Below are 72,089 nucleotides of genomic sequence, written 5' to 3' on the forward strand. Positions count from 1 at the left end.
ATGTACATCAGACTTTTAACTTGTTTCCACATGCCCTCGTTCAACTCTCCACAATCAGCCATTGCTTTCTCTCTGTCTCTAGACCTTACCCTTGGAATGATCTCCTTCTGTCTCTTCATCAGATCTCTGCTCTCACGTCTCTTGACCTTATGGACCCTACCCTAGGAATGAACCCCTTCTATCTCTTCATCAGATCTCTGCTCTCACGTCTCTTGACCTTATGGACCCTACCCTAGGAATGAACCCCCTCTGTCTCTTCATCAGATCTCTGCTCTCACGTCTCTTGACCTTATGGACCCTACCCTAGGAATGAACCCCCTCTGTCTCTTCATCAGATCTCTGCTCTCACGTCTCTTGACCTTATGGACCCTACCCTAGGAATGAACCCCCTCTGTCTCTTCATCAGATCTCTGCTCTCACGTCTCTTGACCTTATGGACCCTACCCTAGGAATGAACCCCCTCTGTCTCTTCATCAGATCTCTGCTCTCACGTCTCTTGACCTTATGGACCCTACCCTAGGAATGAACCCCCTCTGTCTCTTCATCAGATCTCTGCTCTCACGTCTCTTGACCTTATGGACCCTACCCTAGGAATGAACCCCTTCTATCTCTTCATCAGATCTCTGCTCTCACGTCTCTTGACCTTATGGACCCTACCCTAGGAATGAACCCCCTCTGTCTCTTCATCAGATCTCTCTACTCAGCTCTTTCAAATTTGGTCTTAAAATCTGACAGGCGAATGGTTAAAGCATTGGACTTTCAATGTGAGGGTCCCGGGTTCGAATCTCGGTGACGGCACCTGGAGGGTAAAGGGTGGAGATTTTTCCAATCTCCCAACATATGTGCAGACCTGCTTGTGCCTGAACCCCATTCGTGTGTATATGCAGGCAAAAGATCAAACACGCACGTTAAAGATTCTGTAATCCATGTCAGCATTCGGTGGGTTGTGGAAACAAGTACAGACTTAGCATGCACACCCCCGAAACAGAGTATGGCTGCCTACATGGCGGGGTAAAAACGGTCATACACATAAAAGCCCACTTGTGTATATACGAGTGAACATGGGAGTTGCAGCCCACGAACGCAGAAGAAGAAGAAGAGGTCTTAAAATTTACCTCTTTCCAAATTAACTACTCCCCTCCCCTCCCTCTGTCGAGTCTGCAGTTTCTGTGGCTTTGTTATTTTTTAAGTTTCATTTTTCACACAAACACAAAACACTCATGCACACAACACACCCACACATCCACACCAACACACACACACACACACACACACACAAAACAACAACAAAAAACAAAGAAACCCAACACACACACATACACACTCACCCTCCTTCCCCCATTCATACAAACAACAACAACCCACCCATCTACACTAACACACATCCAAACACACACACATACATCCACATACAAACACACACAGACACACACACACACAAAGACACACACACACACACACACACACACAAACACACACATATCCTTAGGTAAAACCCACATATCCATCCATCCACACTCACAAACACACCCATACATACCCTCCTATACTACCCATCCCCCCTGCCCCCTAACACCCTCCCCCCCACCCCCTACACACACACAACTGACTGGACAGATCAGGAAGCTTTGGCTTCAGCTGCGAGGCGGCGTCAACCAGTCTCTTCACCACAGGATGCGAACCCAGACTCCTCAGTGCCAAGTCGGCAAACTGTCGCTGCTCCACCCAACTGGCCTCACAGTCTCGGTACGGTTTGCCTGCAGCAGAACAAATGTCGACAAAGATATTCACTCATTTATCTATTAACTCACTCGGGACGACAAGTTTTCTCCCTTGCTTTTCCCCACAGACGGCCCATTTGTAATGGTTTGGAAAAAAAATTACCAAAAATACAAAATACTGTGTAAGAAAATGAAACTTTCAGAACTGGTTTATTATGTGTTGAGCTATTACATATAAAAAAAATCAAATGTCTCATCTTATTTTTACAGTTTTGCCATATGTAGAAAATACTGCCAATTTTTCATCCCGAATCACCATACCCATGCTCGCTTTCTGCATTAAATTCGCTTTCTTCTTCATCATCATCCACCTCTTCAATGTCCGACCCTTCAGTTTGTAGCATTTCAAGTACTTCAGCAACCCTAAAACGTTGCCGTCACTGCCTTGTTCTCTTCACAACATTCTGAGAGGAGCCTGCTTTGCTAACAGGCTGGCACGCGAGCAGACGACCGGTCAGTGACTTTGTCAGCATGTGTGCGAGACAGGCCAAACATCCCAGGCTGACCAATCATACTGTTCGATTGTGGAGTGACCCAGAATAGGGCACTCTGCTTGGCTAATCACAAAATCACGTGTACAGCGCATGATGGAATTTTACTTTCGGAGAATGCTATTCCATTCCTTCGTCCGAATTCGAATACATTTTGTGTAGGAATGCGTGAGCATTCCTTCGTCCGGAGAGAGTTAACCATATGATTCATAGAACCCCCGAAAATCACATTGTTCCAAACATAAATGAATTCAAAAAAGGATAAGACTGAGGAGGAGAAAAGTAGATAGTTTCAGTTTCAGTTTCTCAAGGAGGTGTCACTGCGTTCAGACAATTCCATATATGCTACACCATCAGACAGATGCTTGACAGCAGAATAACCCAACACGCTTATCAGGCCTTGAGTGCATGCTTTGTGTACCTATCAGAATGGATTTCGTTTTGTATAATTTTGCCAGAGGACAACACTCTCATTGCCATGGGTTCTTTTTCAGTGCACCAAGTGAGTGCTGCACACGGGACCCCAGTTTATCGTCTCATTCGAAAGACTAGACGCTCAGTTTGATTTTCCAGTCTGGAGAAAGGGAAAGGGTGGGATTAGAACCCACACCCTTGCAGACTCTCTGTATTGGCAGCTAAGTGTCTTAACCATTCTGCCACCTTCCTCCACAAGTAGACATGAATGAAAACTATTCTTTGAATACGGTTCCAGGGAACACGTAATAAGTAAAAACAGAACGCCAAAATAAAGTGCAAACTGAGAATCGACACCTGAAGGCAGGCACAAGAGGGGAAGGCCAAGAACACCAGGTGCAGAACAGTCAAGAACTGAAGACCCTGAAGCACACCATGAGATACCATTCAGGGACTGGCCCCCAAACAGACAAGAGTGGCAGTTTTTTGTTGCTGCCCAACATGCCGCAGGGCACCATGGGCAGCAAACTAACCAGCTACGAAACAAAACAAACAAACAACAAAAACATTAAGTACCCAGCAAACTAACCAGCTACTAAACAAAACAAAACAAACAAACAACAAAAACATTAAGTACTAAAAAAAAAAAAACGACACCAAAAGATAAATAATCATCTTGTTAGTATTTCACAGGACTGAAACCACATAATCAAAAATGACAAATGATAATAAAAAGACAAAACAATGGCAAAAACAATTAAAAAACAAACAAAACAACAACAATTAAGCAACAATAATTAAAACCACCTTGACTGCCATAAACGTATGACATACTTGCATAGTGACGTCATTGATGATGTCATCAGAAAAAAGGGAAATAGCTCTGGAAGGCTGAAAATTCACACAGTTTATCTGGAGTGGTATATCTCCAGACTATTTTCTCAATTTTAGGCTTATCGTTTTGGATGATGTCTTATTACCTGAAACACCACTTTCTACTGCTTTCCCCCTGGCACTGAAGGGGTTTTAAATTAAGCAACAATAAAAAAGACACAAAAAATCATAATCAAAATCACTGATTGTCTGATTTCATTTATCACTCTTAAAAAACAACATTTTTTCAAATAATGAAATCAAGCCAATTACATAATATATCATTTGAACAATTTATACTTATTCAATCATCAGTTCAATAATCAATAAATTAATCAAATCAAGCGGACTGGAACTATTATTTGTACAATTATCGCACACACTTATTCTATCATTGTTTAATTATTAAGTACTCAATTTTTTTTTAACTAAATAATCCAGTCAACAGCTTTATTCACTAATTCTACATTTCCTCACCAGGCCGAGCTTTCTGGAAGGCGGCGTTGCTCCAGTTCTTCAGATCGTTCAGCATCATCAGCCCCCAGGTGTGCTCTGGAACTTTGGTCAGGTAGTGCATGGCTTGTCGCACCTGTGGGTCACCCATGCTGCACTCACCTGCACACGTCACACCACACATCACCTGGTGGTGGTGAGGGAAGCGACAGATTCTGATGGCACAGGACTGAATCCAACACTTGCCTTCACTTTCTCCTCGTTTGTTGGAGTATCAGTATCAGTATCAGTATCAGTAGCTCAAGGAGGCGTCACTGCGTTCGGTCAAATCCATATACGCTACAACACATCTGCCAAGCAGATGCCTGACCAGCAGCATAACCCAACGCGCTTAGTCAGGCCTTGAGGAAAAAAATAATAATAAAATAAAATAAAATAAAATAAAACAAAATAAAATAAGTAAAAAAAAAAAAACCCACCCAAAATTTGGAACACCAGGCAACCATTCGTGGCTTGCTGGCAGCTCTGCATGCCGCTACTGCTGCGACAGCTTTAATAATAATAATAATAGTATTCATATAGTGCTGAATCTTGTGCAGAGACAAATTCAAGCGCTTTCACACCAGTCATTCACACATATGCATAACTCTAAAACTGAAGAAACTGAAGACAAGGAAGGGGCAGGGAAGGGAGGCTATCTTGTGAAGAGGTGGGTTTTAAGGCCTGACCTGAAAGAGCTGAGCTGCGGAGACCTAACGAAGTGAAAGAGGAAGTTCATTCCAAATACAAGGTCCAGAGACAGAGAAAGAACGGCGGCCAACAGTGGAGTGTTTGAATCTGGGTATGCGTAAACATAGTGGATCCGAAGCCGATCGTAGAGAGCGAGATGGAGTGTAGAGGTGAAGGCAGCCACAAAGATAGGAAGGGGCAGATCTGTGAATACATTTATAACATAGAGTGCTGATCTTATACTTTATTCTGTGTGAGACAGGGAGCTAATGGAGATGTTGCAAAATAGAAGTGATGTGCTCAGATATTTTCTTTCTGAGGATGAGCTGGGCAGCAGAGTTTTGTATGTGCTGAAGGGACTGAATGGATGAAGCAGGCAAACCTGACAATAGGGAGTTACAGTAGGTGAGAGAGAATGAGAGAAGCAACAAGTCTAGGTTTGGGGAAATGAACTAGGTTGGGTTAAATTTTTTATTTTTTTTCATACACCACCACTATGGGAATATACAGCATCCCTCAGAGCAGAAGTAAAAAATAAATCTGCACAATGATTATGGTGATTCAAGTGAAAGAAGAGGAAGAAGAAGAAGGAACAGGAGCAGAAGATGGAGAAAAAATAAGGAGAAGAAAAACAACAAAAACAACAAGAATGACAGTGAAGAAGGAGAAAAATAAGAAAAACAACAAAAACAATAACAAGATGATGATGAAGAAGAAGCACAAGAAGAAGGGAGAAGAAGAAGAAGAAGAATGACAATGAAGAAGAAAAAGAAGGAAGAAAGAAGAAGAGTAAGCAGGAGAAGAAGAAAAAGAAGAAGAAGAAGATAACGAAGAAGATAAGAAAGAACTAGATGATGAAGAAGAAGATAACAAAGAAGAAGATAACGAAGAAGATAACAAAGAAGGAGGAGAAGAAGAAGAAGAAGAAGAAGTAGATGAACAAGAAGACCAAGAACAAGAAGAAGAACAAGAAGAAGAACGCCATTTCTCCCCACACCAACCAGACTGAAAACACTCCGCCAGGACGCCGGAGTAACCCCTGTACAGTGCCACCTTCTTGGGGTCGGACTGCACGCCCATGATCCAGGTGTCACCGACCTCCTGGGTCACTACGGGCAGCGAGACGCGAGACGCTTTGAGGGCCGCCACATAACGGTCCAGAGTGCTGCCCACCACCACGGCCTTGGGGAACTGACCTCTGGCCACTTCAAAGTTGTTCAGCACTTCCTGCAAGGGAGTGTGCTGATTGGCTGGTATATTTAGTTCGGGTAGGGACTGACTGGCTGGTGTATCTAGTTGAGGTACTGATTGGCTGGTGTATCTAGTTCAGGTACTGACTGGGTGGTTTATTTGTTTCAGTTATTGATTGGCTAGTATACCTACATACATACATACATACATAAATCCTAAAACAAAAATTAGGAAAATAAATAGATAAATAAATACAAAGACAAATAAATAAATCGATGAATAAATGAATAAATAAATAGATGAATAAATGAATAAGCAATAAGACAAATAAAAAATTCTTTTTCATCAAACATATTTATTCATTTTTATAATACAAAGAAATAGGAACACACACAAACACACACACACACACACACGCACACACACACACACACTGATAAAAAAAAAATCAGACCAGCAAATTTACAAAATAAATTACAAGAATATTCCCCACACCCTTCACTACACAAACAAAGTTATACTTGTGTATGTTGACCATTCAGTTTGTTGAATGTCATGTTTTCACATGTATACATAAATCATTTAAACAAAATATAACACATCATTTTGGTTGACAGTGTTTTTTGCATCTGTATATGTAACTCACTGGAACAGGATAAAGTGTTCCTACAAAGAAGTCAGTTATCAGTATTATTTTCCATAATCAGCATACTTCTGTAATAATCCCCCCCCCCCCACCTTTTTTTTTTAATACCAGGTCTTCTAAATTAATCTTAGCAGTTTACTTATCCATTGTTATTCTGTACTGCACTTCTTGTATAAAATTTGAAACTAGTGGTATGGTTTTATTTGTTTTGAATTTGCAGATGTACATTTTTGCAAGAAGAAAAATATATCTTGACTGGAATGTATTTACTTCAATTATTAATTGAATGGTATATTAATTTCAGTTATTAATTGGTTGGTATAATCATTTCAGATGTATATTCATTTCAGTTATTAATTGGCTGGTATATTCATTTCAGTTATCAATTGGCGTGTATATTCATTTTAGTTATTAATTCATTTCAGTTATTAATTGGTTGGTATATTCATTTCAGTTATTAATTCATTTCAGTTATTAATTGGCTGGTATATTTTTTAGGGCTGCAACTATGTCTGCTCATACCAGTGGGTGGGCTTTCATGTGAATGGCCATTTTTACCCCACCATTTAGCTGGCTGTACTCCGTTTTCTGGGGTGTGCATCCTGAGTATGTTTGTGTTTCCTTTACCCACCCAACTCTGACATGGATCAAGGGATCCTGCATGTGCACATTTGATGTCCTGCATGTGCACATTTGATGTTCTGCATGTGCACATTTGCTATTCTGCATGTGCACATGCGCTAGTAGGTCAGTAAGCTGTTGACCAGGCAGAGTGAAAAAATGTCCACCCTGAACCCACCAGTGGCATCAGATTCAAAATAATCTTTATTCTTTTTTTTTGATAAGAGATATATAAATACATACATACATCTATAAATCTATCTATCTATCTATCTGTGTGTATGTGTGTGTGTTCGTGTGTGTGTTCTTCAGTTTAACGTCTATCCACATTCTATGATTTTGGACACACACACACACACACACACACACACATATATATAGTATTGTATTGTATTATATTATATTACTCTTTTGTTACAACAGATTTCTCTATGAAATTCAGGCTGCTCTCCTCAGGGAGTGAGCGTCGCTACACTGACAGCACCACCTTTTTTTTCTTTTGTATGTTTACTGCCTGTATTTTATTTGTTTTCCTGTCCAAGTGGATTTTTCTACTGAATTTTGCCAGGGACACCCCTTTGGTTGCCATGGGTTGTTTTACGAACGCTTAGTGCATGCTGTACACGGGACCTCACTTTATCGTCTCATCTGAATGACCAGCATCCAGACCACCACTTAAGGTTAAGTGGATGGGGAGAAAATAGTGGTGACTGTGGGATTCGAACTAGTGTGCTCAGATTCTGTCTTCCTTGGTGGACGTGTTACCATTAGGCCAACACTCCACATAAATATCTATCTACCTACCTATGTATATATATCATATATATATATATATATATATATATATGTAATTCCACAATACATGATAATCCATAGCAGAACAACAACTACAACAACAACAAAGCATACTCAGCTCACTCACACTGATACTTTCAGGCGGCCCAGAGTTGTCAGTGCGGAAAGCAAAGCAGAGGACTTCTGGGAAGGTGGCTACGTCCGGCGCAAAAAGACAGTCAGACCAAGACAGTCCTCCTGGCTTGGCGGGATAGGTTCCAGGATTATCTGGATAGCCCCCTGCACAGTGAAAAGTATAGGCTCCACAAAATGTTTTGGACCATGTCATTAAAACAGGCATGTTTTCATAAAATGTTAAGAAATTGAGAGATGACTGCACGTCCGCCTAGGAAGCGAGAGAATCTGAGCACACTGGTTCCAATCATGGCTCAGCCGCTGATATTTTCTCCCCCTCCACTAGACCTTAAGTGGTGGTCTGGACGCTAGTCATTCGGATGAGATGATAAACCGAGGTCCCGTGTGCAGCATGCACTTTGCGCACGTAAAAGAACCCATGGCAACAAAAGGGTTGTTCCTGGCAAAATTCTGTAGAAAAATCCACTTTGATAGGAAAAACAAATAAAACTGCATGCAGGAAAAAAATTTTTAAATGGGTGGCGCTGTAGTGTAGCGACGTGCTCTCCCTGGGGAAAGCAGCCCGAATTTCACAAAGAGAAATCTGTTGTGATAAAAAGAGAAATACAAATATACAAATACAAATATATTCTACCACTGGCCTCTCACTGAAGACAGTAACTGAGAGATGACTGTCTATGTTCTACCACTGACCTCTCACTGAACACAGTAACTGAGAGATGACTGTCTATGTTCTACCACTGGCCTCTCACTGAACACAGTAACTGAGAGATGACTGTCTATGTTCTACCACTGGCCTCTCACTGAACACAGTAACTGAGAGATGACTGTCTATGTTCTACCACTGGCCTCTCACTGAACACAGTAACTGAGAGATGGCTGCCTATGTTCTACCATTGGCCTCTCACTGAACACAGTAACTGAGAGATGACTGTCTATGTTCTACCACTGACCTCTCACTGAAGACAGTAACTGAGAGATGACTGCCTATGTTCTACCACTGACCTCTCACTGAACACACAAGTGCATTCAAGTGTTTCAAGTGCATGTGCATCATGGCGGGTGCAATAAGTGAGTGGTAAAAGTGTTGGACTCTCAATCTGAGGGTCCCGGGTTCGAATCTCTGTAGCCATGCCAGGTGGGTAAAGGGTGAAGATTTTTCCGATCTCCCAGGTCAACATATGTGTAGACCTGCTAGTGCCTGAATCCACTTTGTGTGTATACGTATGCAGAAGATCAAATAACCACGTTGAAGATCCTGTAATCCATGTCGGTATTCGGTGGGTTATGGAAACAAGAACATACCCAGCATGCACATCCCTGAAAACAAAGTCTGGCTTCCTACAAGGCAGGATAAATAAACAAAATGGTCATATAGTGATATACATAAAACGTTACATGTCTGTACGAGTGTGTTTGTGCGCACGACTGAAACCTAATTGAATGACACAGGAAACGACTGATGAGCGCCCAGTGGCAGCTGTCAACTGACTCTACCCTGGTAGGCAGCCTGTTGTGCAAATGACACTGTGTTTGTAAAGAACTTAGAGCTTGTTCTCTGACAGAGGATAGGTGGTATATAAAAATCCATATCATCATCATCATCATGAACAGGTTGAAAAATGCATTTGAAAAATCTATGTTTAAGCAAAGACTTTACAGTTAATCAGCGGTGTATAAATGACAGCTGTGGTTTGATGATGTACAACATGGAAGTGCATGTGTAAGAAAGTGCCTCTGGTTATGAGAGGTGCTCACTACTCTGGCTGCAAACACCGCTGTCTGCCGGAAATTCAGCATCATTTCACCATGCCTTTCAAGAAGAATACTGTGCTAGCTCCCAGGTGGTCCTTAACTTTTAGTGAAACCTGTATAAAAAAAAAAGGATCATGTTTCCAAATCCTGGATATCCACATGGAAAGCTAATCAAGTTCTACATCCAGTGGAAAACCATGGCATGTTAAAAATATTATCTATATAAAAGCACCACACTAACACATAACAATGTCATAAGATGAAGGTGTGGCCAGGGTGTTGGGTTTATTGTCAAGGTCAGGCATCTCGTCGATCCTGTTTTTCTTTTTGAAACCAGACATGGTATATGGACAATGGATCAGTGCGCATGCTTTGACACCTCCTTGAAACTGAAACTGAAACACAAATATCAGCAATGACCACCAAAGTGACTCAACAGCAGTGCAAGGTCTCCTCTGGTGTGTGGCTTCCTGGCGACTTAAGATCAATATCATTCCCTGTGGACTGCTGATGCTGGGACTGCGACACACGAACCCGGGCATGGCAATGCCTAACGGAATGAGCAGCGTGGGAGTAATGCCACTGAAACGGTGCAGACGATGGGGCAATAAATAAAGGAATAAATAAAGGGAAAAAAAAGAGCTATAAACCAACACTGACCAGGGTGCCAGAAGGCGATGACTCCATCCTGGTCGCTGTCGTGCGGACTGGCTTTCCAGATGAAGGGTGTGCGGGGGAGGGCGGGGGGGCTCGTCATGTCGTTGACGCCCACACTGATGGCCTGGATCTTGTGCTTCTTCAGGACGGGAATAACGGCCTTCGTCATGCCTTGTCACACACACACGTCTTTGTAAAATAGCCTAATTGGATTGTTGCTATAACCATTGAATGTTTTTATTTTCTATTGGTTGTCTATTCATTTATTTTATTTTATTTATTATTATTCTTTTTTTAAATCTTTTTTTTACGCCTATATGTCTTAGCGTTGGAAAGTTATTCTCTTAGTCAGATTGTTGTTAAGTTAATGTTGTGAATAGAATTGTTTTCATCCCTTTCCCTCCCCCCCCCCCTTTTTTTTAATTTCTTCACACCCCCACCCCCCCCCTTTTTTTTTCATGTCTAATATCACTAAATGTGGATAGACATTAAATGATATTGAACACACATGATTCAAGATTCATTATTTGATTAACCTTAGACCCCTACTGGGTCATGAAGGATTTTAGAAAACCATATAATCAGGAACACAGCTGGGATTATCATAACGTTTGCATCAATTGAGTACATACAGTGACACACACATGAACACACACATGAACACACACACATGTATACACACATGCATACACAAACACACACATGAACACACATACACACACACACACACACACATGAACACACACACACACACACACACACACACACACCTGGCACATCTCGCTGGCTGATGACTGGCGTGGTCCTCTTGATGTTAAACTCCTCGTCCAGCAAAGAACTGAAGTTCAAGGACAGGTCAAAGAGCACAGGGTGCATGAACTCATATTGCATATTCATGGGCCCTGCGTGCCACACCACATCTCCATGACCGATGGAAACTCGCATGGCGTCTGAGTCAATCTTCGCCGGACACTGACACAATACATCAACATTCAGTTAAAGAAACATTGACCACCAAACTGACGAACAAAGACAATAATAACAATAATGATAATGATGCTAATGACAATAATAATAATAAATTTTATTTAAATAATAATAATGGGCTTAAAGTGCTTTTAACATTAGGCATGTGTATACATAATCACATATGACATTACTTACAAAAGGAATAACAATAAATAATGATTTAACACACACAGCATAAATTATATTCAAAGACTATGCATTACATTATCTATTCACACACACACACACACACACACACACACACAGAGAGAGAGAGAGAGAGAGAGAGAGAGAGAGAGAGCGAGAGAGAGCAAACAAATATACAAACACACAAGTAAAAAAAATATAGACATATATGTATTTTTTATGCCCAATCCTACAAAACATGAATTCTTCACTATTCTTTATCACACACTTGTCATTGCATGTTCAGTAGAATTCTTTACTTTAACTAATGTAAAACACTTTAAAGATTTGGAAACAACTCTCTCCATTCCTCTCCCCAACCTTCCCCAAAACAAACAAACAAGTGCAACAACAACAAATAAAAGAAAAGCAGAATCAAAATACCTAGACATATGCCTGTTGCCATGGTTATTTGTTCAACACATATTCACATCATTTCCCTTGACCGCTGTTTCACATCGAATCTTGATCTTGGATTTCAGAGAGATAGAGAGAGAGAGTACGACAGAGGGAGACACAGATAGACAGAGACAGAAAGAGAATAATAATAATAACAATGCTAATATTAATAATATCATTATTGATAATAAGACTGCATGAGAAACATAACAGCAACTGCTAATAAAGCCCAGAGATAACAGGAGAGGCAAGGCCTTCCAGACTCACTTGTGATACACTAAAAAAAAAAAAAATCTTAGTAAATATAATTGTTAAAATGTGTTCTGTATTTGTGATCATAAAGCAGTGGGGTAAAAACAACAACAACAACAACCAAAAAACAGGTCTGAGCACAGATTAGAACCTGGCATGTTCGGGTGGGAAGAAATTATCTTTGTCACTGCACTATTGCAGATCCATGAATGACGTTCAAATAAATCGTTTGCAGTATTCGAAGTGATAACGCTGTTTAAATCATAATTATTTTGGTGTATCTTGGGCATTTAAAAATTCTTTAAAAGTCCACAGTAAAGGAGATCACACTGCAACATTTAGCCATTTTCTCTGGATCTCGATATACAAGTTTAGTAACACTCGCCAGGATAATACAACACAGTCAATTCAATTTCTCTTTTATGTTCATTCTAGTTAATTGAGTATCCACTTTAAAAGATTCATATGCAGTAAACACGTCAATGATGTAGTCTGTGTCACTGTATGTGTTCTGTCCAGAATTTGTATTTCTTTTCATTTAATTGCAAACAAGAAAAATGAGGTCATGCCGTCTTCTTACTAAACATCGCCAATGCTACAACAACTGGGATGCGGTAATGTGGAGTTTTCCGAATCCCGGAAATGGCCTCAACAAAATAAGCCATTAATGATATGGGAAACACGGCTTAATTGAGGAGACTTACAAACTATTATTGGTATGACTGTGAAGATTTTTTTTCCTACTATTCTCAAGCCAAATTTGGTAATGACGGACAAAGTATTTCCAGAGAAAATGGCAATGATTAAGTTTACTACGGACACACACACACACACACACACACACACACAACCGAACACCGGGTTATAACATAGACTCACTTTGTTAACACAAGTGAGTCAAAAATGACATCTTAAAGAGCAAATTTACAACAACAAAGCAAAAAGAAAAACAAGATGTAGAAGCAGAAGCTTCTTCTTCTTTGAAGGCTGTGACTCCCATGTTCATTTGCAAACACAAGTGGGCTTTTATGTGTGTGATCGTTTTTAACCCGCCTGCTAGGCAGTCATACTACGTTATGGGAGGTGAGAAGCAGTTCTGAGCAAAAACAGAAGAATGTAAAGAACAAAATGAAGAAGAACAAGACCTCGCTATTTTCTTACCTTCAAGGTGATGTTAGTGGCAAGAGTGAAAGGTGAGCAGTGCAGATACAGGTAGAGGAGCCAAGGGTGGGTGGTGTACACCAGTCGCTCTGCATACCCCATCTCCCGCAGCAGCTCCGCTACCCCCACAGCCCGCGGGTAATACGTGGTGAAATACCGGTTGATCACGTTGAGGGCAAAGCCCGTTGTTGGAAGGATTCCATCATAGCCGACATCTGTATCATGACAATCGACCCCTTGCATGAAAAGCCTTGGTGAAAAGAGATCAGCATGCCCTGAATTCCAAGTGCAATTACTACTTATTGTATGGTCTTACAGCATACAGAATATTGGGTGCAATTACTACTGATTGTGTCGTCTTACAGAATACAGAATGTTGTGCAATTACTCCTTTTTGTACTGTGTTACAGAGTTTTGAGTACAGTTACTACTTTACAGCAAACACTTCACACACATTAAAGAAATCACAGCAACAAAAGAGTTGTCACTGGCAAAAATCTCTTTGAAAAAAATCCTTTTTGACGCTAAAGGAATTTCATACATTTGCACAGAGAAAAAGGAAAAAAAAGGTGTCCCTGCACAGTGCTGATGCACTCTCCCAGGGGAAGTCTGAAAATGTAACAACAACAAACAAAAGTAATAATAAGTGAATGAATACAACATAAAATGCTGACAGGGGAATTCTTGCAATGACATGCTGCTCAAACCAGATATAAATGAATCACATATAAAATTTTTATACATAAAAATAGAAGAAGAAATAAACAGCTGCTGCCTAGAATTTGAATGGTAGCTGTTTCGATGGCTGAATAATGTACATCTAGCTGCTACCAGTACTTGTGATAGGGGAGGAAGAGGATAGTGGGGGAGGAGGGGAGGGATGAGGAAGAGGAGAGAAGGAAAAGGTGGAACTTGAAAAATGATATTACACACAGTCACACACACAGACTCACTGTCACACACACAGACACAGACACATACACACACACTGCAAGCCCCTCCCTCTCCTATCCCTCCACCTCCTGAGCAGCCCGTTTACACTCCCCCTCCCCTGCATGCACACATGCAAGCGCACGCACACGCACACACATACACACACACACACACAAACTCACATGCATGCGCAAGCACATACACACACACACATGCACGCATGCACACACACACACAGAAGAAGAAGAACTCAACAAGGAGAAGAAGAAGAAGATGATATAAAAAGATGTCAAGGCTGTGACAGAGGTCTACAACAGAACAACAATGCCAGGGGAAAAAAAGGTACCTAAATGGTTCATAAACACCAGATGGACTTTTTTGACCTGGTGTGGATCATCATTTGGTTGTTTCATGGCTTGTGTCTGAAAACAGGAAACAGACACACTGTGGTCAGAGTAGTGGATGCTGAACTTGAAGAACGCCATAAACAGTTCATGTACTTTTGTTGTAATACTAATTATAATAGCCACATAAACAATACATGTTCATTTGTAGTATTACTAATAGTTACATATAAATTACAGATGTGCTCATGTTATCATACAAAGTTGCACAAACAATACATGTAGTTATAATATAGTAATACTAAGTTCTACAAACAATGCATACAAATATGAAAGAATTATATATCAGCAGTGGCAAACACATGCAACATACTCAGCATACACAGATGCTCACGTATACAATGCAATACAATTTACAAACACAGACAGACTGACAGACTCTCTCTCTCTCTCTCTCTCTCTCTCTCTCTCACTCATGTACACATAGAGAAACAGGGGGACCAACCTTCACACACAGTAATCAAAACGTAATTAAAGAGGCCTATGAAAACAAGATAAAAAAGAGAGGCAAGGCCTTCAAGACTCACTTGTGATACACTTTAAAAAAAAATCCAAGCTTTTTATGTATTGGGTATAATTTCAAAATGTAATGTTTAAGATGAGAAAGATCAGTTTAGAGCAAATTAACTCCCCTAGCATTAATTCAGAGTAATTTCCCTTCTTTACTATCTGCACCAAAACGTTTGCAAAATAAATACAACTTCCATGCTTAGCAAAAGAAGTTCCTGTTTGAACAGAAAATGATAATAATGATTGCTCTTGTTGTTGGGTCAGAATATCAGATCAAAGTGCCAAGTTTAGAGAATACAAAAAATATAAATATAACAGTAAATGCAGTTTGTTTATAATTAGGCTTCATTTTTTTTGTGTGCCCCATCCCAGAGGTGCAAAATTGTTTTAAACAAGATGACTGGAAAGAACTGAATTTTCCCTATTTTTATGCCAAATTTGGTGTCAACTGACAAAGTATTTGCAGAGAAAATGTCAATGTTAAAGTTTACCACGGACACACAGACGACCGAACACCGGGTTAAAACATAGACTCACTTTGTTTACACAAGTGAGTCCAAAAAAAACAACAAAGAAAGAAACGATCCGATCATCATTGATATCGATGAACAACATTGCCTATGACAACCACCTCCAACAGCTGAAAAGTTTAAATGCTGCATTCTCCAACAATTTACGACAAGATGCGACAGTGCATGTATATGGTGCCTTCATAATGAGGATACTCACCAGCTGTTGAAACACAAAGCTGAAAAGAATCACTGTCGCCCAGGACCGCGCCATTTTGTTTTGCTGTAGCTGGTCACATGACCACTCGTGACTTGTTTCTGTCACATGGCCTTCACGTAACAACGTCACTGGCGGGGCTGACAGTGAATTATATTAATTATTCTTTTAAATAGACAGTGTGGGGGATGTGACAATGTTTCATTAAGTATTTGATTTTTTCTTCCAATGGTATGATCAACTTGCTTTACTTATCCCACTCTCCCATGCCTTTTTGTTATGTTATTTTGTTTCTTGCTCTCATACATATATAATTATAGACTGATGTATATGTATCTCAGTGCTCTGACATCACCTTTACTTCAAGGTCAGATAGAATGAATCATAATAATGCAATAAAATTAATCAAGTTAGATACACACATCATGTGCACTCCTGATTATGTGCGTATTATGTATGGAGTCTCCTCAGTGTCCGTCGGACCGACGGATGAGTAGGCAGGCAGGCTTATCTGTCGCCGGGTGTGTGTCCACATAATAATAATAATGGATACTTATATAGCACACTATCCAGAAATCTGCTCTAGGTGCTTTACAAAAACGCTTTTGATAACATAAAACATTATATCTATGTTACATACACACACCAAAATGTGACCACACACACACACGCGCGCGCGCGCACGCACGCACGCACACACACACACACACACTGCATACATACATTTTAACATACATGTGTATCTAACAGCTACCCTAACACATACGCACACATAGGCAGGCACAAACTTACATAAACACACGCACACACAATACACATTCATATACATGCATGTAGTTGTGGACCTGCCACAATTGAACTTATTGCTGAGGGAAAAGGTGAGTTTTGAGACGAGATTTAAAAGATGCGAGGGAATCAGAATGACGGAGATTATCAGGGAGCTTGTTCCACGTCTTTGGCGATTGAAAAGAAAACGATCTGTGTCCATAGGTCTTACTTCTGACGTGAGGTATCCTGAGAAGTCGAGTATCAGAGGAAGAACGGAGCTGGCGAGACGGGGTATAGATATGGATGAGTTCAGAAAGATACTTTGGGCCAGATCCGTTGACTGCAGAAAATGTCAGAGTGGATAGCTTATAGTCTATTCGATCAGAAACAGGCAACCAGTGGAGAGACTGAAGGAGAGGAGAAACATGGTCAAATTTAGAAGCTCTGCAAATGAGTCTGGCAGCGTTATTCTGAATTCGTTGGAGTCTGTCTAACAGGTATTTGGGAAGGCCGGCCAAAAGAGAGTAGCAGTAATCCAATCTTGAGAGAACCAGAGAGCATACAAGTGTCTTGGTTGCATCGGTTGAGAGATAGTGGCGGATAGAGCTGATTCTACGCAGTTCCAAATAGGCAACTTTACAGATATTCGAAATGTGCTGTTGGAAGGAAAGAGACTGGTCCAGGATTACACCAAGACTGCGAACAGAGGGAGAAAGTGAAACAGGTGTGCTATTGATCAGAACAGAGTCAGGAAAGGAAGGATGTTGACGAAACTTCTTTGGACAGGTTATCATAAATTCAGTCTTATCATCATTTAATTGCAGCTTGTTGAGAGTCATCCAGTCCTTTAGGCCAGCAGTGCACTCCTGTGTTTGAGTCACCAGTGCATCAAATTCAGCTATGGAAGCCGACTGATAAAGTTGTGTGTCATCAGCAAAGCTCTCATGCGACATCGCATGATGACTGATGACATCCGACACAGCAGCCGCATACAGCACGAAAAGAACAGGACCTAGGACGGACCCTTGTGGGACACCATATTTCAAGGCAGATACTCTAGAGTATGTACCATTTACACACATTTTCTGTGTACGATCTGACAGGTAAGACGTGATCCATGCTAGTGCAGTGTCACGAATACCAAAGGAAGTTTTAAGTCTGTTCAAGAGGATAGAGTGGTCGATAGTGTCAAAAGCTGCTGAAAAATCTAAGAGAGCGAGAACAGATATCTTATCCTCATCAAATCCCGAAAGCAAATCATTCACTATTCTAAGAAGGGCTGTTTCGCAACTATGACCACGTCTATAAGCTGACTGGTGGGAATTAAGTAAACCATTCTGCTCCAGATGAGCTAAGAGCTGAGACAATATGATCTTTTCTAGCAGTTTTGATAAAAATGACAGATTAGAGACAGGTCGATAATTTTTCAAACAATTATGATCCAAAGATGGTTTTTTGATGAGTGGATGTACAACAGCAGATTTGAAGCTTTCAGGGAAACAACCAGACAGTAAGGAAGAATTGATGACATGAGTAGTATGTGGCAGTAGAACATCAATACATTCAACCAACAAAGAAGACGGGACAGGGTCAAGCTCACAGGATTTCGGACAAGCGCTCAGACACACTTTCTTCACAAAATCTTCAGTAACCGGTTGGAAACAATGTAAAACAGGACCACTGTACACGCGTTCTTGAACGGGTGAAGAAGGAGACACAACAGAGTCAAGCTTCTCACGAATGCATGATATTTTGCCGGTGAAGAAGTCAGAAAACTTTTGAGGGAGTTCCTGCACCGAAAATGTTGTAGGGAGAGGAGTGTTTTTCATTTTACCGAGTAGATTGTTCGTAGCATTGAAAAGCTGTTTCGCTGTGGTGCATGCAAGGATTTTAGAAGAGTAGAACTTTGACTTTGCCCTGTCAACAATGTTTGTTACATTATTCCTGGCTGTCTGAAAAATGTCCCTACTGATGGTCAAACTAGTGGCACGCCAGTGCCTCTCAGCTCTCCTTCTCTCCCGCTTGGACTCCAACAGCTCTGGTCCCACGGTGTTGTACCAAGGCGACGGGGGACGATTGGAGATCAGGCGCCGAGTCGACGGGGCGTGCCTGTCGAGTGCAGCACGTAGGACGGTGGATAGCTGGTCAGCAGTCGGCTCAAAAGGGATATCAGTCAGCAGGTCAGCTTTAAATAAGTCTAAGTCGATTGAGGTCAGTGTGCGCACCTCCCTATACACACGGGGCGTGGGAGGTTTGGTGAGGTTCAGATGACACGTCACACTGTGATGGTCGGAGGACAGGGTGTGATCGACGGTGGTAGACTTCAGGAGGCAGTCCTCATTTCTGTGCAACACCCAATCGACGATGTGACCACGATTGTGTGTAGGCTCGGTTACAGACTGGTTAAGATCGAACAAACTGACAATTTCAAGTAATTTAGAGGTATAAAACTGTGTGGGTGAATCAAAATGAAAATTAAAGTCACCAACAATAAGTAGGGAGCCTGGTAAACTATTAGCGTATTCTAAGAAGTCCGGAAACTGTTCTATGAACATCGTATCAGAAAGTTTATTTTTCTTGTTTGGTGGCGGACGGTAGAGGCAGAACACATTGAGGTGGGAATGTGGCAGCGACAGTGAAAGCTGGGCCAGTTCGAATGAGGCATGGTTGAAGGGAAAGGCAGATGTGTACGTTGTGTGTGGGAGCAGCCTGTCTGACACAACGAAGGCGATTCCTCCCCCGCAAGTTGTTGTAACACGAGGGAAGGAGGTGGTAGTGTAGCCAGGGGGAGCGAGATCTCGACACTTAGGCCTAGCTTCATCCCCAGTACTGCGAAGCCAAGTTTCTGTGATACACAGGATGTCGAGGCTGATTGAGAGCAGATGTTCGTTGATCGCTGAGCGTTTGAGGCGAGGACCAGCTGACTGGGCGTTGAACAGACCTAGAGAAATTTGAGTTGAGCGGTGGGAGGGAAAGCAGGACAGAGGTACACGAATATGGTTACTAAAGTTGATGCATTTAACAGGATGGTCAGTGGAAGTTACACGTCCAGTACCACACACAACAGCTATCTTCCTCTGCTTGCGACGTCCTGCACGATGAGTGCGAACACGGGGGAGGTGGCAACCTATACCCACACCTCTGATGGCGTCGATGACAGAAGGGTCAAGTGCTGCAGGAGGCACGGACAGGAGCTGGTCCCGTGTGTAAGACACACGGGGAGAATGAGCATTAAGCAAGGGCCTGTGGTAGAGGTCAGCTTCAGGAACACGCGGAGCGGGCTGCGCGTGCGAAAGGGGATGGTGAAGAAATGGCGTGCTCTGACAAGCAAGAATACTTGCCAGGTTACACAGAAAACATGTCCAAATAACTTGAAGTTCCGGTGGCAGAATCGCACAAAACAAGCACCAGTGTATACTCCACTCCATCATAAAATACATACACAACTTTTACGTCAACGCACAATCACATTCCAACACAACTGACGAAAGAAATGAGAGCTAGGACTATGCTGCCTGTCAGGCGTAGCCCAAGCCGGAATCCATATGGGAGAAGAGGCCGATTCTCAGTGGATGCCGGCAGCACTTCCCGCAGATGTTTTCTGGGAAAACGTCTCCAGAAGTTGAACCCTGCTTCGTTCGCTCACGCTTCTCCTTAATGGCCAGCGTTGTCAGTCTTGTTTTAAAAAGTCTTTATGCCACTAGAGCACAGCATCCTCCAGCGAGAGCGGTCAAAGGCATCATGCAGTTTCCCGGGAAGAGATGTCTATGTCACAGACTTTGAGGTTTGTCTTCAAGGTGTTCTTGAAGCGCTTATAGGGTCTTCCAAGTTCGCGGTAGCCTTCCTTCAGCTGGCCATACAATAGCATCTTGGGATCCTGCTGTCTGTTATGCGGACAACGTGTCCTGTCCAGCGTAGCCGGCACTGGATCAGCAGGCTTTCGACTGATGCTGGGCAGGCCGCTCCTCTCTGGGACCTGGAGGTTGGAGACCCTGTCTTGCCACTTTATGCCGAGGATTTTCAGTTCGTAGGCATCTCTGGTGAAGCTGCTCAAGTTGTTGAATGTGACGGCGATACGTCGTCCATGTTTCACAGCAGTACAACAAGGTGGTCAGCACAACAGCTCTGTAGGCAGTTTTCATCTTGGTGCTGAGCCTGACGCCTTTCAGTGTTGTTCCACAGCCTGTTGTTGAGTCTGCCAAAGGCGGAGCTGGCCATCATGTGGCGATTCACAACGTCACTTCTGCACCAAGGGCTCCGTTGCCGCGCTGCCGCGGCATAGGGTGCTGCCCAGGTAGCAGAACTTGTCGACTGACTTGATCTCTCTGTCATCGATCTTGATTGCAGGTGGGGGACAGGCACTGGCGTTCTGTGAGCTAGCTGGTTGGTACATGGACTCGGTGACATGGATTACAGGATCTTTAACTGACGTGGGTATTTGAGAAGGGGGTTCAGGCACTAGCAGGTCTGCACATATGTTGACCCGAGAGATCGGAAAAATGCACCCTTTATCCACCAGGCGCCGTCACCGAGATTCGAATCCGAGTCCGGGACCCTCAGATTGAAAGTCCAACGCTTCAACCGGACGCAGCAACTAAATCATGCGTTTCACGACGGCTATGTAGAGGGGTTTTATTTGGTAAATGTGTTTGCAACTTTGATAGTGGTCCCTCCCCAACCCCCAACCCCCACTAACTGTGTTCGTAGTTACGTGGACAGCACAGCTGCACATCATTATCAGCAACCCAGTACGTGTGTCTGCGGCGGGTTTGAACACTCTGCCGGATTTGATGTGTGTGAGCCACGGACTACACAGGAAAAGAACAGACGGCTAACCGCGTGCTGTACCATTACTTTTTGAGGTGTGGCTTTCTGAACCGTAATGACGGCATCATTTCCATTGAGACCCAGAACGCTGAAGGATCGGAAGAGTAAATACACAAATGCACGCACCAACCTTTCTCCTTCCAATGAGAGAATGAACACCCTGGATACTTCTTCCACTGACCACTCCTTTGCCATCAACAGTTTCTCCTCCTTCAAGACTGCATGCAGAGTCCTATAATTACGTCTCTAACTCCACTGTTTCGACCAACACTTCCCCATCCTTCTCCTTCAAGATCTCCTTCTTCTTCTCCTCCTTCTTTGTGAGCCCTGATCCAGTTTTATTTCTCTAACATCAGCCTCCTCATGACAGACTGTTTTCTCCTCTCCCTCACCAGCCGCTGTGGTAAAATGGTTCAAACCCCGCGGCCGGCTTTCACCGCCAATGTCGCATTCTAGCACCAGGCAAGTAGAGCACTGATCGATGTTCAGTAGAGCACTGATCGATGTTCAGTGCTAAAATGCGACCATGAGATAGATCATGAGTCAGTCACCGTGAACCTGACTTGACTTACATGACTTCATCCTCTTCGTTCCGGTCGGAACACAGGGCCCGCACTGCAGATCTCCATCTCGCTGTGTCTTGGGCTGTTCTCTTGGCTTCAACCCAGGTCATGTTGGTGGACTTGAGTTCTGCCTGTAGAGTCACGGTCTCCAGGTGGTGACTGGTCGTCCCGTCTTCCGCTTCCCCTGTGGGTTCCAGTCCATGGCGTGGCATGGAATGTGTGCCTGTCCTCCACGAGGGTGTGTCCAGCCCAACCCCACCTCTTCATCTGGATACTCTTGGTGATTTGGTCTTGCTTCGTCCGGCGCATGAGTTCCTCGTTGGAGATTCGCTCCGACCATCTGATGCGCAGGACCTGGCAAAGACAGGTGTTGATGAAGACTTGCAACTTGCTGTCCAGGCTCTTTGTGCGTCTCCAGGTCTCCGAACCGTACAATAACACAGACTTGACGTTGTTGTTGAACAGCCTCAGCTTGGTGTGCAGACTGAGGTTTTCGTTCCTCCACACTCTTCTCTTTTCCTTCCTCCACACGTGAACCTACTGCTCTTGTAGGACGTGCCATGTTTAGTATATGTCGTAGGGGGAATACCCCGGCTATTCTTATCCGCCATTTTTTCTGCACTTCGATCTGGTGTCAGGGAGCATTACACTCTAAACTGACTGGTGGTGAAGTGATTCAATGAAAAGGTCGCAGACTAACGACAGAGAGGACGCGGTTTCCAGCCTCATCAGAGGCAGACATCATAGGGTTTGGCCAGTGTCTCTCCAGAGCTGACTGTGCTATGTGGACTAGAATTAACAGGAAGACTGAAACCCCTATGGTCTATGCTTCTCTCTCTCTCTCTCTCTCTACAAGAACAAAACTTTAATCTCTAGGCCTCCGGCCCCTAGAAAGAAGTCAAAAGTACACAATATGGTGATCACCCAGCCACAACAAAATGTAAAATACGTACTAACTTAACCTGTAGATTTTAGCAGCAAAAGGCAAACATGCATGCATTGACTGTATAAAATATATAACGAAGCTGAATGATATTTCCAAAGGATGTTTTTTCAAAATATTCGATGCTCAGGTACAACCCATTCTTTTGTACGCTTCTGAGATGTGGGGTCTTAACAGACTTGATAATATTGAGAAAGTTCATTCCTTTGCATGTAAACGTTTTTTGAACATAACACTTAAAGTACCAAACAAGTTTGCATACGCCGAATTAGGACGTTATCCACTGTATATAAATAGTGCAACAAGGTGTATCAAGTACTGGTTAAGGTTGCTGAATATGAATGTGCACCGATTACCCAGACAGGCATATTTGATGTTGTTTAACTTAGACGAAAGGGGGAAAAAATGCTGGGTGTCTTTAGTACAAAATACTTTATTTAGACTTGGGTTTCGATATGTCTAGTTGCAACAAGGCGTTGGTTGTGAGCAAACATTTTTGTCATTATTTAAGCAAAGAATGAAAGATATATTTATGCAGGAGTGGGACGAGTCAGTAATGTCTAAAGATATATATATCATAACTACAGACTGTTTAAAACTGGTTTTCAGTGTGAGCAATATTTTGAATATGTGGATAAAAAGTGTTTTAGGGACTGTTTGGTAAAATTACGGCTTGGTTTGCTCCCAATAAATGGATCTTTTTTTTTTTTTTAGAAGAACATTCAAATGTAATTCAAATTACGCATGTAAACGTTGTAATGTAATCGAAGATGAAAACCATTTTATAAGCAATTGTGTCCTTTACAATAACCTGCGGCAAAAACATCTGAACTCTGAAGGTCAATCGTATGTTCACTTGATGAAGAATGGTTCTGTTTACAGTATTCGTAAACTATGCATTTTGTATTTAATGCCCTGAAGATACGACAGGAATTCTGTGACAACAATGATGAAAGTTAGAATTAATTTACTATGCACGAGAAGCACTTTTGTTCTACAGGTTAAGTTAGTACGTATTTTACATTTTGTTGTGGCTGAGTGATCACCATATTGTGTACTTTTGATCTCTTTCTAGGGGCCGGAGGCCTGGAGATTTGTTTTGTTTTGTTTTGTTTTTTCCTTTTCTGTCATCTTTTCTTTTTTTTTTCTTTTTTTTTTCTTTTTTTTGCGTTTTCCATCTTTCTGGTCCGTCCATCTTTTGATTGAAACGTGCTCTAACTTCTGTATCTCCTAAACTGATTAATTATCAATTGCACTGGTGTGTGTGTGTGTGTGTGTGTGTGTGTGTGTGTGTGTGTGTGTGTGTCTGTGTGTGTGTGTGTGTGTGTGTGTGTGTGACTGCGTGTGTGTGCTTTTGCTTGCATGTGTACTGATATTCGATGTATCATTAACCAGTCTGCTGTTTGTGTTTGCTGCACATTGTTATACCTTCCCTCTTCTCCATTACCTGGGCTCATGGCTTACTGCTTTAAATCACCTCTGTGCCGAGTTCTGGTCTGTTCGTCTTGATTCATTTAGGAGCTCTTGATCATTGTTTTCTAGCTCTCAGGGTAAAAAACAACAAACGGGTTCTTATTTTATTTTTTAAAATTTTTTTTTATAGACTTGTATTATAATTCTTGCACGCAGGTAATGCAATTTGCTTGTTGGCTCGTTGTGGTAGTTTATGTACGTTTTATGTGTATGTTGAATTATGCATTACTGGGTGGAGTTCAATTCTTTCACCGCCAATTTTAAGCTCGCATTTATGGGTATATATAGGACCCATGTCACTGAAAGGTGACCATTCATTGGTCTCTTATCCATGAACCTACTGCTCTCAGTAATGCTCGGTGGTAGGATAGGCCATATTTTCTATGCATCGCAGGGGGAATCCCCAGCTATATTTAGCCATTGTCTTTTCTGTGTTTATACCGCAGAGGGAATCCCCAGCTATATTTAGCCACTGTCTTTTCTGTGTTTATACCACAAGGGAATTTTATACTCTAAATTGACTGGCGGTGAAAGGGTTCAGGATCTGTTGTTGTAGCCGGTTGGGCAGGATTCTTTCACCACGTCAGCACCAGTTTTCGTCAAGGCTTTATTCAGGACAAGACGGGGAACATATCGGGACTTGGGTAAAGGGAACAGGAGAGCGGGGGGTTAAAGGGCAAGGGACTGTCCTCGTGAAAGGCGGGAAATAAATAAATGAATGAATGATTGATTACCCCTATCAGGTTGACAGAGGCCCGCACACACACACTGCTGTTGCCTGTTCTCTTTTTTAAAGCTAACTGAGAACTGATGATATTGGTTCTACAAGGAAAGGGTAGGAGAACTCACTTCGTAAAAACATATCAAGATGCAGCACATCCACCCTACATGATTATTATTTTGCACGTGAAGTTATGATGCTAAAGCTAACACGGGTCATAAACATGCATCTCTCTCTCTCTCTCTCTCTCTCTGCGGGGCAAAGAGAACAATTTCACCCTGTTACATTGTCTGACGTCCATAGTTGTTCAAGTATGTTGTTGCGGTCTTGGTTCGCAAAGGGTGGCATGGTTCGAGGTGCTGAGTCCTGGAATTTTGTATTGATTTGGTGAAGCGTATGTGGATTAGTCAACACACCACGACACATTTTTGTTGTTGAGAAACTTTTTTTCTTTTTAATTTTTGACTCACTTGTGTAACTTATCAATTTATGTACTTAGGTATTGAATTAAGCTGAATGGGTAAATTCATTTAAGGAGAAAAAAAACAACAAAAAATGACCTGGTGGACAAATTTTGCATCTTGGTGTTTGTCTGGAGATTTATCAGTTTATGCTGATAACAGTTCAAACAACAATAAAGATAAAGGTAACTCTCACAGTTTACAAGGCACACAATGTCAGCCTGTGGGTTTATCAGTTTTGATGACAATAAAGAAAAGTAATTCTCCTCTTTTTACAAGGCACACAACTTCAAGTCAAGGCTGTTTATGTTACTGATTCAGCTTGCAAAGGCCCACAGGTTAATTAATTAAAGGTACCTGCACGCTGGCTGAATTGGTAGCATAAGCAACGAGAAGTTGTGTACATTGTAAATGGGGAGAGTTATTTCTCTTCATTGCTATTTAATCATTTACATTCCCAGCTTCATTGTTCTTTTATTTTGATGTCAGTTTTTGGTTGTGAAATTTTGGGGTATGAAAATGTGAATATTTTGGAAAAGTTTCAGCTAAATAGAAAAATAAAAAGCATTTGTTCAGGTCAAACAGAAATATATTTTATCACATTATTTGTTGAATCACAAAATGAATTTGCTCAGCTGATTTTTAATGTCTACTATAAATTAAGAAATCAAAAAATTGTTATTGTCTATCCTTCATGCCGCAGCAGGGGTCAACTGATTAATTTTTCTTGACTCTTGGTTGTTTGTGGGTGTGGGTGTGTGTGTGTGGAGGGGGGGTGTTAGTGAGAGACAGAGAAAGTGTGTTTGAGTATGAGTGTGGAAGAGCAGTGTGTGTGTGTGTGTGTGTGTGTGTGTATGATCACTAAATACTATAAAGTTTCCCAACTTTTTTAATCACCACAGGCAAACTTTCAACTACCTAAAAGTGTTCCTTCACTCTTTCACGCACACAATATGAAGTCCAGTTTTGATTTTATTGCAATACACAAAAAGGACAATGCCTATAAACGTCCTGATCAAACAATCAGAAAAGGGGGAGTGGAGGTTGGGGTGGGGGTGGGGTCATATCAATACATTTCTCACATAAATATAAAGAAATGTTATGAATTTTGGACATCAAAAAGAAAAAAATCTAAATAACACAATTCTTTCAAAAACATGTTTTCTTGCTAAATTGATGACTTCCTTTTTATGAAGTCCATTGATGAAGTCCATTAAGTGATTTGCTTTACTTGTTATTGCTGTTTCAAACATACATCTTTGATTTCATCTCCATTAAGTGATTTTCTTTACATGTTCTCTGTTTCAAACATACATCTTTGATTTCATCTCTATTTAGTGATTTTCTTTACGTGTTATTTCTCTCTTTCAAACATGCATCTTTGATTTCATCTTCTATCCACCCTGTTCCCCCCACAACACTTACCATATAACTCCCACCACCCATCTTTCCTTCCTTTTCATTTATTTGTTTCTAAATGATGATATTCAATAAAATGCAAAAATTAATAATTGAATTAAATGTCTCCACTCAACAGTATGTGTGTGTGCCTGGACATTAAACTCCCACTCCTGTATGGGAGTGTTACAAATTCAAGACATTAAAAAAAAAGTTTAACACATACAAATAACACAATTCTAACATGAGCATGTGGATATTGTTACCGATTCAGGACATAATAGGACGAAAACACAGTATCACAGATCTTACAGGCTTAAAACCAGCAGATATCAACAGATAAAACCATTGAACTTTCTAAAAGGCAACGAAGAAAAGGGAAAATAAAGTCAAACGCTATGAAAAATAATCATCTGACAAAATATCTTCTATAAATAATACACACACACACAAACTCACACTCACAAACATATGCATGCACATACACACACACACATGCATACACACTCACACAAACACACACATATATTCATACACACACAAACACAAGGACACACACCAATCACTCTCTCTGCCATCAAATAGTTATCACTTTTATCTGGTATATGTTAAAACAAAAACTTCCAAATAACACCAAGCGTCAGTGTGGAGAAAAGAAGCATCATTTTCTTCCAATGTTTAAATCGAAAATGGAACCAAGCTAAGCATGGCTCTGATATATATATATATATATATATATATATATATATATATATATATATATATATATATATATATATATATAAGCCCACAGAGAATTTAGTTTCGAATGCCTGTATCCTTTAGGGTACCTAACAATATATGATAGTCAGTCGTGTCCGACTACGACCATCAGAACAGCAGAGGTGCAACTGCTGTCCCAACTATTTGGGCTAGAATTTGATTTTAGTGGAGAGTGTCTTGCCCAAGTTACATCCCCACTCTCTCTGCCAAGAGGGTTTTAGGACAGTCAGTGTTGGGATGGTTCCCAAAGGCCAACTAGCCCCCAAGGCTGCAACACTAAGAGCCAGTGCAATCTTGCCTCCTAGTTTGAGAGTTATAGTCCTTCACAAAAGACTAAAGCTGTAAATGATTTCCCACTGCAATGGAGAAACAACTGATACTACACTCACTTTTGCTGTTGGCCCAACTGTAAACTTGTGCCAATCTGTATTATAAACTGAGTGTTGGGCACTATCTAAAATGTTCTGAAAAGCTTTTCACCCTGAGATGATAGAGAACCCAACTCTTCCCCCTGTACCCATGCCTCTTCAGATATGTATTCAGAAATGAAATATGTGCATGAATATGTTAAGTTCTAAAAGTTCTAATATTTTGCTCTTTCTGTGTGTATGTCTGTGTTTCTGTGTGAAAGTGGAACAAATAAAAATTATCATGCTAATATGTGCATGCACAAAAATCATAATTTATGATCAACCTGTCCATGCATTGATGCTTTGTTTAAGTAAAGTACACATCTCCTCAACTCTCTCTTTCCTGACAAATCCCACTCAGTCAAGTTCCCACCCCTCTGAAAAAAACAAGAAGTTTTCCCCAGATTACAACAAAAATGAAAACACCACCAAAAGCCCTATTTTGGTCATGACAGGTCTGCCCATATCCTGTCTCTTTCACACACACGTGCACACACACACACGCGCACACACACACTCATACGCATATACACCCTTCCCCTATCCATCACCAAGCATTTGCAGATGGTAAAAACAGGAACAACAACCATAGGAGCTGCTGCAAAATTTATAGCAAAACTTTTTTGTTTATTTTTGGCTGCCCCATTATTTACACTGTTACCATGGCATTACTCTCAAGCCTCGCTTCCAGTCCGCCATACATAAACATCCACACCTGGGTTCATCTTTTGCAGTCTCAGTGCTGGCAGTCCACAGAGAACCACTGATGTTTGGTCACCAGGAGGCCACACACCAGAGGGAGACCCTGCACTGCTGCTGGGCCACTTCAATGGTGTTCAGTAGTGCCTGTTCTGATTTCATTTTGACCTATTATGCCCCACTGCTTCTGACAGAAACTGTTTTGTCATGTAGTTAGATTGAGTCATGAATGAGTGCTCTCTCTCCCCCCCCCCCTCCCTCACCAACTGAGAGTGAAGACTGCCACTATGTTTCTCCGATGACAGTTACCCAAGAATCTGCTGACACAGAAGAACTTTGACAGAACACCCACTGAGCATAGAAGTGGACGGCAGTCAAAACTCAGCTCACCATGAGAGCAGGGCATGAAAAGCTAAAGAGTTGACGTCATGAGACATGCATCGGCAATCACTGCAAACTCTGGAGTTATTGATGACATCACTTTGAAATTTCAGTTAGCTGGATTCCTTGTGGTAATCAATGAAGCACTCACAACCTGCAACTTAGGTGGAACTGAGACAGCATCAGATGTGGTCGATGAGCCAACCATCTGAGTCTGATTGCTTAAAGAAAAATGTGGTTTCTCTGAGTAATACTGTATCAGCAGATCAGTTATGCAAAGCATGTGTATCCATCAAGGGGTGTGTGTGTGTGTGTGTGTGTGTGTGTGTGTGTGTGTGAAAGAACCATTGCCACCCCCAAAAAACAACAACAAACAAACAAACAAAATACACCCCAGCAATAACAAACTTTTTAGATGAAAAGAACAAACAACCAAAAACAAAACAACTGCTTCTGACAGCAAGATAACTTCTACTTAATCCAAGTAAAGAAAACATTCTCATGGTCTGAATATAAATACTACATAATTAATATCAATTAAAACATATTTTTCTACAAAAAGTGATGTAATCGAACACATGTACAATTTACAGATCTGTCTATAAACTGGCATTTCCCCATAAAGAAATGCTACACCAGCTGGCTATTCATTTCAAATTAATGCAAAAGAAAAGACAATAATACTAATTGTACATAACAAGGTAAATAAGAACATTTTCAAAGTCAAAAGATATACAAAAAAAAAAAAAAAAAAAAAAAAAACACCCCAAAAAACCCAAAACCAAACAACTAACTGTACAAAACAAACTTTAAAAGGAACAAATCAAAAGATTAATCCACACAAGAATGAAAGAAAGAAATGTAAAATCAATCAGGATAAAGCCACAACAAAATGCCGATAAATAACAAAAACTTAATTCACCCAAAGACACACCTAATAACTGGCAGACACATGAGAAACAAGGCATGTTCTGGCAAAAAAACAACAACAAAAAAACCAAACAGCTTAAAGCAACATACTCAAGGCCTCTATGAGTTATTCCAAGAAGATACATTGCGTAGTCGATTTTATAAATGATATGTTTATATATACACATTATAACAATGATATGTTTATATAAATAAATTTATATATATGTCTTCAACCCCCCCCCCCCCACCCCCCACCACTCCCCCCAAAAAAATAATAAAATAAATAAATAAAATTAAAAAACCAACAACCACACACACACACACACACAAAGAAACATAAAAAAAGGAATGCCTGAGAAAAAGCAAACATCAGAGACAATTAAAATCCATATATCATATCACACACAACTTGATGATGAAAAAAACAATCAGCATATTCGACAGGGTTCTTACCAAAGCAACCAAACAAAATGCCATCCCTTTTTTTCCAAACCTTCTCTTGACCAGATTGAAAGTTTTCCACTTCAAACACAATGCCCAACCAAGTCAAAAAAATAAGAAAAAAAAAGAAGTTTGCTTCACTACTGCCAAAAGAGATTGGCAGTTATCCTGGTATTGATGTTCCATTTTCATCATTTTTAGTTCTCTTTTTTATTGTTTGTTTGCTAGCTTGCTTGTTTTTTAAATGCATTCAGCTTTTTGTTGAACGCCACTGGTTGAAGGGTTTTATTCAAATTCCAAAACTTTTCCAGACCATGAAGAGCAAAATATAATGAATATCCCAAGACTTTTCCAGTCCCAGAAATGGTTACCTATTTTTTTTCAAAGACTTTTCCAGACTTTCATTACCATGTGCAAACCCTGATGTTATCACACCACACTGGCTGGTAAAAAAACAACAACAAACAAACAAAAAAACAACAACAAAAAAACCAAAAACCAAAAACAAAACACACACAAAAAGCCCGAGCCACTTTAACTACAACAAATTGTTCTCTTGCAATGTTTCATTCCAGTCATTCTCAGAACAGAATCGATCTTTTCCATCACCTTTTTTCAGTCACCTTAAATGTTTAAAAAAAGGTTATGAAGATTCCACAGCCTTTTACAGCAATCAGGGCAGTGATTTCATATCCACTGTGTCCAGGGCTTGGCACAGGAAGGTGGGGCCCAATCCTCTCTTCACCCCCACCCCCCTAACCCCCATTTAAACCTTCCCAAACCAAAGTCTGAAGGTGCCCATTCACACCTGGGTGAAGTGAGGGAAGTCAGACTGAAGTGTCTTTCCCAAGGACACAACACCAGGCGGAAACAGGGACTCAAACCCTGACCAATGGTGAACACTGGATCAGTGGAGCGTTGGCCAGAGGTAACGCGTCCACCTTAGAAGCGAGAGAATCTGAGCGTGCTGGTTCGAATCACGGCTCAGCCGCCGATATTTTCTCCCCCTCCACTAGACCTTGAGTGGTGGTCTGGATGCTAGTCATTTGGATGAGACGACAAACCAAGGCCCCGTGTGCAGCATGCACTTAGCGCACATAAAAGAACCCATGGCAACAAAACGGTTGTTCCTGGCAAAATTCTGTAGAAAAATGTACTTTGATAGGAAAAACATATAAAACTGCATGCAGGAAAAAATACTTTAAAAAAAAAGGGTGGTGCTGTAGTATAGTGACACGCTCTCCATGGGGAGAGCAGCCTGAATTTCACACAGAGAAATGTGTTGCGATAAGAGAAATAAAAATACAAAAAAATACAAATAAGTCCAACACCTAACCAATTCTGCCATGGTGCATCAGCTCAAACCAAGGAGTAAAAGTAAAAATGTTCTCTGAAAAAACAAATGAAATAAAAGATTTGAAAGAATACAGGTCTAAAGGGCCAAGACCCCCTTCCACAAATCTTTCTTTTCACTGCAGCGTTTCAGTTTCATTTGTGAAAGAATATGGCTTGGTTTGAAAGAAAACTGACAGGCCAACGGTTAAAGCGCTGAACTTATATAATCTGACCATCCTGGTTTTGATCCCAGTACCGACTTGTAAAGGACTGAGGGTGGGCATTTTGTTCTTATCTCCCTGCTCGGCACATGTACAGACCTGCTAGTGCTTTAAACCCTCCTCTAGTAAGAACACATGTAAAAAGATGCAAAAATGCCCGTCAAAGACCCTGTCAGTGTTTGGTGGGTTATGGAAACAGGAACATACACAGCATGCACATTCCCTGAATATAGAGTATGGCTGCCTGTACCTAGCAGAGTAAAAGTGGTAATAAAAAAAATCCCACTCACTGTTACAAGTGAACATGGTGGAAACAGCAGCGTTCCAATGCAGAGAGAAAGACAAAAAAAAAGAGAAAAGAAGAAAACCGAAGTCTATCATCAGAAGAAGAAGAACAAATCATTTCTTCACACAGCATCTTTTCACTTTCACCCCTTCATTTCAGCTGGTTGGACAGTATGAAACAGAGCTGACTTAAAGAATTAAAAAAAAATTTAAAAAAATTAGCCAGTTAGAAATCACTGGAACATGTTACGCAGGAGAAGAATTATTTATTTTCTAATGTTTACTGAATTAGAGAAACAGATTTTGTTTTCTGCTTGGAAATGCATACCAGTTGATGCTGGGGGGGAGAAAATACAAAATAAAAAAGAGATCAATTAAAGAAATAAGGAAGGAGGATGATAATGGCTGTGCTATGGAGATACTTTTCATTTCAGTTTCTCAAGGAAGCATCACTGCATTCGAACAAAATTCATATACACTACATCACATCTAGAAGGCAGATGCCAGCAGCATAACCCAATGCACTTAGTCAGGCCTTAAGTGCATGCATATGTATTTGTGTACCTAGCACAGTGGATTTCTTCCACAGAATTTTGCCAGAGATCAACACTTGTGTTGCCATGGGTTCTTTTTTTCAGTACGCCAAGTGCGTGCTGCACACAGGACCTCATCTCATCCGAATGACTAGACACTCAGTTTGACTTACCAGTCAAACTTAGGAGAAAGAGCAAGACTGGGATTCAAACACAGACCCCCACTGTATCGGCAGATAAGCATCTCAACCATTCTGTCACCTCTGATTTCAGAGCTTCCTTTCATACTGAATCATTGTGTTCATCAGTCGCTTGCATTAGCTGAATTATCCCCCTAAGCACTGGAGCTGTAAAACACTACTTGCCAATAACGTTTGTTATCGTCATTGTGTCGATCACTGAATCAGGCCCAGAGATACAGACACCTGCAATGTTTGTCAAGCATGGGGTGGGGGGGTGGGGGTGGGGGGGGAGGGCAGTGGTGTGTGGGGTGGCGTGAAAGGAACACTTTCAAAGACATATCCATGAAGTGGATGATTTTTTACTCTTGTTCCAACAGGTGTAACAGCCAAGTGGTTAAAGCGTTGAACTTTCAATCTGAAGGTCCCAGGTCAGAATCCTGGTTACGGCGCCTGGTGGGTAAAGGGTGAAGATTTTTCCCCATTTCCCAGGTCAACAGATGTGCAGACTTTCTAGTGCCTGAACCCCTGTCATGTGTATACGCAAGCAGAAGATCAAATATGCACATTAGAGATCCTGTAATCCATGTCAGGTTATGGAAACAACATACCTGGCATGCACATCCCCCCAAAAAAACCCAACAACAACTGGAGTATGACATGGAGTATGACTTCCCACATGGCAGGATTAAAACGGTCATAAACATAAAAGCCCACTTGTGTATACAAGTGAACATGGAAGTCGCAGCCCACAAAAATAAGAAAACAAAAACAAAAAAACAATTCTTGTTCCAGTCTTCCCATTTGAGCGTATGACACACTCCTTTCTGGGCAGGAGCTGGGCTGGGCTTAACAATACAAGACCACAGCTTACAGATGGGATCTGAACCCATGGCCTCTCATTCACCAGTACTTTTGCACTAACCACTGTGGCACGCTGGCAAGACAGAGAGCAAGAGTTATCAACCAACTTACAAAAGACATGCATGCACACCCCCGCACAAAAGCACACACAAGCAAACCAGTCACATGATTATCAAGCACAAAAAACACATGAACCCCAGCAGACTTTTCAATCCAAACCTCGATACACAATGAATGCTGGATCCTCCTTCTGGTTTAAAGCTCTGGATGGCAGAAAAATGTAGAACAATGACCAACATTCTTCCTTTTTACAGTTCAGGGTGCCATAGAAAGCACCATCACACTTTTTTTTTAAAAAGTCATCAAGTTCAAGCGATGAAGATCAGGTCAAGGCCAGTGTAACCATGGCAGCACCTGACGCCACCAGAGCGCCCCCTGGAGTGAAGGAACAGTGCTGAGCCTGGTCTGTCTGTCCCTGCAAACCCAAAATGCAAGACGTTATCTTCAAACACAATTCCTCATTAAGTCTACTTAATTCATACAAAATTCCTTCAGCAGGTTTTTTTTTCTTTCTCTATCTAAACAAGATTTATCTTATGTATTATACTGCTGAAATGATGAAAATAAATAAATTAATTCATTTTCTGTCAATGAAGCTAAAGGTTTCAACATTTCAATCAAAAATGCACACTTTCTTCTGTTTCCACCACATCCCCAACCTCCTCTGATCTGCGTACTACACCCACCCACCCTGCCCCTCAAAACAACAATAACAACAACAACAGTAAAAATGCAGTCCACAGAAATCCTTGAAGTAGCACCAATGCTCCTACAGTGCAAAACACACTCTATAGCACAGCAAACACAAAGATACTCCTACAATACAAAACATACTCCTATAGCACAACAAGCACAAAGACACTCCTACAATACAAAACACACTCTATAGCACAGCAAACACAAAGATACTCCTACAATACAAAACATACTCTTATAGCACATCAAACATGAGGATACTCCTACAATACAAAACACACTCCTATAGCACAACAAGCACAAAGACACTCCTACAATGCAAAACACACTCCTATAGCACAGCAAGCACGAAGATACTCCTACAATACAAAACACACTCCTATAGCACAGCAAGCACGAAGATACTCCTACAATACAAAACACACTCCTATAGCACAGCAAGCACAAAGATACTCCTACAATGCAAAACACACTCCTATAGCACAGCAAGCACAAAGATACTCCTACAAAACACACTCCTATAGCACAGCAAGCACGAAGATACTCCTACAATGCAAAACACACTCCTATAGCACAGCAAGCACAAGGATACTACAATACAAAACACACTCCTATAGCACAGCAAGCACAAAGGTACTCCTACAATACAAAACAGACTCCTATAGCACAGCAAGCACAAGGATACTACAATACAAAACACACTCCTATAGCACAGCAAGCACAAGTATACTCCTACAATACAAAACACACTCCTATAGCACAGCAAGCACAAGTATACTCCTACAATACAAAACACACTCCTATAGCACAGCAAGCACAAGTATACTCCTACAATACAAAACACACTCCTACAGCACAGCAAGCACGAAGATACTACAACCTACAATACAAAACACACTCCTATAACACAGCATGCACAAGGATGCTCCTACAAAACACACTCCTATAGCACAGCAAGCACAAAGGTACTCCTACAATATAAACCACACTCCTATAGCACAGCAAGCACAAGGATACTACAATACAAAACACACTCCTATAGCACAGCAAGCACAAGGATACTACAATACAAAACACACTCCTATAGCACAGCAAGCACAAGGATGGTCCTACAAAACACACTCCTATAGCACAGCAAGCACAAGTATACTCCTACAATACAAAACACACTCCTATAGCACAGCAAGCACGAAGATACTCCTACAAAACACACTCCTATAGCACAGCAAGCACGAAGATACTCCTACAATACAAAACACAATCCTATAGCACAGCAAGCACGAAGATACTCCTACAAAACACACTCCTATAGCACAGCAAGCACAAGGATACTACAATACAAAACACACTCCTATAGCACAGCAAGCACAAGAATACTACAATACAAAACACACTCCTATAGCACAGCAAGCACAAGGATGGTCCTACAAAACACACTTCTATAGCACAGCAAGCACAAGTATACTCCTACAATACAAAACACACTCCTATAGCACAGCAAGCACAAGGATACTACAATACAAACACACTCCTATAGCACAGCAAGCACAAGTATACTCCTACAATACAAAACACACTCCTATAGCACAGCAAGCACAAGTATACTCCTACAATACAAAACACACTCCTATAGCACTCAGACTGAAAAAAGTTCCAACGCTTTTAACACCACTCGGCTTGTTGCGCCCTGTCAACAACAACCCAGGCTGCCCCAACCCTGAAAAATATCCTCACCTCCAGGGTTCGAACGCACTGCCCGTTGACCACGTCCCACACCTTGACAGAATCATCATCGCTGGAGGACGCCAGGTAGGTGCCGTCCGGGGAGAAGGCCAGGGCTTGAACCCAGCCCATGTGCCCGCGGCACACGTGCAGGCAGCGCCCCGTCTTGGGGTTCCACAGCCGCACCGTCTTGTCCCAGGAGCCGGAGGCCTGTAAAGATCTTCAGTTTCATGTCTTCTCCTTCTTTCCATTACATGACCAACATCGACTTGCCGATGACTCTGTCGTGGTTCATGCATGCTGGGTATTTTCATGTCTCTATTACCCACCGAATACTGACATGGGTTACAGGATCTTTAATGTGCGTATTTGATCTTCTGTGTGTGTATACACACGAAGGGGGTTCAGGCACAAGCAGGCCTGCACATATGTTGACCTGGAGATTGGAAAAATCTCCACCCTTTAACTACCAGGCGCCATTACCGTGATTCAAACCTGGGACCCTCAGATTGAAAGTCCAACACTTAAACCACTCAGCTATTGCACCTGTCTATTCACAACAAGTGTTATCAGACAGAAAGAAGAGAGAGGAAAGAGAGGGAATGCTTGTGATTAATAGTGTAAGAAAGTGTTAATGTATGTATAGAGGAAATGAAAATAAGTATATTATAAGAAATAAAAAGTTTAAAGGGATAGTGGCGTGTAATAAATGAGGTGTTATAGGAGGGAAAACAGGTGTATGCATATCAACAAGCATTAACTTACAACAATGAAAAAATAAATAACAGAGGTCTGTGTGTGTGTGTGTGTGTGTGTGTGTGTGTGTGTGTGTGTGAGTGTGGGTGACACGGCATTAGATGATGGTGATTTTGTTTGCTTTGCTTTCCTCACAATACTGTGTGTTTACTCATTAATGAACTGGTCATTTTACCTGTTTGTGATATGCTTCTTTTAGCTCTGTGTGTTGATGTGTGTGTGTGTGTGTGTGTGTGTGTGTGTGTGTGTGTGTGTGTGTGTGTGCGACATGGGGTTAGGTGTTGGTGATTTTGCTGGGTTGTTGGCTTTGCTTTCCTCACAATACTGTGTGTTGTTTACTCTTTAATGAAATGGTCATTTTACCTGTTTGTGACATGTTCTTTTTAGCTCTGTGTGTCGATGTGTGTGTGTATGTGTGTGTGTGTGTGTGTGTGTGTGTGTGTGTGTGTTTTTCTCCATATCTATCTATCTATCCATATATATATATATATATATATATATATATATATAGAGAGAGAGAGAGAGAGAGAGAGAGAGATCTATCTATCTATCTACCTATCTATCTATTTACATCTATTTCAAATTCTATATCTCTTTCTAAATATATATATGTATATCTATATCTATCATGAAATATTTCTGTATCCTAAATTCAGGGACCTATTCTGATGACAATGAAATGATGTCACCCTGATCAGATGCTGTCGCCCATTTTCTGGGGGTCAAGACACTGAAACAGCATTAAACATGAGGGAAAGAAAAGACAGACAGACAGAGAAAAAAAAAGTTATCTGATGCAAGACAAAGAGAGGAGGAGAGAGAGACAGAGACTGAGAGAGAGAAAGGGGGGAAGAGAGAGAGAAAAAGAGAGAGGGAAAGACAGACACACTGAGAGAGAGAGAGAGAGAGAGAGAGAGAGAGAGAGAGAGAGAGAGAGAGAGAGAGAGAGAGAGAGAGTTATATCCCTGAAAGCTGTTTGTAAGTTTCTCTTGCTTTTTAAAATTTTTTATTCATTCATGTACCTTTCTTCCCCCCGCATTTTATTCTATTTTATTATCCATCTGCTTCTTTTTTTCTTTTCTTTTTTCTCTCTCTTCTTCTCCAGGCCTGACTAAGCGTGTCGGGTTACACGGCTGGTCAGACATGTGTTTGGCAGATGTGGTGTATGGAATTTTCAGTACACAGTGACACCTCCTTGAGCTGGGTGGCACGAGTAGTAGTGGTGGTGGTGATGACAGCAGTAGTTGCAATTGTAACAGTGGTGGTGGTAGTGCTGCTGGTGGTGGTGGTAGTAGTAGTAGTAGTAGCAATAGCAGCAGCAGTAGTTGTGGTATTGTGGTGGTGGTGGTGGTAGCAGCAGTAGTAGTAGTAGCAATAGCAGCAGCAGCAGTAGTAGTAGTCGTAGCAGTGGTACTGTGGTGATGGTGGTGGTGGTGGTAGTAGTAGTAGTAGCAATAGCAGCAGCAGTAGTTGTGGTATTGTGGTGGTGGTGGTGGTAGCAGCAGTAGTAGTAGTAGCAATAGCAGCAGCAGTAGTAGTACTAGTAGTGGTGGTGGTGGTGGTAGCAGCAGTAGTAATAGCAGCAGCAACAGTAGTAGTATTGTGGTGGTGGTGGTGGTGGTAGCAGCAGTAGTAGTAGCAATAGCAGCAGCAGTAGTAGTGGTGGTGGTGGTAGCAGCAGTAGTAGTAGTCGTAGCAGTAGAATTGTGGCGATGGTGGTGGTGGTGGTGGTGGAAATAGTAGTAGCAGTAGCAATCGCAGCAGCAGTAGTAGTAGTGGTGGTACTGGTGGTAGCAGCAGTAGTAGTAACAGCAGAAGCAGCTGCAGCAGTGCAGTAGTAGTAGTATTGTGGTAGTGCTGTTGGTGGTGGTAGTAATAGTGGCTGCAGCAGCAATAGCAATAGTAGTAGTAGTAGTGGTGGTGGCAGTGGTAGCAGCAGTAGTAGTAGCAATAGCAGCAGCAGCAGTAGTAGTAGCAATAGCAGCAGCAGCAGTAGTAGTAGTATTGAGGTGGTGGTGGTGGTGGTTGTGGTAGTAGTAGTGGTGGTGGTTGTGGTAGTAGTAGTGGTTGCAGCAGCAGCTGCAGTAGTAGTAATAGTAGTAGTAGCAGCAGCAGTAGCAATAGCAGCAGCAGCAGCAGTAGTAGTAGTGGTGGTAGCAGCACTAGTAGCAGCACTAGCAGCAGCACTATTGTGGTGGTGGTGGTAGTTGTAGTAGTAGTGGTGGTGGTGGTGGTGGTGGTGGTGGTAGAAGTGGTTTCAGCAGCAGTGGCAGCAGTAGTAGTAGTATTGTGGTGGTGGTGGTGGTGGTGGTAGCAGCACTAGTAGTAACAGCAGCAGCAGCAGCAGCAGCAGTAGTATTAGCAGTAGTAGTAGTATCATCATCCTCATCATCATTAGTAGTAGTAGTAGTAGTAGGTGCGTAGTATTGGTGATGTAATCATTACTATCATCATGGAACTGAACTGAACTGAACTGAAGCACTAACCAGCATGCCGTCCTTGGAGAAGGTGACGGCGTGAACGTTGCCCGTGTGTCCCTCCAGCACCAGCACCCGAGGACCCAGACCCTGCCCCAGCTCCCTGGTGCCCCACACGCGCACTGTGAAGTCCCAGGATCCCGTCGCCTGCAACAACCAGCATCAAGAGGAGAAAAAGCCACGAGTCAACATTCAACCCTGAAAAAAACAGTGTCACGCAGTCTTCACATTATTACCATCATCATCATCACTATTATCATCATTATTATTATCATTATGTGGAGCTTTGGCCTAGAGGTAACGTGTCTGCCTTGGAAGCGAGGGAATCTGAGCACACTGGTTTGAATCACATCGGCAGTCGCCAGTATTTTCTCCCCCTCCACAAGACCTTGAGTGGTGGTCTGGACGCTAGTTGTTCAGATGAGATGATAAACAGAGGTCCCATGTGCAGCATGCACTTAGCGCACGCAAAAGAACCCACGGCAACAAAAGGGTTGTTCCTGGCAAAATTCTGTAGAAAAATCCACTTCGATAGGAAAAACAAATAAAACTGCATGCAGGAAAAAATACAAAAAAAAAAAGGGTGGCGCTGTAGTGTAGCAACATGCTCTCCCTGGGGAGAGCAGCCCGAAGTCCTCACAGTGAATCTGTTGTCATAAAAAGAGTAATACAAATTCAAAAAAAGATTGTTATCATCATGGACAAGTGCAGAGCACTCACAATGAGCTGTCGGTCAGTAGAGAAGGCGATGGACTGCACCAGGCTAGTGTGTCCTGTCAGTCTCTCCACAATGCCTCCATCCTGTTCCACAACACACACACACAGTAACACATTTATATCATATCACACACACACACACACACACACACAAACACACACAGTGACACAGATATATCATATCACACACAACACACACACACACAAAGCGACACAGAAATATATCACACACAGGCCATGGATATAGCACACACACACACACACAGTGCCATATATATCATATCACACACATCATGACATATCACACACACACACACACACAGAGTGTGACATACATACACACAGCACCATATATCAAATCACACGCACAGAGTGACATATACATATCACACACAGAGTAACATTTATCATATCACACAGTGACATATGCATGTTATCACACACACACACACACACCCCCCTCAAAAACACCCAGGCCCCACAAACAGCACCCCACCCACCACCAATCACATCCACAGGTGTCTTGTCTCCATGTTTAAAATGCAAAAAGCGTTCCACTCGCTGCCTTTTTAATGCTGCTGATTGATCACCGTGGTGTCAAATGTGAGGGGACTGATGTCCTGTGTAGACATACATTATCAGCCCCTTGACTTCCCTGTTGATGCACAGCGCGTGTCATAAAACACACCGTACCAATGCTGTCTTGACACACGTTCTACGTTCCTAAAAACCACCATGTTCTTTCTTCCATTTCCCTCAGTGCTGCAGAAATGTTTGTGATGCAAGCACTTGAAGGAGGAAGACACAACTTCCTTGATGACGGGTGCGGTGAGGCCAAACGGTTAGAGCGTTGAATTATGACCCGAGTTTCCTGTGTTCGAACCCCAGTTTTGGTGCACCTGGTGGGGTGAAGGGTTAAGGGGTGGAGATTTTTCTGATCTCCCAGGTCAATAAACGTGCAGACTTTGCTATTGCTTTAACACCCTTCATGTGTATGCGCATGCAAGAGATCACATACACATGTTAAAGATCCTGTTATCCGTGTCAGCGTTCAGTGGAATATGGAAATAAGAACATGCCCTTAATGCACCGCCCCCCTCTCCCCATGATGCCCCTCCTCTGAAAACAGAGTAAAACTGCCTGCTTGGAGAGGGTAAAAAAAACAGTCACACATGGAAAAGCCTACTTGTGCACCATACAAGTGGACGTGTCTGTGTGTGTCTACTTTGTTTGTAAATTACTTGGGAAACAGTTTTTCTAAAGTTCATTGGTATGTCTTCATATATATATTTTTACAAATTAAAAAAGAAAAACATACTAAAACAACAACAATCACCAAATGCATATCCCCAACATCACTGTATGAAACAGGACATGGGAAGAGAGAGACAGGTAGAGAGACAGACAGACAGACAGACAAACAAACAGACAGAGTGCCAGAGAGACAGACAGACACAGACAGAAAGAGAGACAGACTGACAGAGAGAGAGACAGACAGACAGAAAGAGACAGACATAGAGAGAAAGACAGAGAGAGAGAGAGACAGAGAATGAATGAATTAATGTTTTATTGCTTTCAGGCCATAGGCATCACTGCATTGGGATGCTGGGAAGGGAGACAGAGAGACAGAGACAGAGAGACAGATGGACAGACAGACAGAGTGACTGATGGACAGACAGGGTATGGGAGACAAACCTGCACATCCCAGACAATGGCCGTTCTGTCCCAGGATCCTGAGCACAACCAGGCCGAGTCAGGGGAGAACACTACCACTTCCACACTCTTCTCGTGCCCTGTACACACACACACACACACACACAATCACACACACACACATCCGCACACACACACACACACACACGATCACACACACACACACGATCACACACACACACACACAGAGTGTACCACTTGCCGTCAGGTACCACCTTTCTTCAACATTTTACCTGTCTTCCTTATGTCACTCCCTTTCTCCTCACTCTCGTCTCTCATCTTGTAATATGCAAATATGCTTCTCATCCTATGATATGCAAATGCCAAGCAGCCAAGTAAGTGACACCTGTCTACACAGGGCAAGTCTGTTCACTTACTCCATTAGCAGAGAAGCATGGATCGGCCTCCCAAGCAAACTTGGGAGAAAGGGCTAGTCAGTGGGACTCAAACCCAGGACCATCACAGACACTGTATTGGCAGATGAGTGTCTTAACCGTTTTGCCACAATGAGCATCTTAGTCATTCGCATGAGAAGATTAAACCATGGCCCCGTGTGCAGCACATGCTTGGCACACTGAAAAAGAACCCATGGCAATGAGAGTGATGTCCTCTGGAGAAATTTCTTTAGGAGAAATCCATTCTGATAGGTGCACAGATATATACGCATGCACTCAAGGCCTGACTAAGCATGTTAGGTTATGATGCTGGTCAGGCATCTGCCTAGCAGATGTGGTGTAGCATATATGGATTTGTCCAAACCCAGTGACGTCTCCTTGAGAAACTGAGACTGAAACTCACTCTTCAGCATGCAAGCCAGGTCTTTTTTGTTCAGAGTCAAAGCTTCAAGGCACAGAGACTCTCCAAATTACAGTAACACCACTTTCACATGGAGTGTTGGCCCTGCAGTAACACATCCACTGAATGGTCTGGGAATCTGAACACACCGGATCAAACTCAGCTGCATTTTTTTCATGCAAGGAGGGTTTGAAGCCTTGAGGAAAAAAAATGGTCACATGTATCCAGTCATCAGCAGGTGAGGCCAGGTACAAAATGCTAGTCCTCACATAATGACTCTCTCTTAAGATGATGTGTATGCCTCTCTTTGTGACACTGTGTGTGTATGTGTGTGTGTCTCTCTCCGTGACATTGTAAATCAGGCCTCTCTCTCTCTCTCTCTCCATGACATCACTGTAAATCAAAAAACCTCTGTGTTCAATTATTCGCTTGTGGTGTATTCACTGTAAATCAATCCACGGTGTTTTATTACCTGTTTGCATGCATTTAGCTTGATATGAGCATGCTTCATTTTTTTATGCTTCATTTTTCACCTGTTGGTCTGACCTTTGTCTCATGTCAGTGTGCCCTTCACCTGTCTCTGGGCTGGGAGACTGTGTGTGGTGTGAGTGACAAGCTTGTCGGTGCACAATTTGGATGAAATATAGATGTTTTTATTTTGTTGTACTGCGTTGTGTTGTCCTGTTGTGTTGGTTTTGTGTTTACATGTATTGTATTGTCCTGTTGTACTGGTGTTGTGTTGAATTGTACTGCACTGTATTGTTGTGTTGTGTTGTGTTTTGTTGTGTTGGTGCTGTTCTGTGATGTGTTGCGTTGTGTGCACTGCAATGTATTGTATTGTATTGTACTGTCCTGTATTGTATTGTACTGTATTGTATTGTACTGTATTTTCTGTATTGTATTGTATTGTATTGTACTGTATTGTATTGTACTGTATTGTACTGTTTGTATTGTAGTTACTGTATTGTATTGTATTGTATTGTATTGTATTGTATTGTACTGTATTGCACAGTATCTGTCTCTCCTCAGCAGCCACCCAGACACTAGAACCGAGTGCGCTAACGGCTCTGAAGGGAAGACAGGGGACCACTGACAGCTGAACGTCATCTATATCACTAATGCTTCTCTGGAAGCGTCGCTCAAATTTCCTGTCTAACACAGCCCATGTTGGGTTTTTGGGTTTTTTTGTTGTTGTTTTGTTGCACCTGGTTGAAGCCATACCTCCTCTCTGACTTCCCTGTTTTTCTTCAGGAACATCCCCACGTCCAGCTCCTTCAAGTCAGCCATTAAACACTCACCTCTTTCCAAACATACTGCCTGACAAGCATCTGTCAAAGCCTTTAAAACACTCACCTCTTTCCAAACATACTGCCTGACAAGCATTTGTCAAAGCCTTTAAAACACTCACCTCTTTCCAAACATACTGCCTCACAAGCATCTGTCAAAGCCTTTAAAACACTCACCTCTTTCCAAACATACTGCCTGACAAGCATTTGTCAAAGCCTTTAAAACACTCACCTCTTTCCAAACATACTGCCTCACAAGCATCTGTCAAAGCCTTTAAAACACTCACCTCTTTCCAAACATACTGCCTCACAAGCATCTGTCAAAGCCTTTAAAACACTCACCTCTTTCCAAACATACTGCCTGGCAAGCATCTGTCAAAGCCTTTAAAACACTCACCTCTTTCCAAACATACTGCCTGGCAAGCATTTGTCAAAACCTTTAAAACACTCACCTCTTTCCAAACATACTGCCTGGCAAGCATTTGTCAAAACCTTTAAAACACTCACCTCTTTCCAAACATACTGCCTGGCAAGCATTTGTCAAAACCTTTAAAACACTCACCTCTTTCCAAACATACTGCCTGACAAGCATTTGTCAAAGCCTTTAAAACACTCACCTCTTTCCAAACATACTGCCTCACAAGCATCTGTCAAAACCTTCTCTTCCTCCTCTTGTTGTGTCATTCCCAACACTTTAAATCATCCTTGTGTGTCAGCTGTAATCTTGCAGCATGCAAGTGAATGCTAATGGATACATGTACAGTGCTGTGTTTTTTTGGGTCACTTTATGAATTCTTATTTTTGTTGTTGTTGTCAGGTGTTTGTGTGTGTGAATGATTAATGCATGTAACGCCTTGATTTGCCTGTCACCTTCTACACCTCATGCACCCCCACCCCCCCGATATATAATGTCATGCACCACATCTCCCCTTCTCATGTCCCTCCTGACACGCACACAGGCACATACACACAAATACACATACACACACAAAGAAGCACATATAATACAAACACAGGCACATACAAACATACACTGTAACACATACATACATAAACAGGACACACACATCTGTATGTGCACATAGCGACATACATACACACACAAACAGAAACACTCCCCGACCCCCACCGCCACACATACAAATGCACAGAGCCTAACACAACGCTATGGCAGATGACAGAAGACAGAGGCATGTCAAACACACACACACACACATGCACAAACACACACACACACACAACATAAAAAAATCCTTGTACACGAACACAACCGGTCAAAATGTGGGTACACACAAAAGACAAAGACAGCACAAAAAAAAATCCCTGTGCAAGAACACTACCTGTCAAAATGTGGGTGCACTCAGTCGTGGCAGTTCTCCACAGTCGAACTGTCTTGTCGTAAGAGCAGCTGGCGATGAACTTGCTGTTGGGAGACACAGTCACACTCTTGATGGCTCCTGTTGATGATGGTAATAATGATGACAACAACAATAATAATAATAATAATGATAACAAAAATATTTTTTAAAGTAGTAATAATAATAACACACATGCAGCCTCAATGCTTTTCGCACATACACACACGCACATTCACTACATACACTTCCTGACCCTTTCAAATGCACACACACACACACACACACATTATAGATAGATAAACAGACAGACAGATAGGTTGATAGAAAAAGATATAGATATAGATGTATACATAAATGAATATATAGATATATATACACATACGCGCGCACGCACACACACACACACACACACACACACACACACAGATACTTCACCTTCATGGCCCTTCAGTTTACAGAGGAGCTGACCGGTCTTTGCGTTGAAGACGCGCACTCGCTGGTCATCTGATCCTGTCACCAGAATCTGGAAGTCTTGGGAAAAGGCTACCGAGTTCACCTGTTGATCATCATCAGCAACATCATCATCATCATCACTATTATTGTCACTGTCATCATCATAATATCATTATTATATTCATAACCATCTTTTTTTTTCTTTTTTCTTGTTTATTATTCCTGTCTAATGCTTCATGGCCCCATAGAACTGTTAGAAGAACTGTTGTCATCTTTCTGACAACTGTTACCAATTCAAATGTATACATGTATGTCAGTGCGACAGTGTGAGTGTGAGTGTGAGTGTGTGTGTTTGTGTGTGTGTGTGTGTGTATGTGTGTGTGTGTGCAGTAGCAGTAGCAGCAGTAGTAGTAGTAATCTTCAATTTAATGTCTTTCCCCTTTAAGTGATATCACAGAGAGAGAGAGAGCGGGAGAATGTGTGTGTGTGAGTGTGTGCATACATTTTGTGTGTATGTGTGTGTGTGTGTCTGTGCATCTGTGTATCACTGTATGTATGATGTGTGTGTGTGTGTGTGCACGTGCGTGTGCAAAATGCTCAAGCATGTGTATATATGCATACCAGAGCTTGTGTGGGTGTTTATGGGTGTGTTTTTGTGAACTGTGAAGTGATGTATATGTGCGTAAACAATCAACAGCCCTGAGAACTAAATTTGACTAACATCACAGAAAACTATCAGAACCGATAAAAGCTTATAAGTGTCATTGCTTGCATGCCTATTGCTGCTATCAATGCTAATTCACAGTTTAGATAATCATTGTTTATAGCTCTTGGTGGAATACTTTGGCATCAAACTGACTGCAGCAAGTCAGGAGTACTGTCAAATTAATCATTATCATCACTGCAGTGTAGAGAAACTTACTTCATCCTTATGTCCCCCGAACTGCTTTAGGTCCAGTTGGCTGTAGTCTTGTGGTCCACTGAACATGGTTGTCAGTGTGCCTCCCCTCTCTCAGCTCTTCTGGAAAGTGTGTACAATGAAACATGGTCATGTTAGTGTGTTTCCCCTCAGGAGAGCTGGAAAGTGTGTACAATGAAACATGGTCATGTTAGTGTGTTTCCCCTCAGGAGAGCTGGAAAGTGTGTACAATGAAACATGGTCATGTTAGTGTTTCCCCTCAGGAGAGCTGGAAAGTGTGTATATTGTGTGTGTATCAGAAAGGCTGGAAAGTGTGTATATTGAAACATGATTATGTTAGTGTGTTTCCCCTCAGAAAAACTGGAAAGTGTGTATATTGTGTGTGTATCAGAAAGGCTGGAAAGTGTGTATACTGAAACATGGTTATGTACATGTGTTTCCCCTCAGGAAAGCCAGAAAGTGTGTATATTGAAACATGATTATGTACATGTGTTTCCCCTCAGGAAAGCCAGAAAGTGTGTATATTGAAACATGATTATGTACATGTGTTTCCCCTCAGGAAAGCCAGAAAGTGTGTATATTGAAACATGATTATGTACATGTGTTTCCCCTCAGGAAAGCCAGAAAGTGTGTATATTGAAACATGATTATGTACATGTGTTTCCCCTCAGGAAAGCCAGAAAGTGTGTATATTGAAACATGATAATGTTAGTGTGTTTCCCCTCAGGAAGAAGCAAAAGCAGCAGCAGAAGAAGAAGCAGCAGAGAAAAAGAAGAAGCAGAAGAAAAAGATGAAGAAAAACAGGTTGACACTCATACGTCCCAGGTAGTGAACTCATGGTGATTACAACAAAAAACTTACAAACATAAACATACTTGCATCAAGTACACCACACATGAACAAGCGTGTGCACAAACATGCAAACAAACAACCTGATTTGCACACACATAATCAGCAGAAGCCCAAGAAACAAACTAGCAGTCAATAAAATAGTAGGCAGAATGAAAAAGGTGGTGTTTTTAGAGACTTTTAAAACTTAACTGAGGAATCCATGTGAGAGACTAAGATGGGTAGTTTATTCAACACCACTGGGCCATAATAATAATAATGGTATTTATATAGCGTTGAATCTTGTGCAGAGACAAATCAAAGCGCTTTCGCACCAGTCATTCATATGCATGCATAACTCTAAAACTGGAGAAACTGAAGACAAGGAAGAGGCAGGGAAGGGAGGCTATTTTGGAAAGAGGTGGGTTTTAAGGCCAGACTTGAAAGAGCTGAGTGTGGAGATTTGGCAAAGCGAAAGAGGAAGTTCATTCCAACTGCAAGGTCCAGAGACAGAGAAAGAATGGCAGCCAACAGTCGAGTGTTTGAATCTGGGTATGCGTAAACAGAGTGGATCCGAAGCTGATCATAGTGAGCAAGATGGAGTGTAGAGGTGAAGGCAGCCACAGAGATAGGAAGGGGCCATGATAGGTGGAAGGTGGAAGAATGGTCAAGACGCTCAGCTGCCAATATAAAGAGTGTGAGGGTGTGGGTTTGAATCCTGCTCTCGCCCTTTCTTCCAAGTTTGACTGGAAAATCAAACTGGGCGTCTAGTCATTCGGTTGAGACAATAAACCCTGGTCTTGTGTGCAGCACGCATTTGGCGCACTGAAAAGGAACCAATGGCAATGAGAGTGTTGTCCTCTGGCAAAATTCTGTAGAAGAAATCCACTCTAATAGGTACACAATAAGCATGCGCTCAAGCCAGTCAAGGCCTGACCAAGCACATTGGGTTATTTTGCTGGTTAGGCATCTGCTTAACAGATGTGGTGTAGCATATATGGATTTGTTTGAATTCAGTGACGCCTCTTTAAGAAACTGAAACTGGGTCATGATAGGAGAAGGAGCACAGACCTTGGGATTTTTTGTTTCTTTGTGGAACTATTTGTCACTGTCACTGTCATGTGACATGAGAACAAGAGAGGCACTGGTAAAATTATCTCTTGCTTCTAATTTATTGTATCTATATTATATATCTGTAATATTTGCATTTAATTATGTATTGTTACTAACTTGTTACTTTTTAATACCCTTCCATTCATTGACCTTTTTCTGTAATTTCTTTGATTATTCAAGGCATCGATGGCCAATAATACAATACAAAAGAACACCACTAAATTTTTGTTTGTTTGATTTTTGGATGAGATGTATCACACTTATCATGCCACATTTTTTTGCTATAAATTGATATACATGTGTGTGTGTGTGTGTGTGTGTGTGTGTGAGTGAGAGAGAGAGAGAGAGAGAGAGAGAGAGAGAGAGAGAGAGAGAGAGCTTTCCTTTACAATGTATGTGAATTCAATCAATTAAGATAAATCAGATACCATAAAGACATAACATAATCGGATAGTATGAACACACACACACACACACGATTTATCATGCCAAAATTCTGAAAATTGGTGTTGGTACATGTAATTGCTAAATAATAAAATCTGCAACACTGAAGTTTTGAAATTAACATACTGCCTATAATTGTTACACAATGAAACCAACTCAATCTGCTTCATATGGGTAAAGTCTGTTTAAAAATCAAAAGTCAGTTATGAGATATGGCTCACTTTGATTTAAAAAAAAAAAAGAAAAAAAAAGAGTGAGAAAAATATCAACGTCTCTGATCACAGATGACTGGAAATTAGTAAAGTGTCTTATAATTTCACAACTCAGTATTGTTCGTTGTGTAAACTTTCTCCATTATGCTTTTCAATTTTATAACTTGGCAGTCAGATTCGGTCTTATCGCCGTACCTTAAATCTGCCCCCTTAAAACAACATCAAAACCAAACCAAAACAATACCTTTCACACATACGCAAGCGACCAATCCCTTGAAAATCTCCGCTCGCCCAACTTGACGCAAATCATCTGGCAACAGATTTCAGCATGTTCCGGCACTCAGACGATCAGCAAGCCCATTTATCTCACCCAAGCTGACACCCCGTGGCTTTGCTCCCGTTCGTTTCAAGCCTCTCTAAATGGTCGGAGCGCAAACAAGCACTGTCGACATTGTTGGTCAGGATTAAGTGTGTGAAAAGAGCGCACGGAACCGTGCCAAGTTGGCAGATAGAACAGTTGCCTTCTGCAAGCGTCCCCCGGGTTGCTATGTTGTTGTCGTCGGTACTCGGCGCAAGTTAACTGTCAAAAATATGTCGTTCCATTTGAGGTTCAAACCGTATAGGAATTTCGCTTCAACCGAGATCTTTGGGTCGAGGCCGTGCTCAGTGAATGCAGTACTACTTTCAGTAGTCCGCTTGGTTGGCTGAACGAAGAGAGAGAGAGGACAAGACGTGACAAGACAAGACAAAATTCTTTATTTCGACGGAGGATTATGGATCAGTACTGGTGTGCTCTTTTTTTTTTACATCAGTCCAGTGTCTGCGGCCCTGATTAGGGTCCACACTACACAATACTTAATTGAATTAAAGCATGGTGTTAGCAGAATACACAAGAGAGGAGGCGGGGGGGGATTAAACTACACCTTGACACACCGCACACTGGCACACACACACACACACACTGTGTGTGTGTGTGTGTTTGTGTGTGTTGTCGTGTCAGTGTGTGTGTGTGTGTGTGTGTGTGTGTGTGCGTGCGCGCGCGCGCGTTGTGGTGTGTGTGTGTGCCGTGTGTGTGTGTGTGTCAGTGTGTGTGTCGTGTTGTGGTGTGTGTGTGTGTGTCGTGTTGTGGTGTGTGTGTGTGTCGTGTTGTGGTGTGGTGTGTGTGTGTGTGTGTGTGTGTGTCGTGGTGGTGGTTGGTGTGTGTGTGTGTGTGTGTGTGTGTGTGTCGTGGTGTGTGTGTGTTGTGTGTCAGTGTGTTGTTTTGTGTCGTGGTGTGTGTGTTGTGTTGTGTCGTGGTGTGTGTGTGTGTGTGTGTGTGTGTGTGTGTGTGGTGTCGTGTCGTGTCGTGTCGTGGTGTGTGTGTGTGTGTGTGTGTGTGTGTGTGTGTGTGTGTGTGTTGTGGTGTGTGTTGTGTTGTGTTGTGTTGTGTTATGATGGCCTGGTCTTCAAAACTTCGAAAGATGCTCAGGAAAGAACTAAAGCCGTCCAGAAACAACTAAACAATATTGCTCAATGGTGCAGACACAGGATCTTCCATCAATCCAGCGAAAGCCCAAACGTTGCTGTGCACCCTCAACAACAGAACTGCGAGCAAATCACCTTCTGTGTCATTCGATGGGATTCAGATCGAGAAAACTGAATGTCTACGCTACCTAGGAATGGTGGTGTGTGTCCATCGAGATCGATGATGACCATCGTTGTCATCCAGCTGGGGGATGGGGGAAGGGTGGTGGTGGGGTGGGGGGGAGGATGCAAATGAATCTATCTGTGAATGCGCAGATGGCTGAATAGTCCAATCTGCGCACGAAATGTTCGCTGACAGTTTGGGCAGACAAAGACAGGCATACCATTGTCAGGGAGCTTGTTTGCCCGTGACTTTCTGGCCTGCCTCTTCTGAACAGCTGCAGCAGTCCTGTTGGCCTCGCACAACTTGGCGCCTTTGTGCACAGCAGCACGCCATTTGTCACGGTCCACTGCAGATTCCTCCCAGGAGTCAGGGTTGATATCAAACGCTTTCAGAGAGACTTTCAGAGTATCTCTGAAGCGCTTCTTCTGACCTCCGTGTGATCTCTTCCCTTGTTGCAGCTCGCCATAGAAGAGCCTTTTGGGCAGCCGATGGTCTGGCATGCGCGCCACGTGTCCAGCCCAGCGAAGCTGGGACTGCATCAGGATGGTGAAGATGCTGGGAAGGGTGGCTTTTGCGAGCACCTCTGTGTCTGGGGTCTTGTCTTGCCACTTGATGTTCAGTAGCTTCCTGAGGCATGTTGTGTGGAAGTGGTTCAGCTTCTTGGCATGTCGTTGGTACACTGTCCAAGTTTCGCAGGCGTACAGTAGTGTGGGGAGAACTACTGCTCTGTAGACCTTTAGCTTGGTCTCAAGACTAATGCCTCTTCTGTTCCAGACATTTGCACTGAGTCTACCAAAAGTTGCGCTTGCTCTTGCAATCCTGACGTTCACTTCATCGTCGATGGTCGCATTTCGTGACAGTGTGCTGCCAAGGTATGTGAACCACTCCACCGCACTGAGTCTCTGACCGTTGACTGTGATGTTCGGCTCAACGTAGGGTTTCCCTGGGGCTGGCTGGTGGAGAACTTCAGTTTTCCTCGTGCTGATGGTAAGGCCGAAGTTCCTGCTGGCAGTGGCAAACTTGTCAACGCTGAGTTGCATGTCAGCTTCAGATCCAGCGTTGAGGGCACAATCATCAGCAAACAAAAAGTCTCTGATGATGTCTGTCATGACCTTCGTTTTTGCTTGAAGCCTTCTGAGGTTAAACAACTTACCATCTGTTCGGTACTTTAGGCCAATTCCAACATCGCCATCTCTGAAGGCATCAGCTAGGAATACACTTCGACAGGATGCTGACCTTCAGACAACATACGGAAAATACTGTTCTCAAATGCAAAAAGGGCCTTTCAGTCTTAAAGGCAATGGCAACCAAAGGTATTGAACAACGCCACCTCTTCCTGCTATACCAATCACTCGTCCTCAGTGTGATGACTACGGACTTGGTCTAACAACACCGTCTCAAAGCAACCTCTTAAAATTAGAAAGAGTTCAAAATGAAGCTATGAGGCTGACCTTTGGAACAACAAAAGACACACCCACAGAAACCATGCGATACCTGCTTGACCTTCCTTCAGTGCAGGCCAGAAACAAGTTAGAACAGGTCAAGACCTATTCAAAGCATTAGAAAACCCTCAAACCCCACTGCATGACGCAGTCAAAGAACCAAAAGGCAGCCGTCTAGGACGAGGAAGATCATGGATGGGGCAAGCAGAAGACACAATCCAGCTAGTATGCTGACTACAAGACCTGAAAGAAACAAAAGAATGGGAGAAAAACCCCGAAAACCTCAACCATCTATTCAACACAGCCATTTCACCCACTCTAGGAAGACATTGTCGGGAATGGCCAGAGGGCAAAACTGATGCGGAAGTGAAGCTACTCATAGAAGAAAACAGGAAAGAAGAGGACATCATCATATACACAGATGGCTCAGTCACCAAAGACCAATCCGGTTGGGGATTCACTGCGAAACAAAATGGAAAAAACAGTTAAGGAAAAGAATGCTGCCTACAAAGTCACAACCTCCAGCCTAACGATGGAAGTTGAAGCTGTGACACATGCCCTCCAGTGGCTATCGTCCATCCATACGCCCGGAAACCAACATGCCATGATTCTAACCGACTCAATGAACCTCATACAGAAAATTGAAAACGGAATGGGAAGCCCAGAGTGGCATAAGGCAATGCGCAATTTTCAGATTAAAAAACTCACATGGTCATACTGCCCGGGACATGCAGGAGTTAAGGGAAATGAGCGAGCTGACAGACTTGCTGGTAACGCAACACCAACGAGCGGACTACATCTAGGAAAATCGGAAATTCTCAGAAAAGTCAAAGAATATAAAAAAAGAACAGATACAAGGCCATCACACCATCGATCGCCTCAAAGAAATAAAAGCAGAGAGAGGGAGCGGCCGTAAGTCTAACATGAAAGGTAGAGCACGATGCTTTGCAAATCAAACAAATATCGGCATCATTTCCAAACCAACATTGCACAAATTTCTTCAAAACGGAACAGAGTCTCTGTGGGCTTTTCCAAATACAATAGACTGAGCAACACACTAGACGCCACGTTCTTGGCATCAGAGATCTTTTCCCATCCCTCTTGCGGCCAATCAGTGGCAGCCTCTGTGCGTGTGTGTATGTGTGTATGTGTGGGTCTGTGTTTTTGAGTGCGTTCGTGCATGCGTGAGAGTGTAAGTGTACACAAGTGTCAGGAGAGTTCTGTGCATGTGTGTGTGTGTGTGTGTCGTGTGTGTGTGAGGGGGAGGTGGGGGTGCAGGGAGGAGGTGGGGTAGAGGATGAGGTATGTGTGTATGCATGCCTACACTGTGGGAGCAACAGGATATTGAACGTATATATTATATATATATATCTTTGTATATATGTGTGGGGTTGGGGTGGGAGATATGGGCGTGTGTGTGTGTGTGCTTGTACAAGTAAGCGTGTGTGTGTGTGTTTGTGTTTGTGTGTGTGTGCCGTGGAAGCTGCGATACATAGACCAGAAATGAGGGTGTGGAGGAGGGGGGTAGAGGAGGTGCAGGGTAATGTGTGTGGTGTGTGTGTGTGTGTGTTGGAGCTCATGTACGTTTATATGTATTTGTGCTTTCATAACTGTGAAACTGCATGTTTGGTGCATATCTGTTATGCATGTGTGGGTGTATGTGTGAATGTGTCATGTTTTACATTTATTTGCTTATTTATCATTATTGTTGTCTTATTATTATTACCATTACTACCACCTTTTTTATAATTATTATTTATTTATTTATTTATTTATGTAAGCGTATCTATTCACCTTTTTTTTCTCAAGGCCTGACTAAGCGCGTTGGGTTACGCTGCTGGTCAGGCATCTGCTTGGCAGATGTGGTGTAGCGTATATGGATTTGTCCGAACGCAGTGACGCCTCCTTGAGCTACTGAAACCTGTGTTGTGTTTTGTGTGTGTGTGTGTGTCTGTCTGTATCTGTGTGTCTGTGCCCAGGATACCCGGTGCTCTCATGCCAACTGCAACGATTTGACGCTCACGGAATTTGATTTTTCCAGTCAAATTTGGAAGGGCGAGTGCCCGGTGATATTCGAACCCAGACCCTCAGGGACTCTCCGGCTGCAGTGGCATTGGCAGATGAGCGTCTTCCCTCATTCTGACACCCTCTCCCCCCCCCCCCCCCCACATACGCTACCACTACTACCCCTAGTACTGCTGCTGCTACTATTATTACTACTACTTTACTGTTTACTGAGTAGCTTGTTTAGTTGGCGTAGGCTACTAGTATTTGCTTTATTTACTACTACTGCTGCTTCCATTACTGCTGCTGCTGCTACTACTACTACTTTTGTTGTAGCTTGTTTTGTGGGTAGATTTACTACTACTCAGTACAGCTATTACCACTACTGTACCACGATGACTGCTGCTGATCATGTACTACTTCAAGTTACTGGCTGCTCAGTTGCTTAAAATTGATCGCTCCGGGCAATTGAATGATTGACTACCTTTACTACTACTACTGAGTACTACTACTGACTACCACCACAACCACCCTCACCACTGAGCACGATGACGACGATGATTGCCTCTAAGCATGTACAAATTGACCGATTGCTTGCCGAATTGATCGCTCCGGTGCAGGCGATCGTCGGACTGTGATTGATTCACTAATCGATCAGTCGATGACTGTACTGACGACGGACAGACGTCTTTTTGTGTGCTGCTCCCACAGCATGGCGCTAATCGTGGGCGCGTCTGTGCTGACTGCTCTTCCTCTGCTCCGTGGTGGCTGCCTGTTGCTGCTGCTGCCTGCGTCGGTAAGTTCTGTGGCGGTCCCAGGCCAGACCAGGCCCCTAGTGGCCTCGAATTGGTGGGACAACTTTTGACCCCAAAATAATTGGTCGTTAAACTCAACCCTGTGTGTGTGTGTATGTGTGTGATTATATTCTAATCAAGTTTACATTCTTAACTACATCGCAACTGATCTCTGCAGTGTGCCGGTGCCACGCGCGTCATGGTAAGTGTGTGCGCGCTCACGGTATCTGACGGTCTATCTTAATCCATCTATCTGTCTGTCTACATTTGTTTGTTTGTGCTGCACATCATCAGTCATAGACGAATAGTCAATTTCTGTACCCGTGTACTGAATACAAACCACTCTCCAATCTTATTCTAATCCACAGAGGGGAGGCAACCGGACTGAGGAATCACCACAGGTAGTTGCAGCGAAGTCCACCACCCCCACGGACCAGTCCCCACCCCTACCCCAGTACCCTAATCAGAGTTATCCCCCTGGATGCTACGCTCCGCCAGCCTACATCAAGGTGCAACAACACAACTGCTCCACTTCATCTTCCTCCAATTCCTCTTCTTCCTCCTCCACTTGCTGCCCGGCCTATTCCATTCCCATTCCATTGGGGGGGGGATGGGAGTTGGTTGTCCGAGGACGGATAGGCGCTATGTATCAATGATGATAACGATCAAGAACAATAAATGTGTTCACAAAGCACTTACATTAAAAATTACGTGTCTGACCTAGGATTGCCAGTGGCGCTACTGATGTATGTACCCACGCCAATAATGATGATAATTACAATGATGACTATGATAGCAACAACAACAGCAACAACATCGACGATAAATGGAGCACTTCAGAAGTTGATATAGTAGCAGGGCATCAAAGGGGAGGAGTCACGGGTACTGAGTTAAGTAAGAGTTCATCTTCTCGATATCGTTGTCCCTGGAAGTTAAGCCTTGCACTCGAGGTTTTGTTCATCAGTGGAGAGGGCAGTACGTAAGGTTTTAACATGACATACAGTAAAGCAGCTAGAGAAACAAGTACCTATATATATATTATATATATATATATAGTATTGTATTGCTGTTTATTGTCACAACACATTTGTCTGTGTGAAAATCGGGCTGCTCTCCACAGGGAGAGCGCGTCGCTACACTGAGAGCGCTACCCATTTTTGTTGTTGTTGATGTATTTTTCCTGCCTGTAGATTTTTATTTGTTTTTACTTTCGATATATAGGCCTATATTTAAAAAAAATTAAATTAACATATTCACAAACACTGTGACCCGAGCGCAGCACAATCTTGGTCAAAACATTCAGTGTGTGCGTGTGTATACAGCTCATCACCGCAACTCCTCTTTATTCATCAGCCCAGAACAAAGGGACGTAACCCAAACTTGGACCCTCACTCATATTTCGCCGACGTAAGGCAAGGGTGTGCATCTTTTTTTAAATGATATATGGTGGACACATTTATTCGCTAATTATTAGTTGATCAATTCATTTATGATTTGTTTACTAATTTATTTACATATGATGTTTGTTGTTTCTACACTAAAATGTGAATGCCACAAGGGTGGGCTTCTTTCAACATCAAGTGGTGGACACTTCTGTTTATTAGCCGTTTATTTTATTTTTTTTATGACACTTTTTTTTCTTTCACTGTCACATGAACACAAGGATGAGCATTTTTTCTCAACAATGTCTGGTGGAAATTTATGTGTGTGACAAGTCTTTTTTTCCCCATTCATTATTTCAATATTTGTTTATCTATTTACTTTTCAGTTCACTTATGTGTGGGTTGTTTTTTTCTGTTTTTTTCCCACAGACACATGAACTCAATAGTGGACATATTTTGTCATCAGTAGTGTACACATTTTGTTTGTGTATCTTCTTATCTGCCTGGTCTAAGTGACTGAACGAATGCATTTCTATTTAAAGAAAATTACATAACAGGAAGGCCAACGTGAAGCTCTGGATTTGCAATATGTTGTACACAAATTATATCTAAATAATGATGCCATATGTGAGAAAGCCTGGGGGGGGGGGGGGTAATGGAGATGGTGGTGGGAGAGGGAGGGTGGTGGTGGATCCAGAATGGAATTTGACATTGTATTCATGATTTCCATTACTGTAACCAAACACACACACACTGTACATGACTTTTTCTCTTTTCTCAAGTCTTTAATTTTTTTTTAAAACAATGATTAACCTCTGCAATTAAATGAGGCAGTGAGTTTTTGTGGCTTTGGGTGGATCGTTTTGAAGTTTGTTTTTGTTTTATTTTTGTTTTGTTTTTTTGTCCTAGTGACATCTGCCACTTCAAAAAGATTATCTGCACATTTGGAGCTGTAAAGGAACATTCTTCAGAATCATACAGTGGGGAAAATGGGTTTATGGAAGTGTGATATAAATGTAGCAAGTGCGATATAAATGTAGCACAGTATCTGTTTGAATGGTTTTCTGCCCAAACTGTCCCATTTTGAGATTGCAATGCTTTTCTTGCTTGTCTTCCACAATGCTCCTGTACTTCTAGTAATTTTCCACTTCTGTGAAAATGTACATCAGGATATTTGTATGAATCAGTAGCATCTATTGATCTAGAGTGCTTTGTCCATATTTGAAATAACCCATAATCCTTGGGTCTGGTTTTTTTGTTGTTTTTTTGCAATGATATATACTTTTGTTTTTCTCTTTGTTGAAATGCAGTCCTCACTTCTGCAATGTGGTACACACCAAAGTTTTGATATTTCTGTTTTGGATGTTTGAAATGGCAATACAATATGATGCAATACGATGCAATGCAATGCAATGCAATACAATACAACACAGTGCTGACAATACAGGTAATACTGACAAAACGTATGACACAGAATTTCAGTTGGGATAGCATAAAAAATATAATTATAGAAAGAGCCTTCCACGACATGCAGAAACTGGCCATCATTTCTTGGTGCTGAGGTCTGGTTTCTCTGGTCAGGTCCTCTCTTGGGGTGCAGCCCATGGTCTGGTGGTGGTCTTCATTGGCGGCTACAAGCTCTTGGTGATGAGGTGTGGTCCTGTCTCATGGTGCAGCCCATGGTCTGGTGGTGGTCTTCAGTGGCCTCCCTGAAGCACAGCTAAACACCTTCTGGCAGATTTTTGTTTTTCTCCATCATCACACTCACACACCACTCCTCACACATTCAAACATCCACTCCATGCCGTGTCAGTGTTGTTAGCTAGGGTTAAAGGTTAGATTAAACATGTGCTGACAGAGGGGGACAGACAGGCAGAAACGAAGAGACAGACAGGCAGAAATGAAGATAGACAGGCAGAAACAAAGAGAAGACAGGCAGAAACAAAGAGATAGGCAGAAACGAAGAGATAGGCAGAAACAAAGAGGACTGACCCGTAGAAACAAAGACAGGCAGAAACAATGAGGACAGACCGGCAGAAACAAAAAAGAGGACAGACCGGCAGAAACAAAGAGGACAGACCGGCAGAAACAAAGGGGACAGACAGGCAGAAACAAAGGGGACAGACAGGCAGAAACAAAGAGGACAGAGAGGGGGCGGGGGTACCAGTACTTAACTTTTGTTAATGTTGGTTTCTCTTCGGTGGCTCAGCTGGCCTGAAGTCTTCAGTTCTTCCTGAGAACATACATAAAAACCAAATAACAATGGTTCAGAAACACTAAGAACATCACTCTAATGTTTAACATGAATCATGTTAGGGGAGAGGTAGGTGTGTGTGTGTGCGTGTGTGCTGTCCGAGCAGAGAAATGCCTAGTATTCAAGCAAAAACATTTAAAACAGAGATGACCAGAGTTTACAAAATAAGATATGCCAGTCAAAAGCATATTGTCTGATTGTATCCATATATATGTCATGTTCAATGGTGGTAGATGCTCAACAGTGGTACTGCCCTTTACGATTGATGAAGCAAATTTTTTTTAAATTAAAAAAAAAAAAAATTAATTTAATAATGATGGACGGTGAAGAACCTGATGGAATCTTACCATATGGGCAATGGTTGACTTGTGCACCCCTCATGGTGTGGATCCTGTCCTGGCCCTGAACAGAATGTTTTGTTTCTTGTCACTGACATTTCAGACAGATGGAGGAATTTAATACTAGAATAGTCACTTTTTGTGTGGACATTTTCAAGAACAAACAGCCTTACATTAAGGTGCTAGATCAGAAACGTGAATTATCAAAAACTTCATTTTAAGAAAGAAGAATGCGATTCGAAAGTTGTATTTTCCCCCCAAGTCATTTTCTGCACTTTAAATTGTCAATCTCACAAGATATGTCACAATTATTACTGCTCAGAAAAATTAGGGTTTCATCAAACTGTTTCTTCTATTGTTCAACCTTTGCAGTCAAGTGCTGATAACCATTTTACACGTCACATATGATCAATGATGTAGGAACAGTCTTATTTTGGAACTGTTAATTTACCCAGAGTCAGCGTAGGTCCTCATTTTCCATGGTACACCTGGTGCCGCTACCCGTTCCCCCACTCATGGTGCTGAACCTGACCTGGCTCTGAACATAATGTTTTGTTTCTCGTCACTGACATTTCAGACAGATGGAGGAAGTTAATACTAGAATACAGTCACTTTTGTGTGGACATTTTCAAGAACAGTCTTTCATTAAGGTGATAGATCGGAAATGTAAATTATCAAAAACTTTGATTTAGCAAAGAAAAATCTGATACGGGAGTTGTATTCTCCCAACTCATTTGTTGCACTTTAAATTGTCAGTCTCACAAGACATGTCAGAAACTCCAAATTATTACTGCTCAGAAAAACTGGTATTCCATCAAACTATTTCTTATATAGTTCAACATTTGCAGTCCAGTGCTGATAACCATTTTACACAACACATACGATCAATGATGTAGGAGCAAAGTCTCCTTTTGGAGGCGTTAACTTACCGCAGTCAGTGTAGGTCCTCATTTTCCATGGTACACCTGGTGCTGCTGCCCATTCCCCCGCTCATGGTGTCAATCCTGTCCTGACCCTGAACATAATGTTTTGTAACTAGTAACTGACATGTCAGACAGATGGAGAAATTTCATACTACAATACAGTCACTTTTTGTGGACATTTTCAAGGACAACAGCTTTACATTAAAGTGATAATCAGAAAATTTGAAATATCAAAAATTTCAACTAACAAAGAAGACTGATTCAGAAGTTATATTGTCCCAACCCATTTCCTGTACTTTGAATTGTTGATCTCAAAGATATGTCACAAACTGTTAATTATTACTGCTGCAAAAAATATGGCGTTTCATAAAGCTGTTTCTTGTATAGTTCAACATTTACAGTCAAGCGTTGATAACCATTTTACACGTCACATATGATAAATGATGTAGGAACAAACTCTCATTGTGGAGGCGTTAACTTACCGAGTCGGTGTAGGTCCTCATTTTCCATGCCACACCTGGTGCCGCTGCCCGTTCCCCCGCTCATGGTGTCCATCCTGTCCTGGCTCTGAACATGTTTTGTTTCTCGTTACTGACATGTCAGACATATGGAGGAATTTCATAGTAAATACAGTCACTTTCTGTGGGCATTTTCAAGGAGAACAGCTTAACATTAAAGTGATAGATCAGAAAATTTTAAATATGAAAAACATTAATTTAGCAAAGAAGAATCTGTTTCTGAAGTTATATTCCCCGACTCATTTCTTGCACTTTAAATGATCAGTCTCACAAGACATTTCACAAACTCTTAATCATTACTGCTCAGAAAAATTGATCTTTCATCTAACTATTTCTTGTATAGTTCAACACTTGCAGTCAAGTGCTGATAACCATTTTACACAACACATACGATCAATGATGTAGGAGCAAAGTCTCTTTTGGAGGCGTTAACTTACCCAGAGTCGGCACAGGTCCTCATTTTCCATGGTGTGCCTGGTGCCACTGCCCATTCCCCCACTCATGGTGTCCATCCTGTCCTGACCCTGAACATGTTTTGTATCTAGTAACTGACATGTCAGACAGATGGAGGAATTTCATACAACAATACAGTCACTTTTTATGGACATTTTCAAGGACAAACAGCCTTACATTATAAGATCAGAAAATTTGAAATATCAAAAACTTCAACTTAACAAAGAATACATTTGCATTCCAGTGCCGATTCACCTTTAACTGGCTACATACGGTATCCTGATAAAACACAATTGCTACAATATCCGTCTTAAAAAAAACAGACCCCTTTATGACTTATAGTGTAAAATATTTTTCTACATTGACGAGTGAGGGTTTCAGTAGAAACATTTTTTTCAGTGGTGGTGGGTGGGGGTAAGGGGTGTGTATGAGGGGATGGGGGAACGTGAGGGGGGAAACGTGTAAAAGTGGGTATGTGTTGGTGTGTGAAACACCTCACCTCGACGTCAACAGCTACAGGTTCTTGGAGCTGATGTCTTGTTTCTCTGGACAGGTCCTCTCTTGTGGTGCAGTCTTTCGTCTATTGGTGGTCTTCAGTGGCGGCTACAAGCTCTTGGTGATGAGGTGTGGTCCTGTCTCATGGTGCAGCCCATGGTCTGGTGGTGCCAGACTTCAGTGACCTGCCTGAAGCACAGCTAAACACCTTCCGGCAGATTTTTGTTTTTCTCCATCATCACACTCACACACCACTCCTCACACATTCAAACATCCACTCCGTGCCGTGTCAGTGTTGTTAGTTAGGGTTAAAGGTTAGATTAAACATGTGCTGACAGAGGGGGACAGACAGGCAGAAACGAAGATAGACAGGCAGAAACGAAGATAGACAGGCAGAAACAAAGAGAAGACAGGCAGAAACAAAGATACAGACAGGCAGAAACAAAGAGGAAAGACAGGCAGAAACAAAGATACAGACAGGCAGAAAGAAAGGGGACAGACGGCAGAAACAAATAGATAGACAGGCAGAAACAAAGGTGACAGACGGCAGAAACAAATAGATAGACAGGCAGAAACAAAGGGGACAGACAGGCAGAAACAAAGATACAGACAGGCAGAAACAAAGGGGACAGACAGGCAGAAACAAAGAGGACAGAGAGGGGGCGGGGGTACCAGTACTTAACTTTTGTTAATGTTGGTTTCTCTTCGGTGGCTCAGCTGGCCTGAAGTCTTCAGTTCTTCCTGAGAACATACATAAAAACCAAATAACAACAATGGTTCAGAAACACTAAGAACATCACTCTAATGTTTAACATGAATCATGTTAGGGGAGAGGTAGGTGCGTGTGTGTGCGTGTGTGCTGTCCGAGCAGAGAAATGCCTAGTATTCAAGCAAAAACATTTAAAACAGAGATGACCAGAGTTTACAAAATAAGATATGCCAGTCAAAAGCATATTGTCTGATAATGATGGATGGTGAAGAACCTGATGGAATCTTACCAAATGGGCAATGGTTGACTTGTGCACCCCTCATGGTGTGGATCCTGTCCTGGCCCTGAACAGAATGTTTTGTTTCTTGTCACTGACATTTCAGACAGATGGAGGAATTTAATACTAGAATAGTCACTTTTTGTGTGGACATTTTCAAGAACAAACAGCCTTACATTAAGCTGCTAGATCAGAAACGTAAATTATCAAAAACTTCATTTTAAGAAAGAAGAATGCGATTCGAAAGTTGTATTTTCCCCCCCCAAGTCATTTTCTGCACTTTAAATTGTCAATCTCACAAGATATGTCACAATTATTACTGCTCAGAAAAATTAGGGTTTCATCAAACTGTTTCTTCTATTGTTCAACATTTGCAGTCAAGTGCTGATAACCATTTTACACGTCACATATGATCAATGATGTAGGAACAGTCTTATTTTGGAACTGTTAATTTACCCAGAGTCAGCGTAGGTCCTCATTTTCCATGGTACACCTGGTGCCGCTACCTGTTCCCCCACTCATGGTGCTGAACCTGACCTGGCTCTGAACATGTTTTGTTTCTCGTCACTGACATTTCAGACAGATGGAGGAAGTTAATACTAGAATACAGTCACTTTTGTGTGGACATTTTCAAGAACAGCCTTTCATTAAGGTGATAGATCGGAAATGTAAATTATCAAAAACTTTGATTTAGCAAAGAAAAATCTGATACGGGAGTTGTATTCTCCCAACTCATTTGTTGCACTTTAAATTGTCAATCTCACAAGACATGTCAGAAACTCCAAATTATTACTGCTCAGAAAAATTGGTATTCCATCAAACTATTTCTTATATAGTTCAACATTTGCAGTCCAGTGCTGATAACCATTTTACACAACACATACGATCAATGATGTAGGAGCAAAGTCTCCTTTTGGAGGTGTTAACTTACCGCAGTCAGTGTAGGTCCTCATTTTCCATGGTACACCTGGTGCTGCTGCCCATTCCCCCGCTCATGGTGTCAATCCTGTCCTGACCCTGAACATAATGTTTTGTAACTAGTAACTGACATGTCAGACAGATGGAGAAATTTCATACTACAATACAGTCACTTTTTGTGGACATTTTCAAGGACAACAGCTTTACATTAAAGTGATAATCAGAAAATTTGAAATATCAAAAATTTCAACTAACAAAGAAGACTCTGATTCAGAAGTTATATTGTCCCAACCCATTTCCTGTACTTTGAATTGTTGATCTCAAAGATATGTCACAAACTGTTAATTATTACTGCTGCGAAAAACATGGCGTTTCATAACGCTATTTCTTGTATAGTTCAACATTTACAGTCAAGCGTTGATAACCATTTTACACGTCACATATGATAAATGATGTAGGAACAAACTCTCATTGTGGAGGTGTTATAACTTACCGAGTCGGTGTAGGTCCTCATTTTCCATGCCGCACATGGTGCCGCTGCCCGTTCCCCCGCTCATGGTGTCCATCCTGTCCTGGCTCTGAACATGTTTTGTTTCTCGTTACTGACATGTCAGACATATGGAGGAATTTCATAGTAAATACAGTCACTTTCTGTGGGCATTTTCAAGGAGAACAGCTTAACATTAAAGTGATAGATCAGAAAATTTTAAATATGAAAAACATTAATTTAGCAAAGAAGAATCTGTTTCTGAAGTTATATTCCCCCACTCATTTCTTGCACTTTAAATGATCAGTCTCACAAGATATTTCACAAACTCTTAATCATTACTGTTCAGAAAAATTGATCTTTCATCTAACTATTTCTTGTATAGTTCAACACTTGCAGTCCAGTGCTGATAACCATTTTACACAACACATACGATCAATGATGTAGGAGCAAAGTCTCTTTTGGAGGCGTTAACTTACCCAGAGTCGGCACAGGTCCTCATTTTCCATGGTGTGCCTGGTGCCACTGCCCATTCCCCCACTCATGGTGTCCATCCTGTCCTGACCCTGAACATGTTTTGTATCTAGTAACTGACATGTCAGACAGATGGAGGAATTTCATACAATACAGTCACTTTTTATGGACATTTTCAAGGACAAACAGCCTTACATTACATTATAAGATCAGAAAATTTGAAATATCAAAAACTTCAACTTAACAAAGAATACATTTGCATTCCAGTGCCGATTCACCTTTCACTGGCTATATACGGTATCCTGATAAAACACAATTGGTACAATATCCGTCTTAAAAAAAGAGACCCCTTTATGACTTAATGGTGTGAAATATTTTTCTACATTGACGAGTGAGGGTTTCAGTAGAAACATTTTTTTCAGTGGTGGTGGGTGGGGGTAAGGGGTGTGTATGAGGGGATGGGGGAACGTGAGGGGGGAAACGTGTAAAAGTGGGTATGTGTTGGTGTGTGAAACACCTCACCTCGACGTCAACAGCTACAGGTTCTTGGAGCTGATGTCTTGTTTCTCTGGACAGGTCCTCTCTTGTGGTGCAGTCTTTCGTCTGGTGGTGGTCTTCAGTGGCGGCTACAAGCTCTTGGTGATGAGGTGTGGTCCTGTCTCATGGTGCAGCCCATGGTCTGGTGGTGCCAGACTTCAGTGACCTGCCTGAAGCACAGCTAAACACCTTCCGGCAGATTTTTGTTTTTCTCCATCATCACACTCACACACCACTCCTCACACATTCAAACATCCACTCCGTGCCGTGTCAGTGTTGTTAGTTAGGGTTAAAGGTTAGATTAAACATGTGCTGACAGAGGGGGACAGACAGGCAGAAATGAAGATAGACAGGCAGAAACAAAGAGAAGACAGGCAGAAACAAAGATATAGACAGGCAGAAACAAAGGTGACAGACGGCAGAAACAAATAGATAGACAGGCAGAAACAAAGGGGACAGACAGGCAGAAACAAAGAGGACAGAGAGGGGGCGGGGGTACCAGTACTTAACTTTTGTTAATGTTGGTTTCTCTTCGGTGGCTCAGCTGGCCTGAAGTCTTCAGTTCTTCCTGAGAACATACATAAAAACCAAATAACAACAATGGTTCAGAAACACTAAGAACATCACTCTAATGTTTAACATGAATCATGTTAGGGGAGAGGTAGGTGCGTGTGTGTGCGTGTGTGCTGTCCGAGCAGAGAAATGCCTAGTATTCAAGCAAAAACATTTAAAACAGAGATGACCAGAGTTTACAAAATAAGATATGCCAGTCAAAAGCATATTGTCTGATAATGATGGATGGTGAAGAACCTGATGGAATCTTACCAAATGGGCAATGGTTGACTTGTGCACCCCTCATGGTGTGGATCCTGTCCTGGCCCTGAACAGAATGTTTTGTTTCTTGTCACTGACATTTCAGACAGATGGAGGAATTTAATACTAGAATAGTCACTTTTTGTGTGGACATTTTCAAGAACAAACAGCCTTACATTAAGGTGCTAGATCAGAAACGTAAATTATCAAAAACTTCATTTTAAGAAAGAAGAATGCGATTCGAAAGTTGTATTTTCCCCCCAAGTCATTTTCTGCACTTTAAATTGTCAATCTCACAAGATATGTCACAATTATTACTGCTCAGAAAAATTAGGGTTTCATCAAACTGTTTCTTCTATTGTTCAACATTTGCAGTCAAGTGCTGATAACCATTTTACACGTCACATATGATCAATGATGTAGGAACAGTCTTATTTTGGAACTGTTAATTTACCCAGAGTCAGCGTAGGTCCTCATTTTCCATGGTACACCTGGTGCCGCTACCCGTTCCCCCACTCATGGTGCTGAACCTGACCTGGCTCTGAACATAATGTTTTGTTTCTCGTCACTGACATTTCAGACAGATGGAGGAAGTTAATACTAGAATACAGTCACTTTTGTGTGGACATTTTCAAGAACAGCCTTTCATTAAGGCGATAGATCGGAAATGTAAATTATCAAAAACTTTGATTTAGCAAAGAAAAATCTGATACGGGAGTTGTATTCTCCCAACTCATTTGTTGCACTTTAAATTGTCAATCTCACAAGACATGTCAGAAACTCCAAATTATTACTGCTCAGAAAAATTGGTATTCCATCAAACTATTTCTTATATAGTTCAACATTTGCAGTCCAGTGCTGATAACCATTTTACACAACACATACGATCAATGATGTAGGAGCAAAGTCTCCTTTTGGAGGTGTTAACTTACCGCAGTCAGTGTAGGTCCTTATTTTCCATGGTACACCTGGTGCTGCTGCCCATTCCCCTGCTCATGGTTTCAATCCTGTCCTGACCCTGAACATAATGTTTTGTAACTAGTAACTGACATGTCAGACAGATGGAGAAATTTCATACTACAATACAGTCACTTTTTGTGGACATTTTCAAGGACAACAGCTTTACATTAAAGTGATAATCAGAAAATTTGAAATATCAAAAATTTCAACTAACAAAGAAGACTCTGATTCAGAAGTTATATTGTCCCAACCCATTTCCTGTACTTTGAATTGTTGATTTCAAAGATATGTCACAAACTGTTAATTATTACTGCTGCGAAAAATATGGCGTTTCATAACGCTATTTCTTGTATAGTTCAACATTTACAGTCAAGCGTTGATAACCATTTTACACGTCACATATGATAAATGATGTAGGAACAAACTCTCATTGTGGAGGCGTTAACTTACTGAGTCGGTGTAGGTCCTCATTTTCCATGCCACACCTGGTGCCGCTGCCCGTTCCCCCGCTCATGGTGTCCATCCTGTCCTGGCTCTGAACATGTTTTGTTTCTCGTTACTGACATGTCAGACATATGGAGGAATTTCATAGTAAATACAGTCACTTTCTGTGGGCATTTTCAAGGAGGGAAATGCAGGGGATGGGGACAGACAGGCAGAAACGAAGAGACAGACAGGCAGAAATGAAGATAGACAGGCAGAAACAAAGATATAGACAGGCAGAAACAAAGGTGACAGACGGCAGAAACAAATAGATAGACAGGCAGAAACAAAGAGGACAGACAGGCAGAAACGAAGGGGACAGGCAGGCAGAAACGAAGGGGACAGACAGGCAGAAACGAAGAGGACAGAGAGAGAGAGAGGGCGGGGGTACCAGTACTTAACTTTTGTTAATGTTGGTTTCTCTTCGGTGGCTCAGCTGGCCTGAAGTCTTCAGTTCTTCCTGAGAACATACATAAAAACCAAATTACACCAATGGTTCAAATTCACTATTTTTAAGTTTTAAAACTTGCTTTAGATGATTCTTTTTTCTACTTCACCACAGAACACACAAACATACTACTATTATTTGTATGTTAATGAAACATGTATATATCTATGTTATATGGCAGTACTGATGTGACTACAAACTATTCCTTTACTGAGGATACAATGGGGTCTTCTGTCTTTTTATCATAAAGTCCTGAACAGTCACACTCAACACACCATTGACAACTCTCAAACTAAAACCTGCAAATGTTACATGCACAGTTTGGTGTTTCTGAACCAAAGCATCCATTGTGGGCTATGGGATGCTGCAAACATTAAACACCTAACCTTTTTGATGAAGTAATGGGGGCCCACTAGAGACATGTCCGTGATGTTTACAGCTTGGATGAAAAGGGGGTAGAGGGACAAAGATAGGGAAAAACACTGGAGGGTGAATGAAGGGGGTGGTGGAGAACCTGTAGGAGTCTTACTTCTGAAAGGGGCAATAATGGTCAGTTCTTGTTCTGTTTTTTGTTGTTACTGCTGTTTTCAGTTTTTGTTGTTTTTTTTGTCGTTTGTCACAATTCTGACACACAAAGTAAAAATTTTTTTTGATTGCATTCCTTTCATTTTTCATTTGCAAGAATAATTCCAAGACCCACTGGCAGACTATAACACTGCATAAATTCAACAAATGATCTATCATGATGTAGTACAATTCAAATGCTATAGTATCAGACTAATTAAAAACAACAACAAAAACGGATCATGTTTTGTTTTGTTCTTTAAACTGATCATGTATTGTAATCAATAAAGAAACTAGAAAGCAGCACTATTATATTCACTTATCAAATCATTGCTGTGAACACGGAGTGAAATGATACCATAAACAGTTTGGGAAGTGTAATGATATTCTTTTATGTTGAGGGATGGTATGGGTGGATACATTTTTTCAGAGGGTGGGGGTAGGTGTGTGCATGGGGGAATAGGTGTGGGATGAAAAACCACATGCACGTGGGCATAAGTCAGTCTGCATCTGTGTGAAAATAACTCACCTCAACATCATCAGTGGCTGCAAGCTCTTGGTGATGAGGTGTGGTCCTGTCTCATGGTGCAGCCCATGGTCTGGTGGTGCCAGACTTCAGTGACCTGCCTGAAGCACAGCTAAACACCTTCCGGCAGATTTTTGTTTTTCCCCATCATCACACTCACACACCACTCCTCACACATTCAAACAACCACTCTGTGCAGTGTGTCATAAGTATGGGTTAGAGTTATATTAAACATGATGTGCTGAGAGAGGGGGACAGACAGGCAGAAACGAAGAGATAGACAGGCAGAAATGAAGATAGACAGGCAGAAACAAAGAGAAGACAGTTTCAGTTTCAGTAGCTTAAGGAGGCGACACTGCGTTCGGACAAATCCATATATGCTACACCACATCTGCCAAGCAGATGCCTGACCAGCAGCGTAACCCTACGCACTTAGTCAGGCCTTGAGAAAAAAAAAAAAAAAAAAAAAAAAAAATATATATATAGATAGATAGATAGATAGATAGATAAGCGTACATACATAAATAAATAATAATTATGATATAAAAAAAAGAGAAAAAGTAATGAAAATAATGATAAAATAATAATAATAAATAAATAAATAAATAAATAAGACAACCATGATGATAAATAAGCGAATAAATATAAAACATAAAGACACACATTCACACATACACCCACACATGCATAACAGATATGCCCCCAAAACGCAGTTTCACAGATATGAAAGCACAGTCAAATAGGTTACATATAAACATACATGAGCTCCAACACACACACACACACCACAAATTTCCCTGCACCTCCTCTACCCCCTCCTCCACACACTCATTTCTAGTCTGTGTATCCAGAAATGAAGATAGACAGGCAGAAACAAAGAGAAGACAGTTTCAGTTTCAGTAGCTTAAGGAGGCGACACTGCGTTCGGACAAATCCATATATGCTACACCACATCTGCCAAGCAGATGCCTGACCAGCAGCGTAACCCTACGCGCTTAGTCAGGCCTTGAGAAAAAAAAAAAAAAAAAAAAAAATATATATATATAGATAGATAGATAGATAGATAAGCGTACATACATAAATAAATAAATAATAATTATGATATAAAAAAAAGAGAAAAAGTAATGAAAATAATGATAAAATAATAATAATAAATAAATAAATAAATAAATAAGACAACCATGATGATAAATAAGCGAATAAATATAAAACATAAAGACACACATTCACAAATACACCCACACATGCATAACAGATATGCCCCCAAAACGCAGTTTCACAGATATGAAAGCACAGTCAAATAGGTTACATATAAACATACATGAGCTCCAACACACACACACACACCACAAATTTCCCTGCACCTCCTCTACCCCCTCCTCCACACACTCATTTCTAGTCTATGTATCCAGAAATGAAGATAGACAGGCAGAAACAAAGAGAAGACAGTTTCAGTTTCAGTAGCTTAAGGAGGCGACACTGCGTTCGGACAAATCCATATATGCTACACCACATCTGCCAAGCAGATGCCTGACCAGCAGCGTAACCCTACGCGCTTAGTCAGGCCTTGAGAAAAAAAAAAAAAAAAAATATATATATATATATATATAGATAGATAGATAGATAGATAAGCGTACATACATAAATAAATAAATAATAATTATGATATAAAAAAAAGAGAAAAAGTAATGAAAATAATGATAAAATAATAATAATAAATAAATAAATAAGACAACCATGATGATAAATAAGCGAATAAATATAAAACATAAAGACACACATTCACACATACACCCACACATGAATAACAGATATGCCCCCAAAACGCAGTTTCACAGATATGAAAGCACAGTCAAATAGGTTACATATAAACATACATGAGCTCCAACACACACACACACACCACAAATTTCCCTGCACCTCCTCTACCCCCTCCTCCACACACTCATTTCTAGTCTATGTATCGCAGCTTCCACGGCACCCACACACACACAAACACACACACAGATGAACACTTACTTGTACAAGCACACACACACACGCCCATATCTCCCACCCCCAACCCCACACACATATATACAAAGATATATATATAATATATACGTTCCAATATCCTGATGCTCCCACAGTGTAGGCATGCATACACTCACATACCTCATCCTCTATCTCACCTCCTCCCTGCACCCCCACCTCACACACACACACACACACACACACACACACACGCACAGAACTCTCCTGACACTTGTGTACACTTACACTCTCACGCATGCACAAACGCACTCAAAAACACAGACCCACACATACACACACACACACATACGCACAGATGCTGCCACTGATTGGCCGCAAGAGGGATGGGAAAAGATCTCTGATGCCAAGAACGTGGCATCTAGTGTGTTGCTCAGTCTATTGTATTTGGAAAAGCCCACAGAGACTCTGTTCCGTTTTGAAGAAATTTGTGCAATGTTGGTTTGGAAATGATGCCGATATTTGTTTGATTTGCAAAGCATCGTGCTCTACCTTTCATGTTAGACTTACGGCCGCTCCCTCTCTCTGCTTTTATTTCTTTGAGGCGATCAATGGTGTGATGGCCTTGTACCTGTTCTTTTTGATATTCTTTGACTTTTCTGAGGATTTCCGATTTTCCTAGATGTAGGCCACACGTTGGTGTTGCGTTACCAGCAAGTCTGTCAGCTCGCTCATTTCCCTTAACTCCTGCATGTCCCGGGCAGTATGACCATGTGAGTTTTTTTTTATCTGAAAGTTGCGCATTGCCTTATGCCACTCTGGGCTTCCCATTCCGTTTTCAATTTTC

The 72,089-nt window shown here is 41.7% G+C and overlaps 2 protein-coding genes and 1 long non-coding RNA gene across 3 annotated transcripts in view; all 3 read right to left on the reverse strand.

Annotated features, from left to right (window-relative positions):
- LOC143276017 (uncharacterized) overlaps window positions 1-16,199 on the reverse strand; it is a 30,636-nt gene extending 14,437 nt beyond the window's left edge. The window contains exons 1-9 of the mRNA XM_076580399.1: window positions 16,124-16,199; window positions 14,827-14,902; window positions 13,548-13,762; window positions 11,312-11,513; window positions 10,545-10,712; window positions 8,122-8,273; window positions 5,743-5,968; window positions 4,037-4,174; window positions 1,611-1,757 (exon numbers count right to left, since the gene is read on the reverse strand). Coding sequence (XP_076436514.1) covers window positions 1,611-1,757; window positions 4,037-4,174; window positions 5,743-5,968; window positions 8,122-8,273; window positions 10,545-10,712; window positions 11,312-11,513; window positions 13,548-13,762; window positions 14,827-14,902; window positions 16,124-16,177 — 1,378 coding nt within the window. The 5' untranslated portion in view covers window positions 16,178-16,199. The remainder of the gene's footprint in view (window positions 1-1,610; window positions 1,758-4,036; window positions 4,175-5,742; window positions 5,969-8,121; window positions 8,274-10,544; window positions 10,713-11,311; window positions 11,514-13,547; window positions 13,763-14,826; window positions 14,903-16,123) is intronic.
- A 17,538-nt stretch (window positions 16,200-33,737) lies between these two features.
- Window positions 33,738-50,395, reverse strand: LOC143276142 (uncharacterized). The gene is made up of 9 exons (XM_076580558.1): window positions 50,090-50,395; window positions 47,252-47,350; window positions 46,312-46,432; window positions 45,859-45,975; window positions 42,420-42,517; window positions 40,728-40,808; window positions 40,017-40,154; window positions 36,787-36,984; window positions 33,738-34,771 (listed from the first exon to the last, which is right to left on the reverse strand). Exons 2-9 carry the CDS (start codon window positions 47,315-47,317, stop codon window positions 34,679-34,681), a joined length of 912 nt encoding a protein of 303 aa, XP_076436673.1. The 5' UTR covers window positions 47,318-47,350; window positions 50,090-50,395; the 3' UTR covers window positions 33,738-34,678.
- An 8,805-nt stretch (window positions 50,396-59,200) lies between these two features.
- Window positions 59,201-61,632, reverse strand: LOC143275837 (uncharacterized). Its single transcript, XR_013053470.1, has 6 exons — window positions 61,565-61,632; window positions 61,092-61,176; window positions 60,616-60,701; window positions 60,138-60,224; window positions 59,696-59,750; window positions 59,201-59,327 (listed from the first exon to the last, which is right to left on the reverse strand). It is a non-coding gene; the product is annotated as an uncharacterized LOC143275837 (long non-coding RNA).
- Window positions 61,633-72,089: the final 10,457 nt, after the last annotated feature.

This window comes from Babylonia areolata, chromosome 31 (assembly GCF_041734735.1).
Source record: "Babylonia areolata isolate BAREFJ2019XMU chromosome 31, ASM4173473v1, whole genome shotgun sequence".
In the NCBI taxonomy this organism is placed as follows: Eukaryota; Metazoa; Mollusca; class Gastropoda; order Neogastropoda; family Buccinidae; genus Babylonia; species Babylonia areolata.

Coding starts and splice junctions, on each gene's coding strand:
- LOC143276142 (XM_076580558.1), bottom strand. CDS start 47,317: ATGTTCAGTGGACCACAAGACTACAGCCAACTGGACCTAAAGCAGTTC. Junction 46,433..47,251: donor TCGGGGGACATAAGGATGAA/GTAAGTTTCTCT, acceptor GATGATCAACAG/GTGAACTCGGTAGCCTTTTC. Junction 42,518..45,858: donor GTGCACCCACATTTTGACAG/GTAGTGTTCTTG, acceptor GTGTGTGTACAG/GGCACGAGAAGAGTGTGGAA.